Here is a 72,089-nt window from a genome sequence, read left to right as displayed (position 1 = left end):
AGCCCCTAAGTCACAATGGAAATCAACACCTACCAGACCTCTGCGGCTTTGGATCCAACAAAAAGACCATTGATTGTTTGTATATTAACAATGTTCTGTACAATAGGAACTCATTCTTGGGACCAGAATCTGTTTGTACAATTAACCCATAATGTAACGAATGCTTTGAATCTGGCAGATTGCTGGGTATGTTCAGCATTTTCCAGAGGTAGTACAGAATTTCCATTATATGGTGTAATGGTATCACAGGCAAATTGGAGCTGGCCATTTAATCATAAAGGATTTGGTTGTTACAAATCTCCAGATAGTACGGCAGGACCCTGATATGAAGTACAGAAATCAGGAAATTCTACAATAATTAGAGGGAATGATGGGAATGAATGCTCCACTGACAGGATGGCTCAGTTTAAACTATACTGCTCTGAATTGGAGTGTATGTGGCCCGCCAATTCTAACACCAACTAATACAAAAGGAAAATATAGTATTACCCCGAAATGTGGGAAAGTGCATCTAGATATGCTCGCTAATCAGACCTATAGCTGCTTACAGCAAGGATTATGGTGGTTATGTGGAGATGGCAGGGCCAGGAAAAGACTACCTAAGTGACGGCAAGGTGAATCTGGGGTAGGATACCAGTTCCCCAAGGCAGGATATTTAATCATTCGCATCCTCCACCAGGTGTTTTGAGATCCCCATGGAAATTGGTTAAATGAGGAACTAATAACCCCCTGATGACCCAAAAGCCCCTCAGCATTCCATAGTTTTGCGAGACGGCATCTTCCTTCATTAGGGGTGAGTTAGAAAAAGCAATAATAAATATTTCTGCCACAATAGAACAAATGGAAAAACTCACCATGGACGCTGTACAGGGAGTCCAACAAAGTTTCTTCATTAAGAAATGTAGTACTTCAAAACTGAACGGGTCTGAACAGACTTTTAGCAAAAGAAAGAGGATTGTGTATGGTTATTAATCAAACTTGCTGTGTCTATGTTAACCAAGAAAAACGTATTGAAACGGATTTGCAACAAATTTGGATAATCCCCAAAATACTACATCAAGTATCCCTAGATGACACTTCCTTTGGATTTTCTGACCTCTGGGAAAAGTTTACTTCTTGCCTACCTCATTTTATGTGGCTGAAGCAGCCCTTTGTTGTAGTTATCATAATTATTGTATTAGAATTATTGATTTGTATTACGTTACGATGCTTTCTGTGCATGTGAAAAAAAAATAACAATAGCAGTTATGAAGAATGGAAGAAACAAGGGCTAAGACAAAGGCTAGAAGATGGGAAATATTTTACCAGAATCCATACTGGGGGAAGGGGTGCATCTCAGAGGCAGAGGGGCTCTAATCGCCCCGTTTGCAGTGAGGAAGTAGCTTGTGCAAGTGAGTCCACATCACAGAGCAAAATCCTGCCACAGGACCTGGGCTACCCAGGAGCACACAGCTAAAATGTACGGAGAGTGGGATACTGCACTGCCTGGTCCTACTCCCACCTCACACAGTGCCCGCCTCAGGAGCCCTCAGTGGGGAATTCCCCTGTTTTCTCGCAATACCCAGTATCCCCATCATCACCTCCACTCCAGCCAGTTCACACCCCCATGCCCCTTCGATGGGTGTGCAATTGCATCCGCAGCCCAGCAGCAGCACAGTGAAGCGGTGCAGTACCCAGGTGGGTGGATGCCCCCTCCGTGGGGCAGATCCGTCACACAGCTACAGCACGAGGTAGAGCACAGCACTCCCCACTGTGCCCGGTGAACAGGCATGTCAGTACTCATTTCTGAATTTGCTGATCTTTTTAATGCATTCTGTAGCCCAAGGCCTTATTTATCACCCATGCTATCCTCTGCACTGACAGCAGTGCTGATCTTCCTCGCAGGCTGTTGTTTTCTCATCTCACCCCTGACATCAGAGTGCATCAGAAGTAACAATTTTTTTCCTCTGTGGCCTCTTAATGTGAGGGCAGTTCCCTGGCATCCCTGTCTAACAGCTAGGCACTGAGGCACAGGGCAATTACAAACATTCCTTAGATCCTGGGCCAGGTGAGCCGTGGGTTTTGCTGGCAGACCCGAAGTACACGGTGCAGTGAGTATCTGGCTCTGCAGCCACAGCAGCGGAGCGCTGAGCACCAAGAGGTGCTGTGCCAGTGGAAAATGAGGGACGCACCCTGGCACGGCGGTGGAGAGACTGGATGAAATGATCTTCCTGTAGGTCCTGTGTAGCCTCCGCCAATAACATTACTCAGAGTGATTTAAAGAGTCAGTCACCAATATTCGAGTGAGCGGAGGAGGTTATCTTTATTTGCCAGCGCTGGGTGCATGGGGGATCCCTCCACCAAAGTCACCCACACCGAGGGGATTTTTCAGTCCCCTCTTTATACAAGCAACTCAGACCTATTCATTAACTTTCCAGGAAATCGTTTACATATTCATTACAATGCCAGGAACTCATTTACACATCTCACTAAACTAGTGACCATGATTTAAGTCCTTGTCTTTGCCACCTTTCATAAACAACAGGAACTTAGGACCAGATAGCCTTTTTAAAGATGACAGATCCAAGGACTTCGCAATTAGTACATCCCTCATGTTAGCAATAAGGGTCCTTGCATGTTTCCCAGCTTTTAGATAAACATAAGTACATCATCCTATAGATAAGTGGTGCATCATTCATCATTCAGCACGTCGTTGTCAATGCAGTTTCATCTGCGCATCCCGTAACAAGTCTGTGTCGTGGTAAAACACACAGATTTACATTGGTAGTAGAACTACTACACAGTGCGTTTTATTTCAGTTTTTATGCCAATATCCCCCACAGCCCTGCTGACCAAGGGATATTGTTTTACCTGAACTAGGCAGGCCTCCTGCTTATCATTTTTACTGTAACAGGTAAAGCATTTTTTGCCTTACCTGGAATTTACTCCCGGATATACCTGGTTAAAGATTTCTTTTACTTCAGGGATAAAGATAAGCTCAAGATTTCAATTAATTGATTATTTTTAAATTTTGGGTTCATTTCTCCTTCTTTAAACATCTAGATGTTCTAATAAATCTCATCCCAACAAAGATTTTGGTGAATTTGGCATTCTTACTTGTTTTCTTAGTTTGTACTTTAAAGGTTTCAGGATGTTTTCCTGGTGGCCAGCAGCTCCCACAACTGTAACAAATTCTGTTCACTGAAGTTTAACACCAAGTAAGTTGGTTTTGTATTCACTAAAAATTCCACCTCATTTTTCCTAGTCCCTAGTTCACCAGAACCCCTTGCTGGTTCTTTAGCTTAGGGCAATCTCGCTTCCAGTGTCCACTTTCCCTACAATATGCACAGTGATCCGATCCCATAGGAGAGGGATTCACTTTTCACTTCTGCCTGACATTCCTCCTGTCTCTGCCTCATCTCCTCTACCAGTTCAGCACGACCCAGCTCTTCTCTTACCTTCTGTACAGGTTCCCTGTTCCTTCTATCAACTTTTCTACATCACAATTACCTAATAACAATCAACTCGAACCTTTATCTAGTCCTATTAGATCATCCTGATAAGTCTTTCCCAACCAACTTTCAAACATCTAAATTTCCCCATCAAAGACTCACCTTCATTCTCCTCAGACCCACCGCCTGCCCTAGAGGGGCCGTTACCGGTCCCGTTGTACTGCAAATGCTGCAGCAATTGGGGTGACATTGTCAGGTCCTTCTGCTCAATCGTCAGCAACAGCAACCCCCTCCTCCTCACCATCAGAAGGATTCGGGGCAGGAGATGCTCTTCCTGCTCTGCAGGTTACACAGGCCTGCCTCTGCAACAGCACTTCTGTTTTAACTCTTTCTTACCCTGAATGCAAATCTGCTACTTGTTGCTCTGTGTTCTTACATATCACGCCTTCGCAGGCAAACAGCAAACACCCTGCCATGCGTCCAGCATGCACCTTCGAGGGGGTATGGGGGTTTGTACAAACTCACCCCAATACTTTAACACTTTCACAGGGTCTTTGACTCTCCACACCCCGCTTTAGGTCTTACATACGTTAGTGCAAGTTTTTATCTTGCAACGTGCTTCATTCTGGTTGCTCCACAGAAGGAACCACAACCTCAGCTCTTCTCTCTCTTCCCACCCCCCCACCCCCAAAAAAAAAAAAATCAACAAGAATATCTTTCTAGTTTAGGTCTCAGTTTTTCCCTTATCCTTTTCTAGAGCCATAATCAAAGATCAGGTGGTGTTAATTCCACTTTTGTTCTCTATGAAGAAACAGCATAAGGTGTAAAATTGTGTTGTAATATAAGACTTCCTTCGAGTGGCCATCTTTCACCATCACCTAATGTATACAAAGGCCACCAATTCTGACAATACTTTAAATATGTCTTTTTGTTCAAATTTCCACTGGGAATTCTGCCAAATTCTTTCCAATGCTTCAAAATACATCCCAGGGGTGTTTTGGTATTTATTTCTTGGCTCGGTCTGCCCCCCATCGTCCTAATAAGTCTGGCATTTTTCTACAATGTGTTAGTTATTACTGGAGGTACCATACTTATCTCAGAACACACACCACAGTTCCAGACCTCTATTTAGCCTTATTTCTTGGTCTCATTATTTTTCTTCTTATTATTATTATTGGGTTTTTTTTGCAAGGAGATAATATATCTTAGACACTTGCAACCTCTTGCTCGAGTATACAGACAGCACCTACGACACTAAGGGCAGAGGCTAGTTCGTGCTTTTTCCAATGATGTTAGTTCTAATGTTTTGTCCACAGTCTCCCGCTATAATGTCTAATTATGCATTCCAACACTTCATAAACTGATTTTGCAATCGCTCCGTCTGTCTCTGGCCGGCCCCTCGCGGGGAACACAGACACACAGATCGGGACTCCCCAGTCGCTTTGCAGTGACACCGCGTCTCTCACACACGCCACACTCTCTGGGCAGCCCTCAGTCACACAGGCAGTATGTTACACGGTACCGTGCACTTACATACAACTCTAGGAATGCTGACAGTTTACGTTATCACACAAAGTATGCATTTCAATGAACAATTGCCAAAAAACAGATTCTCATTTTTTTCTGGCCTTAAGCAGAGTGTTAAGTTTTCAGCTATTTGCCTAGAATTACCAGAATATTTTTTTTTAACATACATTTCATAACTCCAATTTTGAACATGTAACAAGACAATACATAGAACAAACAAGACACAGAGCACTATTTCAGTTGTTATATTCTAGGAATTCCTCAAATCTTAAGACAACCTAAAGGAAGTTTTTAGCTTCCCAAATCTTAAGATAATCAAATAGGGCTATTACCCTTTTCAGAAGGCGTCCCTTCTTCTCAACCCTGCAAGACGGCACCCTGTCTTTTGTCTTATGGGGTAAAAACAAATCTTAAGACAATCAAATATTCAAAACAAAGAATAAATATAAATACCTTTTATGTTGTGCAGAAGTCCTTGTCCACCTGTGTGAGAAGCCGAGAGGCAGGGGAGTCTTGCCGACAGAAGATGCAGTCGGGGGCCCTGAGGGTCCCCAGGCCCCTGGATTCCAGCACTGGTGGAGAGTTCTCCTGGCTGGCTCGCAAAATCGATGCCAAAACAGCACAGAGTAACTGCTCAGAGACAAATTTTGTCTTTAAGCAGCAACTCCCACCATATACTCACTAATTCTTTACACTATATGGGCTTTAAAACATATAGAGGTTTACACTCACCCCTCGGATGTTCAAGACAATAACCACATGTCAACATTCATAATATACCTAATACAGAAATGTTCTCACATTTCCAGCATAAAATGAGTATAACAAATATTATTAGTAACCCTATAATTATTAATCCTATATACACAGATTGACTTCAAATCATCAAACGTGTCAGTCTTCCAACCAAAACAGAATTAGAGTTCCGATATTGCCTCAATATCAGAACAAATACCAGAACAGAATCAGAGTTCCGATATTACCTTAATACCGGAACAAATACCAGAACAGAATCAGATGTATACCTGCGGTGCTAGCTACCCGGCATACGCCATCCTGCATAAGAATGCAATGATCTTATGTCTTACGGACAGCTTTACAGATGGACCAGTCCCAGAACAGAAATATCTGAAACAGTACTGTTCAAAATATAATATTAATATAATATTTACAATTAATATAATATTTGAATAAAGATAGTACCTTTGCTCTGCAAGATGGAGTCCTTGTCTGCTCCTGCGGTGATCCAGATGAGACAAGGAGCCCCTCCGGGAAAATCCCCGGGGGTACCCTAGGGAGTCCCCGCTCTCAATGGGTCCCGCAGCCGAGCAGAGGAGGTCCCGTCTGGGTCGCCAAATTGATTTAAAGAGTCAGTCACCAAGATTCGAGTGAGCGGAGGAGGTTATCTTTATTCGCCAGTGCTGGGTGCATGGGGGATCGCTCCACCAAAGTCATGCACACCGAGGGGATTTTTCAGTCCCCTCTTTATACAAGCAACTCAGACCTATTCATTAACTTTCCAGGAAATCGTTTACATATTCATTACAATGCCAGGAACTCATTTACATATCTCACTAAACTAGTGACCATGATTTAAGTCCTTGTCTTTGCCACCTTTCATAAACAACAGGAACTTAGGACCAGATAGCCTTTTTAAAGATGACAAATCCAAGGACTTCGCAATTAGTACATCCGTCATGTTAGCAATAAGGGTCCTTGCACGTTTCCCAGCTTTTAGATAAACATAAGTACATTATCCTATAGATAAGTGGTGCATCATTCATCATTCAAGAGCATGAGGAGGGGAAAGATATTCAGCTGCTTTAAGGTTTCTATTCTACAGCACCTTATCTTCTCACTGCCTGTCATCTAGCACCCACAGCAAATAAGCAGGGCACCCGCAGAAGGCACCTTCCTTCAGTTTACAAACCCTGACCCATTCCTTGGGCAGATCGAGCATGAATGAGTGTCCCTGAGTCCCAGAGCAGCTGCATTGTAGAGCCTTCACTGCAATGCTTGCAAGGAAAGGAGCACCTCTCAATTCTTACTGCACTGTTTTACCATAACTAGTTGTCCCCAGCACCAAATCTTGTGCGTTTCTACTTGAAAAGCAGTTTAGAAAGCCCTAAATGATGACAAAGTTTCTTTCTAATTTTTTGCTCCCAAGTAAACAAAGTGTTTTGTTTGTCTTGCAATAAAATGTTTTTGATTCATATCCCAAAACTGTCAGGGCTTGGTGAATACAAAATGGATTTCTTCCAGGATACGGAATGAAAAGATTGAGTTGTTCTCACTGCTCTGGTCTCCAGGAGGAGCAAAGAAAAGACCGAACTTGCTCCATACAGGAAATCTAGCCCAGCTGTAATAATGATGAGGGAGAAGTGAAGCGGCACTTTCCTAACAGCTATTCTTGGGCTAAATTCTAATATATTTTGCAAATACTGGGAAAGTAGTACCCCTGAAAGCCAGAAGGTCAGTCTTTCTGATGAGTGCTGGCTTCTTACCACTGTGCCACCACCAGGCACAAACAATACATATATTTCTCCTAAACTAACTCTCAGAGGCAGCTGTGGAAATAAACCATTGTCAGCCCAGCCTGAGATGAGCACTTGAAATGTTATCCCAAATTACTGTTTCGGAGGCAATGGTGGGAAGCGCCAAGTGACTTGGAACTAGTGCAACCAGTTCTGCCTCTTACACAAGAGGTCATTAGCATTTGAACAAGGTAGTGACATGACACTTCACAGGCAGAAACCTTGCTTTGAAGAATACACAAAAGCACACATATATCTCAGTTATTTGAATAGGGGAAAAGGTTTCTCTTGTCCATCCCAGATTTTCCAGGACACCGCTATGTGTGTTTACTTGTCTGGAAGATGTGCCTTGTATACCCACCCAAAAGTAACTCACACTCCAGTGTGGAGACAAAACACACACGGGTTACTGGTGACAGGTCTTTCCCAGTGTTGGTAGACACAAACTGTTGGGATGCTGTCAGGTACTGCAGTGCTGTCCCTGCTTGCTGCAACTGAGAGACGGGACGCAGCTTGATGCAAGCAAACATCACTTTAATTAGCTGAATATCATGATTATATACACACAAGCAATTGTTACATCTAATTCTGATCGGTTCAAAAACTTGCTTATTCAATAACTATGTGGCAACTCCCGCGAGGATCTCACACTACCTATTTAGCAATTCAGCAATAAAGACAACAATGTCTGCAGCTCTTGCACCACGTCTTTGAGCAAGCTGACAAACTGACCGCCTTATTCCTTGTATAGTCTCAACTTGATGATTAGTCCCTGTTTCTATACCCTTCAGTAATTTCTCATGTCCCTTTCACCAGGGCTTGTGACCCACAAGCTCGAGCACATTCCTTTCAACTAACTGATTGTTACTTGTGGTCCTGCTTCCCAGGCCCCCTCCTGCACCTGCTCTCGTCCAGCACATCTGTGTGGTTCCTCCATTCCCAGCTGATCTGCTTGCGCCCACATGCCAGGACCTGTCCAGAGCAGTTTTTCCCCTGTGATAGAAAGTGCAGCACAAGGCTGTGCCGCAAGTCTGGAAACCCCTCCATGCCCCAGCAGAGTATGGGACAGACTACCACAGCACAGCCCCTTCCCTTACCTCCTCCCACCCTTGGGGTCTGCAGCTCAGAAACGATCCCTTCCCCTCACGTGCCCTGCAGCTCTGGAGTCCTCATTTGAAATTTCAGGGGCAGAACTTATGAGCGGGGCTCCAACAGTCCAGCTGCCTGTGCATGTGGGACTGGCAGAAAGGCATCAGTCCAGTTTCCAGGGCCTTGGTGCAGTTTGGTGCCTCACAGCACAAGGGTTGTATCGACATGATGAACATCCGATGTTAGGGGCAAATTCCATCTGCTCCTCTTCAGGAGAAGTTTAAAGTGGTTCCCAAAGTCAATAGGAGTCATGTGTGCATATCTGAGGGTCTTCATTAATCCATCTGCTAATTAAATAATAATTAAAAGCCATGCTGTCCACATGCACTGCAATCATTACTTTTCATAATTAGCTAAACGTGTAAGTCAGAGCCACTGCTTCAATTTTTTTTTTGTCCGCTGCCTCAGCCATCGCTTGCTTTGACTGCCTAGGCTCTTCACCAAGGCAGAAAATTGGTTTAGCTGCATTTAATGGGTCTGTGCTAAGTACCACTACATGCTGGGAACTCCTTGATGCCTATTTAATGACCCTTGCCTATTACAACTGAGAAAAAGAGATGATTTCAGGATGACGTTCAGCAGTGGTCTGGAGCAGCAATTGAACAAATCCAACGAAACCCAATGAAAATGGTCATGCCGCCTTAAGGTTGCTACAGCAGGTGCTTACAATTAGAAAGCACTCAAAGAAACCCTGGGTGTGGGCCAACACTGTTTACTACGTATTGACACGCTCTTTCTTCAGCTAAACACGTCTGTTGGACCACTTGCATTGGTGCTTTCCCCAGCTTTGGAGAGAGAACAGAAACGGTGTGAGCAAGACAAGAGAGCCACGGGCACAGAGAGGCTCCCACTTGTGTGCAAAACACTGGCCCTTGGGCTGCTTTTAAGACTCAGCCCACTCCTCACTGCCTGGAGCACGTTTTCCAACAGAATTCAACTCCAGTTCAGATAAAAGCCTATGTTTTAGGCGTTATTTTGATGTGGTGTAAGGAGAGAGAGACACACACACTAAAATTAGGCTATGGCTGGTTATCAGCCCAAAGAGGCTCCCTAGCACCAAAGTAGGGTTGGGTCCTCTGCTAAGCAGAGCAGAACTGCCAGTTGGACAACTCAAGCTCAAACTTCTCTGGAATAAGGCCCCACCTTTTTCCTGAATGAGTATTATTCCCTTGCCAAACTGCAGTTCTACTCAGACCTCAACATTCTGCCTGCAGGCTTCTCGGGAACAAACATAAGTATTACTTTTATAATGGGGAAAGTTTCTTTTTTCATGCTGCCCTAACTCAAAGCCAGCCAATGCAATTTTGCTCAAGCATTCAAACAATAATGCCATCTCAGAAAATGTCTACAGATTGTATTTTTGAATGACTCCAAAACCTGGAAGCCTGTGTCTACGTTGCAGGAGAACAGACTGCCCAGTTACACGATTGCTTGAATACTCCCAGATCATCCCATCACATGTAGGCTCTCAGCTTCAGCACTGAATTTAAAAGTGCAGCAGCTTTAGGCATCCCTGGAGGCCACAGTACAGGCAGGTACCTCAAGCAGAAATTCAGATCTTTGGTGCTGAAAACGGTCTCCTGGAAGTGCTCACCTGCCTCCATTCCCTAAAGATGGAGCCTAAAGCAACCATACTCCTAATGTAGGTACCACACCTAAGTGACTAATGGGTAACTGCTGGGCTCACGCTGACTGTGCAGCTCACCACCCGGGGAAGCCGGGGATCTCTTTGCCTGGGAGGGGTCCGTGTTACATGGCTCCCAGCAGCGAGCGGCAAGATACAGGTGTCTGGCACTGCACTGAATGATGATGTGCACATATATATCTCCAGGGCAACCAGGCAAGCCCAGAAGAAACTGACGCTCAGGCTGAACACAGGTAAACGAGCCCAGCGGTGGATCTGGAAAAAATCTACACCTAATCCTGCCCAAGCCGGAAGGTGCTTAAATTCCAGAAGTATATTCTTTTTCACCTGCAAGAGCCCCGGGCATTCAGAGGAGTGTCAGTGCAAACCCCCAGCTGGCCTGATGGTGCAGGGGAGCTGGAAACACGAGGCACAGCTACGCCCGGCAGGACTTGGAGAGGACTCTGTTAAATAAAGTCCCCTGAGGTGTTCAGTTCAGTAGGCATTCTCAGGACAGATCTAACATGCGCCAACTGGATGAGAGTCATCTGAAAGCTCAGCTGCAGCAGCCGTTCTCACTGAAAACGTATCCAGAGGAGACACAGGAGGTATGCCCAAGCTTCCAGAATTCCTTCAGCAAGTTGTGAATGAGGCATGAGATGAAAAATCTCTCCCCAGTGGACAACACACAGACAAAGCTCAGCATACACTGCCCTTCCCTTTGTTGTTTCCCTCTGCTTTAATCAAGGATACTCCACAGTCAGCTCGAATGAAAAAAAAAAAGCCCTTTACAAATGCCCATCAAGCCCAAAAGTGTCAAGACTATAGAAAAATGGATGGGGAAAACCCCTTGAGAAGGTATTTAAAATACTCAGTACATATTAAAAAAACTTCCCTTTTTTTAAGTTCACTGAAGCTCCCCCTAGCAAGATCAGCTCCTGCTTAGGGAAAAGTATGAACTGTGGTTATTTGTGCAAAGGTAACCTTTCCCACTAATATAAAAAAAAAAATAACTGAACCAAGTATTTCAGAAGTTGTAAAGACTGTTTGAATCTGTGCTTCGGGTTTTGTTGGTTTCTTTCATCCTGGTTAACACTGAAAGTTTACTCTTGCCTCTTCCAGAAGTAGCCAAACAGGCAATCAGGGATATTCTCCAGACCTTGGGTCCCACTGCTGGTGACTGTCTGCCTGTTTTACAAAGTACTTGGAACACCAGGTTAACCCGGGACGGTACAGAACACATGGGCATCAGGTGAACCAGGTCTGGACCTCAGAGCCCAGCTGGATTTCCCAGATCAGTAAATGGCTTTTGAAACAAGCACTACCTACAAGTCCTTCAGGGTTGTCTTAAAATTTGCTCATTTTGTCTCAGGTTTAGTGAATAAATAAGCTTCTCTAATTAGTGGCAACATTTCCCTTAATGTTCTCTATACCTGCTGAATGTAATCTAAATGCTAAGATAATGTTATTCTAACGTCTTCAGGAACTGGCACCTCTGTAACAGGGACACTGACTGATCTGTGGTGAACAGCAGGAGTAGGTAAGCACTGTGAGAAAGCAAATCTCTTCCTTCATCCAACACCTTTGGTTGACTAAATGCATGGATTGTTTTTGCATTTGGTCACAAGTATCAAGATCTCAGCTATACTTTCCATTCCAGCTGTAGCAGTCAGGGACTTGTACTTCTAAGTTTGTGCATCTGCTTTACTCCTAAAAACATCCTGAAACCCCTCCATGAGAAATACTTCAGTCACAATTCTTCCTCTTCCAAGTTCCTGAACCCTGATTTTCAAATACATGGCATCAAATTACGATTCCCTCATCATAATAACTGTTGCAAAGAAATTACATGCTTTTCTCCCAAGAGCAAAGTTTCAACAACTGTGGAATAAATCTGGGCAAGTGGCTGGTGTAAAGGCAAAGTATCTTTCCAATGGTAGAAAATACTCATCGCACCTACCTGCCTGAAAAAGTGCTGTGTTGTTATAGCAAAGGCATCAAAGCCACAGCTGGCCCTTTTAAGGTCACCTTGAATATTGCTTAATTGCTGGGACTGCTCATCACACTCTTCCTTCAGTCTCTGAATGAACTGCTTTTCAGCATCTCGACTCTCTCCCGGTTTGGGGGAGAATCCCCTCTTTGGGGTGGTTGGCCTTTGCTTGGGATGTCCTACAAAGGAGAGAAGAAAAGACCATCAGGGTCCCTTTATGTGTATGGATATGACCTTCCTGTGTTTCTAAGGCCCTTGGGACTCAGCCCTATAAAAGAAAAAAAGGTCTGTAGCATTCACACAGATCTGTAATGACTTTCAAAAAAGCAAGAGCACAGCGCAATATGTTTCTGTAGGGGCCAAAGCTCAAACCTTTGTAACCGTCATCTCACCTCAGGCTCTGAGCCTGAAGGTCTGCTATGAGCTGGGGAGAGCTCTCCTAAGAACGTCTTACTGAGAACTGAGGTCGTTAGAGGAAGGTTCCCTCTCACCTATGTTAGACATCGACAGCAACAGAGGTCTGCATCTTGATGCGTGATGCTGGACTCCCTTGGATAACAGTGAGAGAAATGGGCACGTCCGGACTGAGATTCAGCTTATCCCCTTGTGGATGTGGGAAACAGTAAGATGATGTCTACATGGTACACATGATTTCTTTGGCCACCTCAACCCCAAGTCTGGTGACTTGACAGAGGTCCCAGATGGCCTTTGTAGATTTCCTTTTGCCTCCAAATAGGACAATGTGGGACTGGAGCTGTCCTTCCCTGAATGCAAACACAGCATGGGTTGCTTGCTATTGGGATTCGCGACTTCTTTTTCTCAGCAGTACTGCAGTCTACCTTGCCAGTCCCCCTTGCTCTGCCCTTTGTAACACTTCTAAAGTTGCAGCACAAAACAGATCTGTACAGAAATGCCCCCAGGTGCCACACGGTGCTGACCGTTACACCACTGGCCCTGCATGGCTGCTCTCTCTGCACCGTCGGTCACAGCAGCAGCGCTGTACGGTTTGCCCGCAGAAATGGGCCCCGACCGACTCTGGCTCCTCTGACGTGCTCCAGGTTGGCTTGAAGCAAGTCTGATCCTGTATAAAGATGTGGAACCACGGGAGTAGCTTGTGTTCAGGATATCGGCTCAAACACGGTGTCATATTCACGTGAATGGCTCAGGAACTAAAGCTTGCTCACGATAAGCCCCTTCGGGGAAGTGAGGCTTTTATCCTAATTTAAGGTCATTTCCTGCCTGGGTCAGCTACTCCTTTCTCTGGAGATACTCGGGAGGATGAAGCAAGAAAGGGCAGTGTTCTGGTAGTGCCAGGTTGCTCAAGCCACTGCTTGGACCATCTGTTTTGTCTTTATCTTCTCAGCTTCCTGAGAACTCTCTGCAAACATCAGGCTGGGGCAACACCTTTGATTTAATGGTTCTTGTTGCTACCCTTGTGTCTCCTCAGTTGTTGCTTTCTAGCTCCTTCCTGAATCCTGGCCAGGAATTCCTGGTTCACTTCTTGAGCTCCTCCCACTAGTATCAAGCTTTTAGCCGAGGAGCTCGAGTCAGTAAGAAAGAGGCAGAAAACAGCCAGACACCTTGTTCCCATGCGTTACTAGAAATGGAGGACATTGGTCTGGATAGATGAAAAACGAACACTGCTGTGCTGGCAGCAAGGGTTGGGTACGGAAGAACCTGGGAAAAAAGAAAAGGAAGAAAAAAAAAAAAAGAGTATCTTGTGGTCTTACAGTCTTGTAGCACGGATTTCCCGCAAAACAACACAGGAACAATGTCTCCAACTAGTTGTCAGCAATGAAGGTAACAGGGGACAGTCTTCCACTGTGGATGCTACCTACCCCTTTCCCAAAACCCAGAAGAATCTTTCCACAGAGATGCATCTAACGGTATGAGTTAGAACCAATTTTGTTAGATGTGCTTTAGATATTTTAGATTTTTAAGACTGTGGCCTGGGTGTGCAAACAGACCCTTAGGGCAATTTTACTACATCAGGCAGGGAAGCAGCATAGCTTTTCCAGAACAATACACCAGGAGCATATTCCTGCTTTTTTAGATCCCAGACTTGCGTGGAGCCACTGGGAGCATGTCTTCCAATTTGCTGGACTGTGTCCTGGCTCCAGGCGAAGCTTACAGGGAACTAGCTCCAGAGATGCTCCCTCATGACCCCAAGTATCTCGTGCTGCAACCGCAGAGAGCCACGAGTGCAAAACAGCCTTTGACACAATTTGTGCCCATGACTGGCATTTGTAAGGAGGAATACCAGGTTTCCCAACATGTCAAAACTAACTTTACGATGTTGCAAGTCCTAAATACTACAATGCGGGATGAGAGAGAGAGGACTTTCTGTCATCAAGAGAGTTCAACCAGCACAGCCATTGCCCTCCATCCATTTTCACGTCAGTTTAAGCCTGTACGCCTTTTTACTCAGGAATGCTATTTTCTTACAGATTCTTCCATTCATGTAAAGGGGCTCTCAGCTGGGCAGTAGGCAGTAGGTATTATCACAAAATAAGAGATTCATAGGAGCAACGGCCACAAATATCTGTCTTTTTAGTGTAGAAATCTTGGGTTGTTGAGGCAGCGTGGTGATGTTACAACAAAAGGCATAGGGAGAAGTGTAAAGGGAAGCTCTTGAAATCAGTCCAGTTTTAATGAAAACAGAAACCCATCAGGTTGCTTTGTCTTATATCTTTCTAGCTTTCCTGTTCACTGGAACACTTGAAGCACACATCTCTGTGTTGTCCTCGTCAGTGTTATAAGCTGTCCTTGTAAATGAAATTGTGCTATTCTCCTCAGGGGTGAATCTGAACTTCTCAGTTCATTTGGGTCTGAAAAGCAGCTTACTAAGCTTACTCTGCCATTCGTGTCTCCCTTCTGTTGCTCTGCACAAAACAGGGTATGTATTAATGATGCTGGCCCTGATCCTGAATGTCCTTTTTGCTGATGGTGGGACCAGGGGGGAGACCTCGTGTATGCTGAAATAATCACCAAACCCCTTTGATCCACTTCAAAACTCGCAGGTCTTTTTTATCTACTTGTGTTTGAACTAGGAGACATGACAAATATATACTCACAATTAACACAGTCCCTGAGGATTTAGATGGGGAATGCAATTTATTTGCCCTTTAACCGTCCAATTTTGGACATTTTCATAAGGAAAAAGAGAAAATTACTTTCAGAGGACTGATAACAAGCAATTTGTAGAGTGACAGATGTCAGAAACAGACGGCACCATCCTAAAATGGAGTGGATGCAGAGCACCTGCATCTATGTACACCTGTTCCTATACACATATTTCAGGAAGGGGATTGCATCAATAGATAAAATAGGTATCGCTATGAGACTCTGCATCTCAAAACTCCTTGCAAGTCTGCAGGAGGACTGACCAAAAGTCTAAAGATCAGATTCAAGGCTAAAAAAAATTTGCATGACAGTCAAAGACCAGCACTGATTTAAAAGAATTGTACATGAGGAGGCCAGTAACAGAGGGAACACAACCTAAAGACAGCACTCTAAAGTTTTACAGCCTGTTTCATGGCCACATGTAGGTGTGGCAGTTACCTGGAGGACACCTGCTCTCCTATCACAAAGAGTAAATGCCTCACAAGTTTGTGATCCTGATGGAGGAAAGGCTGTGCTACTGCCCCTTAGCCCCAGCTACACTCACGCCTTGTCCTGTTTAATGGCTGCTTTGATTGTTTTTTGGAATTGTTAAATAGGTGAAAACATTGTCTGTTTGTTATTTCTGTTATTGCTGTTGTCATTTCATAGAATGCTAAAGGCTACTCTCAAAAAATAAAGATGAGGTTTACCTTCCTATTTGATCCTTACAGTGATAAACAATTTTAGGTTGTCATAATTTCAGACAACCAAGCTTAAGAAATCCTAAATCAGTCTGTGCAGTGGGAGAGAGGGCACTTACTCAACCTGTCATGACAATGAAGCAACATTTGAGGACTTACGAATTGGATATGCCAAAAATTTCAGCCTTGAAAGCCATTAAGTGACCTGTGGAAATGCAGGCCTCCTTAGGACAACAGAAATACGCAGTACAAATACGCCTATGTTTCATTTTGCTTTCCAGTTCTAGTGGAAGCAAATCAGCTGTTCTGTAACGTGCTGCTACCACCACAATCAGTTCTGGTGCTTAAACTGGAGTCCCACCGTTATAAATGCTGGTGAGCTGCTGGTCAGGCACTCTGCACAACAAATTTTTCTTTGGATCTCTCTTGGTGATCTCACCAGTTGCAAAACAGCCTAAAAATTGTATGATTCAGAAGACAGTGGTAAGTTCATGTTTTTACCCTAGTAGCTTCGTGAGGAGAATTCTGAATCCTGTTGGTGCCTGGGAAGATTAAATTTAACCTCCCATTTTCTGGATTTTTTTGGGCGTGAAGGAGGAAGAAGAGTTTGAGTTTAGTAAACATGAAGAGACTCTTGATGAATGTTCTAGAAGCCAAAGAGCTGTTCTACATTTTTTTACTTTACCATCAAATGAAGAAACATGGGGTTCTGCCCCCCATAATAGTAACAACTCAAGCATCATATAGCTGTAGAGATGACATTTGAAGTGTTTAAGTAGAGTCTAAAAAATGAGGCAACAGAACAGGAGATAAACTGCAAGCACAGAGAAATCATTGGGACCATGCCCACGCATTTCAGAAGCGTTATCAGCCAAAGGCCAGCCTTAGAAAAGCCTTTAGGTACCTTATACATCTGTTGATGTACACTTAGGAAACATAAATAGAAAGAAATTCCCTTCATTTTAGTAAATAAGCCAAGGTATTCTTCAGAAATGCTAAAACCATGTGTTTGTACGCAATGTTGAGGGCTAAGCTGACAATGCCCCAATAGCACTCCAAAGGTTATTTCTATAGATAACCCCTTTTCCAGTCATGCACGGAAACAGCCCAGGAAATTCAGCGCCTCTGCAAACAGTAAGAGTAGATCCCAGGCAATATACAGTATACTCTCATTCCAGGTAGCTGAGGTGTCTTTTATTTCACTATACCTATCTGTTCTCTTGTTAGAAAAGAAAATTGTAATGATAAACATAAACGTTCCCGTGACCTTAAAGATAAATAGCAACAACTCTTTGTTTTGACGGAGAGATGACTTCGCGGTTGTAACAAAGAAAACAAAAGTCTGTTCAGCTCATGCGTTGGTATGATAAAGCCTGCTGTACTCAGAGTCAGCTTAATGAACCTTGGACACAATCAGTCCTCACTTAATAGCAGGTCTCCGTTTAGTGTGTTGACAAGAGATGCAAAGTCAACAAGTTTAAATCTTCCCTGAGCAGTGGGTTTTGGTTCATAATTACCTGGTGAATGGAGCCTGGTGGTTGTTACTGCTGACCTCTTAGGGGATGAGACAACAGGCCTGTTAGCATCCTGACCTTTTTGTACTTCTTTCTTCACACCTTTAGGGAAAAAAAAAAAAAAAAAAAAAAAAAAAAGAAAAAGGTAGAAAGAAACCCGTTTTATAATTCTGTTTGCAACTGTGCAGAACTATGTCACTAAGATACATACCAGAATGGCGAAATACCAGTATTTCACCCATGCACACCCTGGGCTTTGCACAGAATGATACTACACAGTACTTCTGTGTTGGATGTCAACCTGCCCCTTCTGCAAGCATGACTGTGTGCATGTGGCTGAGCTGACACGCACAGCACTAAAGAAGGTCAGAAGGTGCCTTACACGCTATCTGGGTTCTCCAGCCACCTGCACGGTGGCAAATGCCATTAAGGCACAAACAGCTACATAGGTAGCCCATCCTATCTGTTCTGAGCTCTGTGTTCTCTCTCTTTACCTTGCTGTGCATCCTCATCCTGGGCTGGAGGAGAAGCTGAGTAGGACTATGCGAAGCTGACTGAAGTTACCTGCAGGGCCCTGCTCTGTCAGCTTCTTCCCCAGGTTAGGAAACGGCCTTTTCTGGTGGCCAGCTTCCCAAGAGGGTCTCACACAGGCAAGAGACGGGATTCTGCAGAACCAGAAGCAGGCAGGCTGTGTCGGGGCTGTGCTGGATGTGGCGTGCCAGACAGGAGAGGGGGTCTCTGCCTGTGCACTAACTCAGCCAGGGCCAGAGAGGTGCAGCACAGGCAACGCACAAAACCGACAACACGCTGTGCAGGATACAACAGGGCCACATCATTTTCTTGATGTCCACAAGGCCGAACCAAAACCTGGTTCATGCTCATCTATGACCCAGGCATGTTCCAGGCTGTCTGCCCTCCCTCCTCTCCCCTCTGTGTGTGTAGCTCTCCACATTACTCTTGACCTCTGCATTGATCCCTTTTTTCTGCAGCCACTGATTCTTCCCACTGACAGCAGGATGCCCCAGAGCTCTTGGATTATGACCTCCAGAAACTTTGCGCTAGCCTTTCCTCTTCCTTTAGTTTTCCCGAGGGAGGCAACTGGGCGTCTGTTATTATCCCTCCCATGGCTGGAGCTCTCTGGTGAGGGGCTCAGGGTGGTCTGTCAGTTGTCCAGGCTCTGCAGCCACCGACTGCCTCTTGTACCAGGGAGATCCAGCTTCATCTGGAAGCCAGAGCGGCCACCCAGGCTCAGCTCACCCCTCCCGCCCACCCACAACTCTCATCAAAATAGCTTTGGGGACCATGCTGAGTGCAGGAACGCGAAAGACCGGCCCTGCTTGTTTGCCCATGGTGTGACAGTCAAGCCACGGGATTTCATGTGGAAAACACCGAGGAAGTAAGAAGAAAGAGCAAGGAAAAGCAAATCTCTGAGACAGTAAGGTATTTTTCTGTTTGCTTTCCTTTTTTATTGTTAGTGTTTGTGGGGGTTGCATTTTAGTCTGCAGGACTGTGTCACAGCCCCCAGACACACAGGAGAAACAGACACTTAAGGCAAACCATGTTTGCCTCATTAACTTGCCCTTCTCTTGAGTAAGTTCACAGACGGCTTGTAAGAAAATGTCAACGTCCCACAGAATCTGTAGTATCTGAAGCAGGAAAACAAACTCCTCTTTTCTTGCTGGTGCTTAAAGACAGTGACAGTCCAAAAACTAATGCTGTCTTCCATTTGGCTTAATGCAAACCGTTCCCGTTCTGCTGAGCTCAGCAGCCACAGGGAAATCTTAGCTGCTTCCAAAGCTTTCAATGAGCAGGAGCGTGCTGCGGCTGGACTAAGGCTTCCAAACAGAAATGACCTTACGTGTTTAAAACCTGTGTCTCAGCCTGAACTTTCTTGGCCTCAACATACAGCTGACGGGTCTTTTTGTAACTTTGCTGACTGGGATATCATCAGTTAGGCACAACATCTGCTGTCGCTTAAGAAGAGAAGCTGTTCCAAGTGTCCTGAGGGGAGCAGACCATAAGAAATGGCTGCACGGTGTCTAACCCTGTGTCCTGTTGCCAGTCGTGGCCACCAGCAGGTGCCTGGGGATGCAAAGCCTCCAGTGACACCTCCTGGTATGCACTCTTGCCACGAATGTGCAGCTTATGGACCTCTCCAGAGGGATTCAGGAAAATCTTTACATTTAATAGCTCAACAGGATTTCCTGTCCATGCTTTTACACAGTGTCCTCTTGAGATCGTGTAAATGGCCATCATTCATAGCATCCTACAGCAAGGCTTTCCACCAGTTTAACTACATATTGTATAAAGATTCACCCTGTTTTGTTCAGTGTGAACTTGCCTCCTGCGAGCTTCATTGGCTGAACCCTAATTGTCCCACAGGGAAAGAAAATAAACAATAAACTTCTCTGGCTATTTATGGTTTTATATGCCTCTGTCACATATTGGAGCTTTTCTGGGCTGAAGAGTCCTGGTCTGCACAGTCTTCCTTCACATGGAAGATACTCCATACCCGTGATCTTTGCTGTTCTCCTATGAGCTTATTCCCACTCTGTCTTTATGAGATGAGGCAAATAAAGCAACACATTTAATAACTGGGTGCAAAATACATCTAAACAGTTTCTCAGTTTTGTTAGCAGCTTCTGCAGTCCTTGACAGTTGCTCCATCCTGAATAACTTCATATTATTTGTAAAGATCGATACCTCATCTGTCATTGATACCTACTCCTAAGTTGCTCATGAAGGTGAAAAACAGCCTTCTGACCATTTACTGAACATTTACCCTTATCTTCTGTTCCCTGTCTTTTACCCAGTTATTTAACCATGCAACTGCCTTCCTCCTTATAATGTCTGAATTTCCTTAAGAGCCTTTGGTGAAGGATCTTGCCAAAAGCCTTCTGGAAAACCAGCAGTCAAGCCCGTATCAATATGCTTGTCAACTCCTAGAACCTGCAGGTTGGTGAGTCAGGACTGCTCATCACAAAAGCCACACGACTCTGGCTCAGTATCTGATATAATGGTCCAAACCCGCATCAGATACAAATTAAACTTCTAAGATAACACCAAAAAATCCCAGACATTTGATGTGCGGAAGGAAGAAGACAGAAACAGGGCAGTCAGTAATACTATTGGAGAAGTGCTTCAGCAGAGATGGTGAAAAATTATGGAGGATTAAGAAATATTTCAGAGGGAAATAGAAGTAGCAGTGATGAAATTTAACTTGGAGTAAGTAAACACACATTAGCCTAAAATAATCCCATACTTCAATTACTGAGCACAATTACTGTGCTCTGAGTAGGCAGAACCTCTCCGTAGGAGCAAACATAAATAGCAATATTGATTTCTGCCCAGCCTCCATCAGAAATTACAGAAAATACAGATAACACATTTTTTAAATGAGCAGAGCAAAATCAAACATATGACATCTTTATATTCTTCAATGCTACTGTTGTATTTGAAATGCTTTGCTAAAGCAAAGATTTTAAGACACAGGGACTAGCTGAAATGGTAGCAGGAAAAATAAGCTTTAGAGTTCCTTTTACTGTAACATTTGGCAGTGTGAACGGAGAGAAAGAAAAGGAAAGAAGCGGCATGTTTTACAATTATTGGGAAATATAATTAACATGTGTAAGTAAACTGTGGGATTCACTGCTGCAGGAGGCAAAATGTCTGTGATGACCTTGAATGATTAAATGATACATCCCAAAATATCATGAAGGAAATCATATGGGCAAGGCCACAAACAGGAGTCAGAAAAAGATATTCCACATTAATCTGTAACATTAGAGAACTGACTAACAACAATAGGAATTATTGGTTCTTGAGGAACTTTTCACTGGATGGATCAGAACATGGGGTGTGGGGGGGTGATTTTCAGCTTGAAGATTGCAAAGTAATAAATATGAAATGTAAAAAAGTTTCTATTTTTCAAATGCTAACTTAACCCCCCCTAAATTATAGAAGCAGCTAAACCAAGCAATGTGTGATCAGCCAGCTAGCTGTCTGCAGTATTTATGGGTGTCATGGGAATAACAGTAAATGTCAGAACTGAATGTATGCTGTCATGGCCACTAATGCAAAGCCACAGCAACTTAATTCTTCCGGTCTTCTTGTTAGTGATACAAGGCTTAAAATGGTTTTAAATGCATTTAGAGAGTTCTTTGTTAAAAACCTTATGAATGTCCAAATGCTGGCATGTTTAAAAGATTTTTGGAATAACGTATTATGCTAAACTGTCTGAGAATGGCTACGCATCATTGTAAGTATCAGCCTGGCTTATTCATCTCCCAGACACTGTGAATTTGGACAATGAAGCCAAATCCAGAATTCTCGTTTTGTTGTACCTGCCCTGACTTCAGTGGAGGACCTTCCTGAGCATGATCACAGGATTAACTGAATACAGGAACTTAAGAGCACATTCTGCGCGACACACCCCCACCCCCACCCCACATCCCTCAAAATAGAAAATCAGACAAAATTCCTGACAATGTGTGCAGAAGTCCAGATTTGGTCATTCTACAACCTCGGCGAAGAGTGAGCTACCAGCTCTTCCTTGAAGATGATCATACTCTGATCTTATAGTCATTGATACATGAGAGTTCCAAAGATGTGTGAAGAGAACAATGAATTTCACTGCAACAATGATGTAGCCAGGAGATAGCTTTTAAGGACCAGATTATGAGAGTATGTAACAAAGCCACTGACTTCCCTATTGTCATATTTTGTTTGTCATTTTACATATTGTCATATTAAAAGAATGGTAATTTTTCATTTCTGTGATTGGTTTGTGAGGAACAAAACTTTGGGTTTATCTTGCCTGAGGTAGTTCAGATATTTACCCACCTGGATCTGAAATATCTATGCTCTTACGATCCAGCCACTTGTCCTACATCTTGGGAACACCTCAAAATTTTTCCAAAATTGTCAAAATGTCAAAAAAGATGATCTGTGTGAATGAATAATTACAAGAAACAGTCATGTAAGGCTTGTCCTACCCTTAAAACTTTTTGTATCAGAAGATGCTTATCTAGCCAAATTGCTTTGCAACTCAGGCTGACCAGAACACACCTGTTGCTGCTGTAGCTCAGCTGACAGATAGTACTTTATTAAGATGCATTAGCTTGGTGGATTAGGACCACCGACTAAATTCCTGCGCTCTGCACCCAAAACCACGATAGTAGTACATGAATTTTTGGGAGCATGAATTTATAGAGCACTCATCTTGATAAACATCAAAGTCATCAACCCTCTTTCCTCCACAGACAATGGAGCAGAGCCCTATGCTGGGAGCCCTCACCAGCATCTTCTGGTTCTCAAATGCTGACTTAGGGGGGCTGCCTGTCCTTGGAGCGAGTGTGCCCTGGGCTTGGGGAGTGTCACCTCGGTACCCTTCCTGCCCCCCACCCCCCACCCCCGCAGACTGCTCACCCATCAGACCCCAATTCACAGCACAGAAGGGTGCTGTCTGCATCCTGCTGACCCCACACCAGGGAAAAGCAGGGAGTGAAGTGAAACCGGTTTTATAGAGGGTGCAATTAAAGGAAGAAAGAAGTTCATCATCCCCCTTTAACAGGTGGTGAGTTTAGGTAAGCTGCTCTGATGACAGAACTGCTGTGCAGTTGGATAGCCACAGACTTCTGAACTTTGTGGAAGATAGGTCTTTGGTTTACATTTTGGTCACAAAGGACTTTTCTTCCCACTGAAAAAACACCCCAGTAACTTATAATAGTATTTAAATGCAGTCGTTTTAGTGCTGGTGAACACTCCGCAACAGACTGACAGCATGATAGTCTTAACAGGTCTATCTTGTAGAAATCTTTCTAATTTCTCAGAATATATTTTACAGTATTTCTTAGTGTAACAATATTATCTTCAACCTCAGCTTTTAAAAAGGTTTTGGGGAAAAAAAATCCTGCAACAAAATTAGAAAATTCTAACATGTTTTATGGCAACAGTTTTAAATGAAACTGTTTCAGCATTGAAAATCCATTAGAAGTGGGACAAAACCTCCCAGCATAAAGACAACTGTCTAGGGATTCAATTACTGAAACTCCTTGCAATCAACTTATTTCAGTGGAATATTCTTTTTTCAAGCTTACAAGAAAAAAACATTCTTGAAACGAATCAGAGAAATCAACAGCAAAGTTTCTCTACATCACAAAGCAATAAGGCAATTTAATACGGTATTAACACATGAAACAGAAGTTAGCTATGCTTCTCAAAGATCACTTAAAACAGAACTGAGAAAAATGGGCTGATGATATGTTCTTAGGCTCCCGTTCTAAAATTGTCATGTTCCATAGTTTCAGATGAGTCAGCTGAGTAGGAAAGTTGGTTGTCTTGTACTGTGCTTGTGCTTCCGGACCTAATCCCATCCGTAATTAAAAATAGAGATTATTTGCCAAAATTTGTCAGATCTGAAAACAGTTTTGAGTTTAGTCTTATCTGACTTATTAGCAAAGCATCTAGGTCCTTCTTTCCTTCCTAACTAAGATGAAATGGATAGAAATACTCAATGTTTACTTATGTTGATTCAGAACAAATTAAAATGTAGTAGTATGAGACTCTGTCTTAGCTGCGTTACAAGAGGTCTGGAGCTCAAAGATTTGTACTGCTATACATTCAATAAGAAAATAATACCCATCCTTCTGTACTAGCTAATTATTTCTTTAGCTAGAAAAAAAATGTAAGAAAAATCACTTTTCTTCCAAAATGTTAATTCTCTAGGGAATGTTTCTCAACGGTTCTTTGTTATCTTCCTAACAAAACTGAAAATAATTACAGCAACACTTCTTACCACTCACAAATCTAACATGCATATAATCATGGTAAGAACAGTTATTTTCCAGCTTTGTATTATATATGTACATTCCTCTTATGCATTTAGAGGTGGACATTTTCAGCCCAGGAAGGGTGACTGTACGTAGCGTGTCTGGCCTTCTGCAAATTACAGGCTTGATAACGTAAACTGGTCACTTCCTCAACTAACTGGTAGCTGAACAAAAGCACACATTGATTTACATTTTCCAAGTGATGAAAAATCCTCCACATAACCTTGTAAAACCTTCCAGGGATTAAGTGCTGCCTTTACTAACAGTGGTATGTCTTTGGATGGTAGTCAGGGTCAGCACACCGCATGGAAATGCAGCTGTCCTTGCCCTGACATACAGTAGACAAGCTAACAATAACATTTTTGTTCAGCTCTGCAGAATCAGTTTGCAAAATGTGTAATTTACATCGTTCAGTTGGTAGGGGTTTTTACTATATATATATGTATAAGCAAGGGAAATGTAGAAAACTAGGAGGTTACTACAAAAGGTTGGAATGGAGGTTAAGCACTGGCAGAAGAGGATTATGAATTTCTGGCAAAGGCCCACCTTCTCATCTGTACAATGGACACATCGCTGGTGTCCCGCAGCAGGGAAGGAGGAAGAAAGCTAGCTGCAGAGAAAGGCACAGCTGTGAGAGAGGCACACACCAGAGAAAACTGCCATGGTACATGGCAAACAGGGGCGTGCGGGCTAACAGCAATTTGAGTTCACATGGGTGAAAAAGAAGGAAAGCACTGAGTTCATATGTCAATGACACAAATTAGTAATAAGCTATTCATTCTTGCAGCTCCCATCACCTTTGGCTAATAACAATCTTTGACAGCAAAGTAACGATTAAAGTCCTCAGCACCAAATTTAACCCACTGACCAAGAAGTGGCAAATGAGCCCACTCTTGTGGCTGAAGTCAAGAATGGCCAGTGGTACCAAAGGGACCGATGTTTCTGTGTGTTAGTTTTAGGGAATCATGCTCTGCATTTCAGTTATGGACTACGTATTGCTGGCTCTGCCCTGAGTTACGGATGATACACTAAAAACCTCACCTGTCCCACCATCAGGTAGTCATGGTCTTCTGGCACTCTTGCTGCACAGGGAGAAAGAAACCCAAATTCATTTCACTGCAGTAATGCAAAAGACAACCTCAGGAATGCCGAGAAGCATTTTTTTGTGGACATTTTTCTGGATTTTTCAGATTTGCTTTACTTAAGTTTTGGCTGTTTACACTGAGCAACGTAATTCTGAATAAATTATTACAGAGGGGACAAAAAATGCAAAGCCTCTTGAGAAGATGACAGCATGAGCTTACTAGAATCGTAGGCCATTAATTCCTTGGGTAAAGCAGCATCCTTCTGTGGTGCTGGATTTCAGCTTTGATGACAACATTGACAAAATTTCTGCTTCTGGTTTAATTTGAAGTGTGAAACACTGTTAGCAACCCCGCCCAAACATCATTTTCCTCACTTCAGCTATGCAGAAGAGCAGAGGGATATTACTTTCAGTTTAAAAATAGGAACAGTTTCCCATCAGTTTATTCAATTTTGCCCCCTTTCTGGTACTTACTGCGCTTTTACTTGCCTTGGTGGTTAGGGGCTGTGCTGTAAACCAAAGCAATAAGGACGACTTTAGTTAAGGAAGAGGTTTGGGTTTGTACCTTCTTGCTAAGAAATCTTACAACAACTCCAAGATAATGTATTTGAGGTCACGAAACACACAGGTGCTCAGTCTTCTCACTACTGCCTTGCTTTGAGGGCAGCCAAGACAGAGGAATGTCATTTTCTTCCGCCACTGCTGGTGACCTGTAGGCAAGATGCAAGCAGAGAGAGATCACCGCACTCTTCCTTCCCTGGCTCCCTGCTCTTCTTTGCCTGTTGGTTCGTAGCAGATTCCTGTTCTGCAGCGCTAAGGATGGTTCTGCTGGTTCCTGCAGTCTGCCTGCAGTCACAGCTGGCAGCACAAGGCTGAGGAGAGGGCAGATCTGCACCAGTGCAGCTCAGGCACCGCCTCAGAGCTGTGCCAGCGCACAGTGCAAGCACTCGCAGTGACAAAGGTGCCGCTTTAAGAGTTCTGGTCTTTGTGAATGTAGCTAATCTTGTTCTTTTTTCCTCTCTCTTTTCTTCACACGCACGCACCCCCCCAACACCCTCCCTTAGCCAAGTAACATTATGGAACCCAACACATCCTGTGGCAATCAGTTCCCCGGTTTCCCTGTGATTTGATTTCTCCTATTTGAAATCCTCCATTAGCACGACGCTTGCCTCCTTTACACTTACTACAACTTTACTACCTATCTTTTTATACAATAACCGCCCCTCTGAAGATTCCTTCTTCAGTATTTCCTTCCGCTGAAGCTAGTTCTTATCCTTGCTGCTGATTTTCTCTGCCCCATTTTAACTCCACCTGATCTGTTCTGGCATGGGGATCAGAGCTGCACAGGTCTGGGCTCGGTTTAGGGCAAATGTGACACAATTCCCGATTTGTTCCGTGTTCCTCTGCACTCTTTATAAATTTGCTTTTCCTTTTGTGAACTGCCAGAGGTTTTTAAGCCGACACTTTGCAACACCTGCTCTGCCGGCTGCATTCCTCCCGGCGGGGTACGCGCCAGCCGGGGGTGCCCCCGGCACACGGAGCAGCTCCCCAGCCCCCGCCACCCGCGCCCCCGTCCGTCCCCTCCGTCCCCGCCGCCCGCACCCCGCGACAGCGCAGCGGCCCGGGCAGGCCCGGCTGCTCAGCAGAACCCGCCCCCGCCCCGCCCCGCCCCTCCCGAGATCGCCCCGCCCCTCCCGAGATCGCCGCTCCCTGGGATGCGATGTGTCACGTGGCCCTGCGGCCCCGCCCCCTTTCCCGCGCGCGGTCCCGGTGCGGCGGGCAGCCATGGCGGGGCGCGGGGCTGCGGAACGCGTGTTCCCCGCTCTGCCCCGCCTGCAGCCGCTTTCCACGGCCCGGCGCCCGCCCGCGCCGTGGTTCAAGGACCTCCAGGCTGCCGCCGGGACGGCTCCGGGCTGGCGGCGGGGCCGCCCCGAGCGGCAGCTTTCGGCCCCGGGCCTCAGCCGCCCGGTCGCTCACGGAAGCTACGGGAGATGCTGGTGGGAGCGGAGCTGAGGGGCCGGCGGGGTGAGGGGACCGGCGGGGCGGAGGGGGTGGCCGAGGGGACCGGCGGGGCCGAGGGGGATGGGGAGGCTGAGGGACATGGCCCGGCTGAGGGGACTTGGGGAGCTGAATGGACGGGGGAGGTGAGGGGGAGCTGAGGGGGGTGGCGGGGCTGAGGGGGGTGGCGGGGCTGAGGGGGAGCTGAGGGGGGGTGGCGGGGCTGAGGGGGAGCTGAGGGGGGGTGGCGGGGCTGAGGGGGGTGGCGGGGCTGAGGGGGAGCTGAGGGGTTGGCCGGGCTGAGGGGATGGCGGGGCTGAGGGGGGGCCGGGCTGCGGCCGTGCCGTGCCGAGGGACCGGGGCGCTGCGCGGACCAGCGCCGCGGCGGGGCTGAGGGCCGGGGGCCGCGGGGGAAGCGGAGGAGCGGGGCGGCGGTTGAGCGCGGCGTTGGTGCCACCTACCGGCACGGACGCGTCGCAGCAGCCCGGCCCCGTCAGTGCCGACACCTTCCCCGCCAGGCTGCGGCGGCTGGTCAACAGCCCGCGCTGCCGCTCCGTTCGCTGGGGCGCCTCCGGCCGGGGGCTGGTCATCAACCAGCCGCGCTGTGAGTGCGAGCTGCTGGGCGCCGGGCCGGCCGTCGCCGCGCAGCCGGGTGGCCGTGGGGCAGCGGCAGCCGCCGGTTTCTTCAAGACCACGAACTTCAGCAGCTTCATGCGACAGCTCAGTCTCTATGGCTTCCGCAAGGTGGGGATGTTGCCTGGGAGCAGTGTGCTGGGGCCGGGCCCAGAGGGTGGACAAGGCAACGGTGGCAACAGCACCGGGCCCCTGCATCGCTTCTGCAGCCCCCACTTTCGCCGCGACCGCCCCCGACCTCCTCGTCCACCTGAAGCGCCTGACGAAAGGCAACAAGGCGAAGATGGCAGCGGGCCTGGATGTGACCAGCCGCCCACCCAACCGCTTCCAGCGCTTGCTCGGCACGCCACTGAACGGGCAGCCGCTGCCTCCGCCCTCGACGCTCAGCAGGCCTGGTGAGTCGGAGTGGGCCGTGTGGGGCCTTGGTGGGTTTTTGAGAAGCGCTGGGTGGCATGGGATTTGAAAATCAGCACTCCCCTGAGGGAGAAGGGTTACCTGTCCTTGCCGGTGGCATCTCAGTTCACCTGGTGTAGGGAAGCTGTTGTTGTTTATGCAGGTAGATCTGCTGCCAGTAAGCATGAGTAGCATGGTTCACATGTATTTCAGGCTGCCTGTAGACTACAGTACAGTCTCCATTGCGTACTACACTAAGAACACCCTTGCTCGATCTCTGGAGCTGGCACAGCTCTACCAGATGAACGTTACTGCTTCTTGCCCGTCAGTAAGGATGCCCATCAGTAGGGGTGCTTAATAAGCTGTCATTAAATGTGTGTGAAACAGTGAGTCATGTGAAGTGATAACTAGAGCATCCTGTTAGTTTTGTGCAAAGGAGACAAGACCTGGTAGTAAGATTTTTGTCAGTTGTCTCCTGAAAAAGAATTCACAAGCTACGTAGTTTTTAAAATGGATTGAATGAGTAGGTGAGAGCTAATGAGAAAATAATACTGCTGAAAAGCCCTAGAACGTGTTTTCTTTCTTTCTAACCCTCTTTGAGAGGATCTGAATTTTCCCAAGACAAGTGTGAGCCCTCAGGATTATTCCACACATTTTGTATCGGCCCTAAAGCTTTGTAGTTGGTGCTGTGTAAGGCAGATGTGAATATCTTGCTTTGCAGTGCTCTTGGGCTGCTCTAACTGTGGGCTGCTGCCAGAAGAGCACTCCGGCTTCCCATTCCCTTGGTGGCGTGTTAACTGTCATCTTCCTTGCAGCTGATACAGCAACGTGTTGGTTCAGCGCAGTGATCGGAGAAGACTTTAACAGCCTTTTTGTGGCTGGCTCTTGGACCCGGGTGATGCACCCCATGGGTGCAGAGCTGTAAGGCGCGGTGTAGGAGAAGCGGCAGGACTGTGCGAGCAGGAGAAGGGGAGAAGCAGTTGACGGTACTGCTCTCTGCAGCACCGGCTGGCATTTAGAGCAGAGTAGGGTATCACCATGCTCTTGGTTACTGTGTCAGGGTAGGAACTTCATCTAATTCAAGTGGTGTTTTCCGTGATGTGTGTGGAACTGCACGTGCAATACCAAGAAGACAAAATGAAGCATCTGAGAAGGGATGGAACTTATTTCAGTAGGGAGGCTAGGAAGCATTTAAACTAATGATTTGATGTTAACCTTGTTAAGGCTAAGGTGAGTCATAGCAGACTTCAGTGACATGTGGTTTGTCTGATGTAATGCAGACCATTGGTAAAGGAAATTATTAGAAAGAGATGACCTGTTCATTTTTTGTCCTCTGTTTTGATGGCTGCAGTTTCAGAGTTTTTGCTCCAGGAGTCTCATTTTCTAGAAAGACAGAACAAGGAAAACATTGGGGTTTCTATGCAGTCAAGTTCTGACAGGCTGACAATGCACTGTGCGCTCTGTACTGACTGTTTAGGGGCACGTCTGTTCCCAGTGTCTTGCAGGGTGTAACGCTCTGTTAAACATTCAGGAGCAATTCCTGGACAGCAACTGGAGGTTGGTAACTTGGCATCCCGTGGTGTCTTGTTTACGTGTTAGAACTAGATAATCTTCACGTCCCTATCCAAAGGTAAAATATAAACAAAAGAATTTTCATACCCCTGTTCCTTCTCTGTTTATAAATGGTGAAAGTACTGAACAGGAAATAAACGGTCCTATACATTAAGTCTTAGCAAATCTTCAGGGTCAGCTGGTATTTATTTAGTGATTCTTAATGGTTAAATGTGAACTTGCAGAATAATGACTGTATGTTACTGATTTCTTGAATTAGTTTTCATCAGAGGAGTGCAAGAGGTAAATGTGAGGCTATTTTTAAAAAAAGTCCTTTTGAGTGAGAATTGGAAACTACAGGTCTGAGAAAGCCTGGCTTCTAGATCAACCCTATTGACGTGAACCATCCTGAAACTCGTAATTCTCATGGCTAAATGCAATCCTGCAGGGGAGTCACAAATGCAGTAGTTCTTGCAGAAATCAATGAGCACAGGCGTTTGCGGTGTTACTGTCAGTGTTTCCACAAAGTCACCAAAACAGAAATTGAGCTGTCATGGTATAAAAGCAAATGCCATTTCATGAAACAGTAACTGTCCGAGAGAGGAAACTATAAAATAATAGAGAAGAATAAAAGGACTCTCTAGGAAATAACAAAATGGCAAAGTCTGGGATATTTTAGTCTGCACTGAACTAGTTGAGCTGACTGAGAAAAAAATGGCTTTGAAATTTTTTTCTTGACCAAATAAATGACTTGTCATAAAGTACTTGCAAAGTCCTTTGGAGGATTTTGACATTGCCCTTCCCTTAGCTGTTTGTGAGCTGTCAGTAGTGGAGTTTGGTCAAATCTTGCTTTATGATGTCCCTTTTTAAAAATGTATTGTCTGATTTAACACACCGTACTTTCAAAATTGCTTTTGTTTGGTTTAGTAAGTTACTACACATTTTGATTTATAGCACGTTTCTAAATATGGGTAACTCGTTACTGCCAGTTGAAGGAGATTGAATGCTACGCAGACACCTCTGTGTTGGCGCTTCACTCGTGTGCCACACAGCAGTTACTGCATGCTCGGGTCTAAGAGTACAGTCTCCTTTCTGGATTAAGTACGCTGGAGCAAAGGCAGTCTTCCCAAATAACGTTGTAGAGCCTTGGCTCCTCATATTGCCTTTCTTTGCCTGTGAAAACTCCTTTCCTTAACACTTGTTTCGCTTTATTTTGTACCCACTGCAGGACTGCTGACTGGAGGACAGTTTCATCAACTTTACGGTCAAGGTGTTTTCCCTCCTTACTCCTACACGGCAACCTCGTGCCAAGCCCCCAGCACTTCACCGGCACAAAGATTAGATCCGACTCCAGTCCCTTCCACTTGGATCCAGCAGGGACCACTTGGGTTGCTGCCAGGGCAAGGGGCTTCCCCAGCTTTTCCAGATAAAGGGGCTGCCTTTCCGGTACTCCAGACGCTTCCAATGGGAGCCACGTACACACTCCAGCCTGCGGCTTCTCTTCCGCCACTTCAGCAAGGGACTCAAAGCGTTGCCGCATCCATTGCAAATTGCAGCAGCTCTGCATCTTCAGTGCCGTACTCACAAGCCTGCTATCCAACAGGTATGAAAAAATTTTCTGCATTTGCTTTTCAAAAACAGATTTTAAAGTGAGACTTTCAAATATTTTTCTACAATACTCTGCCATGCGTATATCTCAAGTGAGAATTAGAAAGTGTCAACTCTAAAAGGAAGATGGACCTAAAGCAAAAGGAGTTTCTGTTTGGTATTCGTGTCCTTCCTCCAGATTTTGCGTGTCCCCTGGTGATTTTCTGGATAGCCTTTCTGTTGAGGTGAAAGGCCGAGGAGAAGAACATTTGTCCAATACTAGTCGGTGTGAGGCTAACTTTCATTTTTGTTTTTCTAATTAAGCAAAACTTGGACAATGATATTAAAGCACTGAGACCTTGTTAAGAAGTAGTATCCTAGGCCTTGGTCTCATGTTTTTCCAGGTTAAGGTTTTAAACTCAAAGATTAGTCAAAAGTATTGTGCAGAACAGGGGTCCTCAAACTTTCTAAACAGGGGGCCGGCGCGCAGATTAGATGGCAGGAAGTCATCTGCGTCTGCTTGGTTTCCCCCTCCAACCCCCGGCAGGGCTGGGGGTGGTGTGGGGGTTCTGTAAATACGGGGGGCGGTTTGAGGACCCTGGGGGGCCATATCCGGCCCGTGGGCCGTAGTTTGAGGACTCCTGGTGTAGAATATTTCATTCTGCTCGTACTATTTTTGTATCTGAATTTTTTTTCTTGCTTAGCTTCTTTATGTTGTATTTTTTTATGCACTGAAGACTAGAAAGTACAATAGTCTTGGCTCCTTTCTTTTTTCTAAATTATTTCTGCCACAATTGTCAGTCTCACTTAATCACTCAATTACAAAATAAATCAGTCTCACTTAAGTGTTTTTATTCCTCAGAAGAGGAGTTGAAGCAAATTACTGTTCTTTTCCTTGCCCTTACCTTGAATGGGAAAAATCACATGACAGGGTATTTTCTGGGGAGTGGTGGTGTATTTGTTGTTGTTTTGTGGTGGTTTTTTTAATTTCCCTAAAACTTCGGAAATTCAGAACAGTGACTCTTGCCTTGAACAAACTAAAGCTCAGTTATTATTCTTTCCTTCTGCCTGCTCCTCCTTTGGCAGCCGCGCCTTCACAGAGACAGCTAGCTATCCCTGTTTAGAAATCCTACACAGTGAAATCATTACATCTTTTGTGCATCTCTTCTGAGACCTCTGCTGAGAACATTTCAGACAGTAATCAACAGTTCCCATAACGTCATTTTTGTCAAGGAAGGGTTCTGAGGAGCTGGGCATTTCTTGTAGACACACTTAAATGTTTAAGAGACAGGCAACTTCTGCCACGTGCTCCTTATGCAAAGATTTCTGTGGTGGCCAGAGTGTGGAGCCTGCCTTACCAGCTGCTAACTATTAAGTCTTCTCCCAGGAGCAGGTGTCCTGAGAATCACAGAATGGTTTGGGTTGGAAGGGACCTTAAAGATCAGCAAGTTCCCACCCCCCTCCGTGGGCAGGGACACCTTCTATTAGACCAGGTAGCTCCAAGCCTCATCCAGAATACTTGCTTCATTAAGGTGGGAGGTGGGAGGTGGTCCCCGCTTTGCGTTTCTATTGGTTACAGAGCATAGGCTGAAACTCATCATGATGAATTGTAGTTTCTCTGTCTCAGCTAAGGCCCCAGCCCTCTCCCGTAGTCAAGGGAAGGAAAGGGGCGTCTCAGGTGCGATTTCACGTAGCTCAGTTTAGAGTTTGTCTTGGGTAAGATTACTGGTGTCCTGGAAGTGCCTGTTTTGAAGTACTGCCTGTAGGGGAGCTGAGGGAGACCAGCGTAGATTTAGACATGAATATGGAGATCTCTCTCACTGGATGACGCTCCTTTTGCTTTAAGTTTAAAGGATAACTTGGCTATGTTGCTCAGGTAGAATCTTCTGGGGTGGGAGGTGGGTGTGAGAACACAGTGAAAACATATCAAATTTTGCAAGGTGTAATCAAAACTAAAATACAGAAACTTGGGGAATCTGAGGCGTTTGAAAACTCCAGGGAATTAATCAGCGTTTCTGAGAGTGTAAGTGACATTTCAGTGGAGTATGATAAATCTTCTAATTTTCACTGTCACTCTAGGACTGTCTCAGCGGTTTTACTTCTGTGCCTGTGTATCTCTTAATCTCTCTGCTATCCTTTCTTCTATATATTATAACATACAGCATGCTGAAAGCGTGTTTCGTCATATGTCCACATGAAAAACTCTGGTTTCCTTCATCATGAGAGCACAGCAGCAAGATTAGTTTGTTTGGAAAGTGATAGTTAACCTTAAGATACATATTTAGTAAGTGAGAGAACTAAAGAATGTATGTTCAATCTTATTCTTGACTCTATTCATTTCACTTTTGAAGTCCCATTAAATGAAATCAAAGTAGAACTTTGTCAAAAGATTTCATTTTGTGTGTATTCAAACTTGTTTGTTAACTTCCGTGACAAAAAGATTTCCCTGGTTTTTCATTATGATTCTTATTGAAAGGTCAGTAACATAAAATATGCTCATCTAAGTCTTTTTTTCCCCACTAGCCTTAGACCATAATTAGTTTAAGGATTTAGTTCTGTTTACTTTCAACTATCTGCCAAACCTTTGACAGCAGTAGAATCGCGTCAATGAAATGCGTTGAAGCTTTATTATCCGAGAGTGTGTAATAATGAAAAATCAGTCGTGGAGACCATGTGAGAAATATTAGTTATTGCTGCCACCTGACAGTGCAAGTCCAGTCGCGCCTTTTGAATGCATCTGTGCCTGTAGGGTTCATTTACATATGAAGACCTTTCTGGTGAGTGGTAGTTTAGGAGTAGTCATGATATTCTTCGGAATGATACACTCTCGGTTAAGAGAATTCATTTTCTTTGTAAGTCTTAAAATTCACGTGGTCACAAGTGTGTATGAACACCTAGGCTCAGCTATGTGAATACGCTTTCTGTGGTGTATTGTGACAAGAAACTCAAGCAGCCAAATCAGAGAGGTGATACTAAGACACAAAAGACTCTGATGATGAAGTTTCTGCATGTATGTGTGTGTTACCAATTTTACAATATATGTTTTTAATATATCTATACATATCTTAAATATTTTTAAGATTAAGAAATTGGTCTTAAAATGACTTGGGAGGTAACAATAAATTTCTGGAATGTCGTTTACTGTGTGATTATTGAAATGTTTAATCAAAGTAAGCAATAGAACTCTGCACACCAGACACAAGTCCCGGCAGTCTGATAGCTGTGTTTGAATTCTTGCAGCCACACCACAGAGCTGTTCAGCAGCAGCCCACACAGATCCTCTGGCTGGCTGTGCTGGTCCTGCTGCTTCAGCGTGCACCCACGACAGCTTTGTCCAGGTGAGCGTAGCCTACTGAAAGGAGGTGAAAGCGAAGGAGACTGTATGAATGAACTGCAGGTTTGTACACTTGTGAAATTAAGGATATAAATTTGAAAATTGATCTGCTTGATAAAGTGAAAGTGATGTGGTTTACGAATACCTATTTCAAAGAACCACTGAATGTTAAACGGGTAGTTTTGTAATTCAGGTTAGGTTTCAGGGTAGCAGCATAGTGGGTGTCCTCATCAGTGGAGTGTTTTTGCTTGACTTCACCAGAATCACTTTTAGTTAATGAGCCTGCATTTGTATTGGAAGAATGCTCTTGCCTGGACAAAAAGAGATTCTTTAATATTATGAAAATACTGAGAAGCAGCTCCACTTCTTTGTCCCGGACAGCTTCCTGCAGTCCTGAGTTTGATTTGATGAACGAGAAAAACTAAGGTGACTTTTCGGAATGGGCCCCACCTCAGAGATCTCTTATTAAAGATAACTCCAGTACTTCCTGTAAACGCTTTATGTAATTTTAGTGGAAACTGCACCTTATTTGGAGGGCCTGGCTTATCAGATATCAGAAGATCTGAAGTAAAAATGCAAGAGCTTCCTTTTCTATTACAGCATAACGCATATACTTTTTTCCCCCTCACAGAGGACAAGCGAAGCAAGTTATGCTTATGCGTGTTGAAAAAGGGTTGACCTACCCAAGCTTGATCATCCAGTTTCCTGTCTTGCAAATATCAACCTTTCTCTTTTATTCGTGACTTCTTTTAAAAAATAAGCTAATCCAAGATGGGCAGGTTATGGCCAGGGTAACACGTTAGTGTAAGGCTATAAATAGCCAACAGCCAGTCATGCCGTCGATATTGTAGTATTTATTTTTCGCACACTGCATCTTTGTCCTCTCACTTTCATTGTGAGCTGCTTTTTTCATCCAGGACATGAGGATCCATCTGAGCGATGGGCAGTCACAATTAAATAGCTTATCTCGGAAGGCCGAGATCCATGGGATAGTAAATCATTCCAAAGGAGTTGTCAGAGGTGGTGTTGTGGCTAGATTGAAGGATAATATACAGTGTCCAAAGGGTCTAGTAAAAATCAGTTGTTTGGAGAAGCAAGTCCATGGGCGGCGTGTGGAGTCAGAAGAGCTTTCGGCCACTTGCTAGTGGTTGCTTTGTTTCCTGGAAACCCCCAGCAAAAAGCTGCCGAGCATCTGGGCAGACAGAAGGCCAAAGGCAAGCAGTGCCCTGTATCAGTTCCACCAGGTCAGTAACCGGCTGTCTCTGAGCAGGGTAACACAGCTATTGTACCGCGTGGATCAACGGGACTTCTTGAGATTTCCGAGTCTTAGCATAGCCTAGGTCATTTCTCCTGGAACGTGGTGACAGGCTGTGCAGGTGGTACAGAAGACAGCAGTTTGCCTGCGGTTCTTGCTGAGCTGTGGGGAATAATCAGTTTGCCTTTTGTGTGTTCTGGGGCATATACTTCCCCAAACTTCTGCTGGGGGATGTGGCAAGCTGCAGTATTGAGCATCCTGCCCGGCTGGTGTATTGATCATCCATCAGTAACCACTTGCACAAATCCTCAAAAGCGGTAAAATTTATCAGCCCTGGCTGACTAAGCATTTTTATTGTTCTTCACAAAAAATAGAACTATTGCATGGTATATTTCCTATCGTTCCACTCAATACCTTCTACCAGTTGCAGGAATTCAGTGCGATGCTGTTGAAGTGTGGTTTGCGGGGCGTTTTAGGCTGTTTGGTCACGCTGTGTGCTGCTAGGTAGGAGTGGCAAAGCCTATACGAAACTGCTGGACCAGTCCCGAAGACAGCGAACCGTATCGGCACACTAGTAGTCAGCAAGCTGGTTACCAGCCCCGTTTCTGTTGGATCCAGCCGGTGCTTTGTGGTCTCAGAAGGAAAAGCGGGCACTCTTGGACAAGGAAGCCTAACCTTGTGCTGTTCTTACTGGGTCTTGCAGAGAGCATCACTTTTAAGTTTAGGAGAGATTAAGACAGGTGGAGTTTCTGGGTCTTGGAGGCCAGCTGCTGGGCTTGTACAGTACGCACCTGAGCTGCTGAAAGTGTTAGGTGACCCTGACTGGAACATGGGCAGACCAGGCCGGTAACTAACTGGTTGGTTGGCTGCAGTTTGCTCTCCAGGAAAAGCTACAGAGAATTACTGCGTGGAATGGCAAGGGGACATAGGTGGTTATACCCAGACATGGTGGCTGATGATGGTGTATCTCACCAGGTTTCTGAAATCGGGGTTTCAGAGGTTTGTATTACACTCTCATCACGGTTGGTTACAAACCAGGGAGCTCAGGTACAACTTCTTACCCATTTTTCATTTGGGTTCTCTTAAGTGGGGTTTGGATTAGTGTGATGAATCAGTATCCTTGGGTAGGAATGAGTCTTTTGAGAGACCTCCTGCTATCTTCTGCAACAGCAGTGCTGGCAGCTCACAACCATTAGCTCAATACTTCCCCGCTGCTTTATCATAGATGTGAACTGAGGCTACATACGGGATTTCAGCGATTTTTTTATTTTTTTTTTCCTGCCCCCACCTCGTTTTGTTTTTTTTTAATAGCAGCCCTGCCGTTTGATTATTGCTATTACCATGGTTATTAAGCTGTCGGTATTTCCTTGTGGAACTGAAGCAAGAGGTAACGGGAAATGGAAGAAATAAACGTGCAAGAAAAAAGAAGAACTTTCTGACCTTAAAAGCAGTCCTAAGTAGTTTGCTTTTATTTGTAATAAGGAATGATAATCAGCCATGTTATTTCAAAAAGAAGTCAAGTCTGAACTAATTCCGATTGCCCAAGCACTCAAGCCAGATTTGTGTAGTCCTAGCGGTCCCTGAAAAGGTGTGGTTGTGCTTTAATTCCTGCACATGCCACGCTAATCTTGTAAGTGAAATGCCCGTCTTCTGTTTCACCACTTCTGCTAAGTTAGACCATTTTTCCTCTTGAGCTTGAATGACCAGCAAGCTATTAGTCTTTCAGGCCCTGACTTCTCAATCTTTTATCGGTTTTCCTTGTTTCATTGCTGCCTCCCCCCATCCTTCTCCAGGTGAACTAAAAGGATTTAAATTGTACCTTTGTGTGGCCCCTTTCTCCTGTTGGAAATACACACGAGATCCTGTAGTGCATCCAAGAGGACAATATGTGCTATAACAGCTTCAAGCTGAGGTCCCCTAAGAAGAGGCAGAAAAAGCTTCAGTATGGGTGGGTTGGTTGGTTGGTTTTTGGCAGGGATGATCTTATTCCTGGATGGTTTGGTAATCCAGATCTTACTTAGAATCCTGACTACTTATGACACTAAACAAGCAATGCAACAGAAATGAAACACCTTATTAACATTTTAAAAAAATAGAACTGAAAAAAAATCAAATGAGAGGAATAATGTTTGAACCTATCTCATAAAAACATAAAGGTGGCTTAGCCTTTAATGAAAAGATTTTGCTTAACTTAACCTAAATTTCTCAAATTCCAGGTTTTATTTCCCCCTCCGTTTCCCCCCACCCTCCACAGTTTGTGGCTATCTGCAAACTGGCACATGTACACGAATCCACACTAGGACTTGCCTTCACACACCCAGGAGACAGGATCTCATCTCTTTGTGGTATCTCCATCAGGGAGAGACCAAGTCCTTCACTGGCATTTGGTCTGATATGGCTTTCCTAGTAGGTGATCCTGTAGCTTCCTGTTCTCTAATTTACTCGTCTCTGGAAGTAGCTTTTCATTAACCATGACCTCAGCTAAAAGGTCTAAGGATAGTCAGGCACTAAGGACTAGTCCTTCATACTGGATCTCTTCCAAAAGAAGGCTGTATTTTAAATAGACCTGAGTTTCTGTTCAACATCATTGTATGACTTGTATTTGTCAGAAGAAATGACCCTTCTAGTGTCCTTTGACTGAGTCACCTCCAGAAGAAGTAGCAGTACAGACACTGGCTGTTAAAATGTCATCTATCATTTCACTTGGGTAGGACTTGCTGCTTTGGAAAAACTCTTTCATTGTCTTCATTCTGTTTTAAAGGTTATTCGATATATAGGAATGCTACTAAAAAAATCATCACTGGATTGCTGATTGTGTCCTGTCGTCCTGTGATGTTATTACAGTGAAAAATTTTAGTAGTGTTCAGACGTGATCTGTGATGGCAAAGGCAGTCTCTTCTGTAGGTTCTACAAGAAGTGTTTCTGACCTGAAATTCTGTCGGGTTTTTATGCAGATCGATGCAGACTTTGGGTTGTGCCTCTGTGGGACATTGTCATGACCGGAGAGTCCAGATGTGAGGCTGTGACAGGCAGGGCAGTTTTGCAGTATTTGCTTTCACCGGTATTTGAACTCCCACTCATCCTGGGACTGGGGCGTTCCTGGGGGGCACCCCTTGTGTAGATGTGCCTATGGACAATCACTTGAGGAGGAAAATGGTATTATTGGTTAAGAAGCGGTGAGTTCCTCAAGTTGTGTTGTCCATATGCACATTTACAGCATGTGGACCTTTTTCTTTTGCTTAAAAATGATGTGGTTTATACTGATTTTTTTATACTACAACAACAGGAATGCTTGAGTTTTAGAAGGAACTGAAGGCGGGTGGATTTTCTCTCTCATTTTCTATTACGTATGTGGCACGTGAAGAGGGTGGTTCTAGTGTACCCCCACAGGTCCTACTAAGACCAGAAGTCTCTGATTTGAATGCTTGGGTATATTTAACACCTGCGGTGCAAAGGGTGTGCAGACAATGCATCTGCAGGCATACACCAGCTCCTAGTAAGTAACCTTCTCTCCAGGATAGACCATGAATAGAAGAAAGGAAGCGTGCCAAGAGTAAGGTGGTTAATGAAAACCAAGACAAAGCAGTAGCTTTTTTCTTTTTTCTTCTGGTTAAACTTGCTATTAAACTGAGAATAACGGACAATCTTTCAAGCTTTTGGATAAATGGATAAACAGAATCAATACACATCCTGTCATGGTAATTTTTTGATACACAAGTTCACTGTATTTTGTTTTTTCCAGAATCCTCCAATGCAGTCATCTTATGAAGCTGAACTGATGCCGTCTGACTGGCTATGTAATATATCTGAAGAAAACAAGAAGGCAGAAGTCAGTCTTGAAGCCACGTTTCAGGTTGCCGCTGAGGTGCATTCATCATGCAAAGCTGAAAAGGTGGGAGTGGCACCTGTAGAGAGCCAGTATTCGATCCTGGAGTTTAATGGAAATCAGGCACCGCCTGTTAATAGTTACGCACCACCTTCAACTGAGGAAAGCCAGCTGGAATGTCTCACTCTGTAACTTCAGACACATAATTTCTGGTGGAAGCAGATGGAGCACTGAATTTGTCTCCATTACAGCCTTCTGACATTCTTTGTGCTGCCGATCCCACTCTGTCTATAGAAACTGCTGCTGCTGCTAAAATACTACAAGAACTTCTGACCACACAGGAAGCAGATGAAAAACGGAGCAAAGAACCAGATCACCGCCCAGCTGAGTTCTCCCTCATGTTTTTTCAGGAAGAATTGTTCAGTCCAGAGCAGGTAAGGGGTAAGGGGAGGTAAACCAACATCTTTCTTGAGCTAACTATATTTGATAGTAATGCTAGGGTCTGGACCGGTAGCTTTTCAATATTCTTGCCTGCTTAAGAACTGAAGGCTTCTTTAATTAAGCTTTTAATGTACAGTGAAGGGTTTGCTTGGTAAAACAAGATATAAAAAAGAAGACGGAATGAAAAAGTATCCCATGTTTCCCATGTTAATGAGCATGACATGCGTCAGCCTGTTGGCCAAGTTAGGGTGCTCATTTGCATGGGAAACATGCGTAGTGCAGGTGTATTCGTGGTGATGAAGTGGATGCTTTTTTAGGTTGTAACATACCATCTTTAATCTCCAACAAAGAAGAGTATTTTGAGAATTGCTGCTGGAGGCAGATTTTTGCTTAAATTTAGATAAACGGTTAGATTGTTTCTGATAAATAGTTGTAAGTTCTGTTTTCTGTGGAAAGTATAGTTTATTGACATTTGACTGGTATAAAGCATCTTCATTGGTTTATACTTTGTGGTGTACAACAAGTTGTAATTGTACTTCGGTCTACCTGTACCTGGTCTTCCCGGTATGTAAAATTGTAAGTCTCATGAGGGGTGAGGGGCATTCTAGATGTTACTCTGTTAAGGCAGCAAATGCGTGCTCTGCTTTTTGTTTTGTTTTGTTTTGAAAACAAGGTAAGCTCAGGAGATTGACTGCTTCTGTTTCTGCTGCATGAGACCTACCTTGCATGTAGGCACTCAATCTCATTTTTGTGTGTGCATTGAAGCTACTGTCTTATTGTTCTGTCGGTAGCTTGACGCCTTCACTGAAGTTTCTAGATCGGAAATCATCAGCTGGCGCAAACCTCCCGTTGTTGCTTTCAGCGTTATAAAGATTAGTATCTTCCTCTTGGGTATCTTTCTAGAAAGGGGTGTGTATCCTGATCAAGCCTCTGCATAGCTCAAGCCTAGACTAGACCGTTCTGCTCAGTACCGTGTAGGGAAGAGCACATCCCTGTGCTAGTGCATAGAGTTGGCAGCACTCCTTAATTGGTGCCCACTCATTATATTAAGTGTTGACCGCACTTTAAATGTTGTCAGTTTTAGAATTTTGGAACTGCATTTTTAGAATGATAGGTTGTCCCTTGTTGAAGGCCTTTGGAGTCCGTGACCCGAACTTCCTTGTCAAGAACTGGGGGAATTAAGCACACGAACCACGTAGTTGTTTGGGAGGGAGGTTTTGTATATTTGTGAGAATCCTGATGTTGGTCCTGGACTGTAACGGGTTAAATAACTGGCCTCATTTTTTGAGCAATTGAAAAGCAATTCAGGGACTGTTCAGCGTTTTGTTTGACAGATTCCCTCTTTCTGTTAGAACTACTCTTCAACTAGTCTCCTCCTCCCAAAGTCGGGAGAGGGAAGGTTAACTTTAACACCCTACTTGTCCAGAGCCTGGGGTCATGGCAGGTGCAGAACTCTCCAGAGGAGGCTTCGGTGCCTGTACTCCTCACATCAGGCTCCAGCACAGTTTTCTTCCTCATCCCGGAATCTGGAAGCACTCAGGCTTTCAGTGGCTGTTGGTACCATGTGTTTTAGAGCAAGCTTATGACAGAATAGTGGGCGTGCACAGAAGACCGCTCTATTCCTCTCTACACAAGCAGAGGGGGAGCAAATTCCTCCACTGTTCATACAAGAGCATCAGAACAGCTCTGCTGGGTCAGATCAAAGGTTTGTCTTGCCCAGCGTCAAGTCTCAAAACAACAACTGTAACCTGATGTGTAGGGAAGAGCAAGAACAAGGAGCGCAAACAGAGCAGGGCATTCCTGCTTACACATTCCAGCTACTTTCAGCCGGAAGACTTGCGATGATACTGTGTACTTCATCTTGGGTTTCTGCTCTGTGGACTGAAGTCAGCCCTTGAAACTGTCGGTTTTAGCATACGGGACCTTTTGACCAAGCTGGTACTGTTTTGTTTTCTGTTTCGTTCACAGTATTTCCCAGCATTTAATTACTCTTGTGACCAGCACTGAGCCTTGAACTGTCTTCCTTGTAGAAGTAACAGTTTAGTAGAAACCTGCTTTATTCTGTTTTCCCGATTTCCTAAAAGACAGCAAATTAAAGAGCAGCTCTTTACATGAAAAGAGTTAGTACATTCAACAGGTCAGATCCAGCGTTGTCCTCTCAGCCTCAGTGAATTTCTGTCCTAGACTTTTAGAGGCTTTGGCCTTCAATGGGCACCTCTTATTCCACTCCTACTCCTAAGAAATGTTTTATTTTCTTCTTAAAGTGGAAATAGAACATTTCTGTAATGCTTGATCAAGAGGAATTTGCCTCTGATTTCGTTCAGTCTCCTTGGCAGCATACCTATGTGAAGGCTGAAACACTTGCTTTCTTTGGGGAAGGTGAATCCAGCAAACCCTGTTCATGCGAGTTGCTAATTTTAGTACCTCAGCTTCCCATCATGGTTCCAGCTGGGTATAGGTATAGTCCAGTCAGTGTCTCGTAAGTCGTGTAAGTAGTGAGATGCAGCAGTTTTGGCGTTTTTCAGTAACTGAAGTGAAAAGGCAAAACTTTCACGTCTGTCAGCTTTGGTAGCTTTGCTTGATTCTCTGCCAAACAATGTTTTGGACTCTGAAGTTGCAGAAGTATTAGACCTGAGTGGAGGGTCTGTCCACAGGTGCGGTGAATCCATGGTCAGAAACATGTTCGCTTAAAAGACTGAACAATAAAAAAAAGGGATAGCTTGGGAACCAGACTTGTGTGGGCTAGGCTGATGCTGTTAGGATGAAAATGGTATTATTACCTATTACATTAGATTACTGAAGAGTTGGTGTGTAAGATTCTATAAACACAGTGATAAAAAGAAATCTGAAAGGGGTGCTGTGCAGTATGACTGCTCTTCAGTTTCCACACACGCAGCTGTAAGGGTTAAAATTGGACACAGCATTGGAAGTACAGGTTCACCAGTGAGGGGGAATGAAATTTCCTCAGTTTGCTGGCCACGCTCATCCCGGTGTAGCCCAAGGTGTCGTTAGCCTTACTGGGCACTGCAGCATCCCCAGGTCCTTTGCAGAACTGCTAGTTAGAGTGTCTAGACTACTTTCACCACGTGTGCTAGTAACAGTTTCTTGATAATGGTTATCCCAATATGCATGTTACTTGTTTTTTCTTTATCAAACACTGCAATTTGGTATCTACATCCCCTGCCTGGTATTGCTTTTCATTAGTCTCTTTTTAAATAATGAAGTTTGCAGAATTGTTTCTAGAGCAGTTGTCCGGTGGAATATCCGGTTTAGAATGCTTACCTGAGAAATCTTCCCTTCTCTCACTACTTGATGAAGGCTGCTCACTGATTTTTCTAGAACTTGCTATTATGGAAATGTCACCAGGAATAGAGAAGTCATCATCACTCGTGAGACTTGGATTCTAGCTGGTGAAGGTAGTGACCTACAGCCTGCCTGCCTTCTTTGTTTTTGTGCCTGGGAAGGAGTTGTGGTTCAGACATCAGACAAAAGGCACTGCTAGCCACGTGTTTTTCACGTGGCCTTGTTAACAGTACTAAAGCAATACATCCAGACAGCACATTTCAAAGAGGAAAAACCGAGTCAAATGGGTATCCAGCAAGTGCAGGAGGTGTGTGGGAGGGAACTAGTTCTCCCTGGAGTACTCCATTACTGTATTTGCACAGGCCTTTTTGAATGTTATTATACAACTTTGTCAAGCAGTGTATGTGTGTTTCTATTGATACGTATACACATAGCCTGTTATATACTCAACATTGAGTAATGACAGACTCAAGGTGGTGAGCATGATTTTTGGAAAGACTATCTTATTACCAGGTGTGACCTCTTGTCTTCTGTAAACTCACACATAATGGTTTTCAAAAGCTTTTTTTCCCCTTAATAGAAGGAAACATTGCAGGCTCTGAGCAGTCATTCATCTTTAGGTTATTGATGCATAAGATATTTGCAGAAGAGATGACTATTCTAGAACAGGTGATACTGTGAAAATTTTTCTATACTGTGAAAATTTTTCTGTCTAAAGGTAGATTCCAGGTGCTTAACTTTGGGCCTGTACTGCCTCAGTGAAAATGAAACAGAACTTGGTTGTCCGGGTCTTTTTTTTTTTTTTTTTTTAAGCTACAGGTTTTTGCCACATGTTCATGGAAATGTACCAGTTTGCCAAATGGTTGCCTGCAAAATACATGTAGAGCAGCAGCAGAGGGCTCTAAAAAGCAAGCAACACGTTGTAACTTAATGTCTTAACGACTGGATGGGGTGGGGTGAGATTCCCAACCAGAAATGTGTGGTTCACGTGTGGTTCTGCATCACACAGCTCTGTCAAGTTGAGCTAGATCTGTCGTTATTATTACACGTGCTGGTAAGAACGAGTGCACCTATATTTCTTCTAGCTTATTTCTTCTAGCTATTTTAATAACTGAGGGAAAAGTTCAGACTGTGGGGACATGTACCCTAACTTTGTGTATTCTAGTTTTCTGATCTCATATTTTGCTTAATATGATGTTTTGTAAGAGGTTGTTTCAATTTAGCAACCTTAATTCTGAGTTAAAAACACTTACTATGTCAACTGTCTAGGCAGTGTTCACCACCTGTTAGATGCCCTTTTGGAGTGGAGAAGAATAGCTTTTATTTTGTTTTATTGGTTTTATATTAGTTTTATTATAAGATAACATTGAGTGATCTTTGGTTTTATTTCTTTTGGTGTTGTGTTGTGTTTTTTTAAGGAGAATACTAGTGTTAAAAGTGAATCCAGGACATCGGAGACAGAAGAGAGACAATTCACTTCAGGAGCTGAGCCTGTGAACGAATCTGTAGAACAGACAGATTCATCTGTAAAATCTTTCTCCCGGAAAAGACGCAGTTCAGACACAGGCAACTCTCTCGGTAAGAAAGATTCTACGTTTTCTCAGAGATTACGGTGACAGCTACTCTGAAACTAACTATTACAGAAAGGGGAGAGTAGAAGAATTGTTGTCTGCCATGTAGATACCTCATTGTTCCTTCAGTTAAAATACTAAACTTGTACAACCTCTTAGTGTACTTATCAACACACTTCAATAGAGACACGTATGCTAATTACTCTGATGTGGGAAAGGGTATAAATTATGTAAGTAAATAAAACTTGAAGTTCTGGGAGTTGCGCCAGAAACCTGGATGTCACAATATTGAGATTTAAGTCCATAGACGTGTTCGCTGGAGGGCGACAGTGCTGTGAAGGAAACACTGAGTAATGAGGTAACTATGGAAGTTCCAGGGGCAAAACCCACCAAACTGATGAAGCTAGTGTAGAAGTCTGAACTCTTTGTCTCAGATCACTGAACACATTGTACCAGTCTGGTAGTGTCCTGAAGCACATGAGAAAAACAAGCCACAGAGTATCTGAGGCTAAAAACTTCACAAATCTAGTAACTGAAGGGAAAACCTAAATGTCCACAGAATTAGAGAGACGTAAGAGGACACAAAAAGTACTTGGGATCCATTCTAGAGGGGAATTCGGTTCAGCCTGCAAGTCTCTAAGAAGCTGTTTCCCTCACAGCTGTTCATCAAAGAGCCGATGGTGGGGTTTGAAGAGCTGTTGCTCACTTCAAAGGGTGGTTTCTAGATTCCAGATCATGATGCTAGTTAATAGTTCAGCTCATAATGCCCATCAGTTTCAAACATTTAAGTAAGGAATAAAGTCTTTCTGTCAGGAAGCTGAGAAAAAAGGTGGGATGCCACCTTGAAAAAAGACAAGCTTTTGTTTAAAACACATAATCGAGAGTTCTTGTTCAATTACTTCCTGGTATCACAGATAACTAGCAAACTTCTCAGCTTTCATATCTGAAGCAAAACATTTGCTTAACGTGCCAGTTGTAAAGTTATGTACAGGAACATGTTGGAAAGCATTCCCATGGGATTGTTCCACAGGGATGAAACACTGTTATGCTAATGCTAATTAGCAACGATTGGCATAGTCTACTCTCTGGGAAATGTGACGGTCATCCAGGTCTGCAATTCCACTGTTGTACCTTTGGGGCTTGGTGTGCATGTTAAGGGTAGAGATAGACAGCACACCTGAGCCAAACGTGATCAGGCTCAAGCTAGCCCAAAGTCAGTTTGGGTGCATGATAGAAGCCTCCAAGCTGGCATAGCCTGTCGGCTGCATGTCAGCTGTAAGCCTGAAGCAGGCAGGCTCAAGTGCAAGCTGACTTGTGCTGCTCTGACTACACCTTTGTCAGCACCTCCTGTCCTCTGTGAGACTCTGGAAACAACTTCTTTTTTAATCTCTCTGTGCTAAAATGCATCACGATGATTTCCAGGTGTTTCTTGGCAACTTGCCCTCTGAGTGTGTTGGAGTCCTCTCTGTTTTCCTGTTTTCCTTTGGGCACTCCTTTGCAAGTTTTCTGAGCCTGCAGTTTGATACATGCACCCTGCTGTGAAAAAGGCTCTTCTTCCATCTATTTCAGTAGGCTGTTTTTTTCTATGTTAATGTCACTTTTCTTTAACATCACTTTTCTTTGTTACGTGGTGACACCAAGTTCTAGATACCACACAGCGAGAGCCAATATAATGTGGTACATTTCAGTGACTGGGAGCAGCTCTGAGCCCAACCCGAGGTGTTAATCTGTAAAAACGCACCAAGAATCAAACCCGCCTTTGTGGAGAGGGCATTGCTTCCCTCCAAAGAGTGGACTGGACTTCTTTGCATTTCACAGCTGTTCTGTAGCAAGAAAAGACAAGCGTCCTTTCCCTAAAACACCGTCCCCAGGGTTTCCCTCCGTAGCTGCCAGCCCATCTCTGCAGCACCATAAATCACTGAGATGGGTTATCTGCTTCCTTCAAATGGAAAACCAATGTATTTAACCAGCCTTCTCAGCTAAATTCTAGTTTACCAGTTTTAAGAACATTCTGCCCAGCAGAATCTAGATGAAAGGTGTCTCTAGTTCATTGTCCTGTCTCCAACAGTGTCTTCGGCATTTCTGTACCATTAAGCAGAAAAGGCCTCAGTAACCTTCAGTTGATTTTTAGAGTCCCTTTTTGAAGCTGTGCAAACATTTAGCATCCACTGTGGTTTTTGTAAGTTAATGTCATTAATGCAGATTAACTACACAGCGGGTGAAGAACCCTCCTCTTCAACTACTTCTGAGTCCTCCCGGGAGCCAGAGTCTGCTACAAAGGGTGCAGAACTTAACTCGGCGCTAAGATACATCATTGCAAATGATTACGGGCTGTGTCATCTGTTCCCTTCCCACTCTTTTTCTTGAGAGGCGATGGATATGGTGCTCTAGCTCCTGCCGTGTTTATCACACGGAGGTGCAAGGAATAGTTCACCTTTCAGGGACTGCTTTTTTTCAGCCCCAAGCTCACTCTTAGGACATAGATTTGAAGGTGCTGATGATGCATCTGCTTTTCCCACTACTTTCTAGCTGAGCTTGTCTGTTAAAATGGGAGTTTTGAAAGAAATCTGTCCGCTTTTGTTGGCAGCATACACACTTGCAACAGGAGTCCTTTTGGACTTCACAAAGGATTGAGAGGAACTCTGTAAATACTTTGAGTCTCCTTCCCCATCTCCTCTGCATTGTGCTCCACAGGCACACTCAGCTAGTGAGCACAGCTGTACTGGACCTAATATCTGTGGCTTGTGCTTCCTCTTCTAAAAGAGCACGGGAGAAGGACCAGATTCTGATGGGAGGAATTTTTGTTTGCAGCCCGTCTTTCTGGAAATAGGCATCTCAGAATGGAGCAGGGGGCGTTTGTTACTTGTGGATTGAAGCATTTAAGCTGATGCTGAGACATTAAGCAAAAAATCTTTCTTTCTCAATGGCTGACCATATATTTTCTGTGAGTCGTCTAGTCCTGCAAATAATCTGATGACTTTCTCTGACTTTTTTTCTTTTTTATGCTGCAAGGTGCCCTAGACATTTACCACCCACTCCCATGCCGCTGCAGTTGTGTCACTGTGTGTTCTCTCTCATTCCCTCCAAGGTAAATAGATTTCTAGGTGCAATTGCTAAGGGCAAATCTTCATTCAGGCAAGGTCTCCCATGCTGTCATCTGTTCCCTTGAACTGTTTCCTGCACCTTCCAGCCAAAAATACTGTTAATGTTCATTTAGTTTTCCTATCCGGTCACAGTGAGATCTCTTCCTACAAAGGTGTTAAGAGTTAATGTGGGGACAGGCCTGGCCCTGAGCTCTTGAAGCTGAGCTGTGTGAAGCCCAAAGCGAAGTTGCTCTCGGGAGTCCGAGCGGCAGCTGCTTGCTCCAGCTCAGTTGCCATTACCTTGACGTCATTATATATTCATTGAAGGCATTTCAAATTGCCTGTCCTGGCAGTCTGCTCTTTGGGATGAGTGGGTGTCATACCCTGTGTCTTAACTTGCCATAATTTAGAGGTGCATTGTTACAAGCCCCCTCATTTCTCCATCCCTATGCGTTTTCAAGATGTGTTCCCAACAGAGTCTGCTTTGGCAGGAGGCAGGTGTCAGAAAGTGCAAAAGTGGTGCCTATTGGGCAGGAACTTTGTAGTACAGAGAACGAACAGAGGCTGGAAGATGTGAATGTGTTTGTTTAGAGGTTAAATTTCTTGTGGGTGATGTTTGCAGTGGTAGCGCTGTTGTGACTTTATCGGGGTACTTGTTCACTTTCTTGACCTGCAAGATCTGGCCATACGTGGGAAGTATCTCTGTGTTGCTGTGGATCGAGGTAACTGTCAAAAAAGGAGCCTCTTGTCTGTCCTCTCTGTGACGCCACGAGTTTTTTTCTGGGATCCTGGTGCTGGCTGTGGTGTGCTTTGAGGCAGTTGTGCCTTTTCTGGGTAAACAAAGGGATATGGCACAAGCAGGTCAGGCCTTTCTGTAGATACTGCCAGGGGCTTATAGTAATTAATGTTTGGCTTTTGGTATCCATGGTGGCAAAGGCATTTCTAAATAATACATACTGAAGAATGGGAGCACTTTTCTTATAATCTGCTTTGGGGTTTTATATTTAAATTTTTGAAAAATTGGAAGAATTCCTGTTTCTTTAAACAGTAGGCCTCAGGTGATCAGGTTATAGTCTGACATTGAAAGCATATTTTATAGTACCTGATAGAAATGCAATTGCTCTGTATGCTGCCAAGGGAAACATATCCAAGCACTGATACGTACTCAGTGTTCCCTTTTCTTCCTAGATCTCCGTCTACCGGTGGATGTACCTCGGAAGCGGGGGTGCTTTCTGGAGGATGAAATAAGAGAGTGAGAAGTGGGTGACAAATGTGCAGCAGCTGCCAGCTGGATTCCCCTGTCAGACTCCAGCAGCCGTGGAGCTTTGCCCACAACAGCCACTTTGGATCATTTCAGCTGTGTTTAAAAAAAAAAAAAAAAACAAACCCCAACAAAACACCAAAGACCACACACAAAAAAGCCCCAAACAAAACAACAAAAAAACAGCAAAAAAACCAGCCCCACACCACTCTATTTTTTGCTTTCTTTTTAACTTGGTAGGGTATTGTTCAGTAGGCCTCTTTCATTACATTTTCTACCTGTCAAGTTATAAAGCACCGAGTGGTCAGAGTAATTAATATGAAGTAATTCCTTAGCTGTTTGTATTCTTTAGATTTGGAAAGTCTGAACTTTACAGGAACCCTTAAACACTTTCTTGAGACATCCTTACTGGGAAGCAGATGGGTTTTAGTGCTCTGTTAGGAATCTGTTTCACTTACTTATTTATCTATTTAACGTTGTTGGGAGCTACAGTATGCTCGGCATAGGTGGTGGTTGGTGCTCTCGCTGTCTTTGCTTGCAGTCGTACCGTGGCCCTTTACTGGGGATCGTGTATGAAACAAAAGCATTGGAAAGTCGCAAGATTCTGGGTCTGAATGGGTCTGAGATTTCAGGAGAGCAGCTAAAGGAAAGATGAGCTAATTTTCTAAGTGATTAACCAGGAAACCTTCTTCCTTCCTGAACCAGCTCTCTGTTTCACCAGCAAGTGTATGTATGTCACAGCTGCTGATCTTTTACGTTCCTGGGGAATTCTTCTGGTTTAATAATTTCCTTTTGATGCTAATGGTATCTGTAATGATAAGTTATTTATTATTCTAGTACTCTGTTCTAATTATGTCTTGAAAATATTTTTTAAACTTTTAGAGGAAGATTGTACTTATGTTGATAGCAGATCTTAAGTTTTTAATAGCTATACATTTGTGTTCATGTTAAAATACTGTTTGAAGGATAAAGGGGGCACATCCTCTACTTGTGTTCAGGAGATCCATGTGGAAGAGCACCTAAACCATCCATGTAATGGCTTCATGCGTGTTCATACGAGCCAGCCCTGAGCAAAACGCACGAGAAGGGAGCAGAGAAGCTGTCAGGACCGCCTCGGCTTGTATAGCTCCCAGCTGTGGCCGGGATGTGCTAAGGGAGCACCGGGCAGTAAGATGAACTGAGGCGAAACCTTTCCTTACAGCTTCTGTAATAAGATCTTTCTTAACCAGTAGTAACTTCTGTAATAAGATGGTTTGTAACAAGATACTACTTTTTTAAAAATAACTTTTGTAATAAGATGTTTTGTAATAAGGTATTTTAAATAAGTAGCACCTTCTGTAATAAAGATGTTTTTACCGATAGTCTTGTTACCGGGAGCAGGGTGGGATGTGGTTTCCCGTGTGTGCCCTGTTGTACCCCTGCCCAGGCAGGGTCGGCCTCAGGTGATCAGGTTCTAGTCTGCCGTTGGAAGCGTATTTTGTAGTGCCCGACAGAAATGCGGTTGCTCTGTACGCTGCCGAGGGAAACATACCCGAGCCCTGCTGTGTACTCAGCGTTCCCTTTTCTTCCTAGATCTCCGTCTGCTGGTGGACGCCCCTTGGAAGCGGGGGTGCTTTCTGGCGGTGACAGATGTGCAGCAGCTGCCAGCTGGCTTCCCTTGTCAGACGTGTAGCGATGTTGCAAGAAATGGAGCTTTGGCACGGCAACGGGTGTCGCATCGGTGTTCTCTCCGTGTTCTCGATGACCAGGGGTGAGTGTGTCACAGCTGGAAGAAACAGCTGCTTCCTGTTCCAGCGGTTCTCGCTGACACGTGTATCACCCAGCGGCCGCTGCCCGGCGGAGCAGTTCCCAGGCCGGCAGCCGCTCTTCCTTTGCACCCAGTCCCAGTTCCTGCGGGGCGGCTGCGGCAGCGAGGGGGGCGGTGCGCGGGGCTTGCGCTGCTGCGGACACTCCGCTCTGCTTGGCCACGCTGCCTGCGGCGGTGGGTGCTGCCCTTGATGCTGCTGGGGGCTCTGGGCTCCGCTGGCACCTGCCTGCCTGCTGCCTGCGCGCCACCGCGGGGACTGCCTGCTGGCTTTTAACCCTTTGTTATTAGAAATACCGACTGGGGGGGGGTGTGGGTTTAAAAACAGCGACCAGACATCACCAGACCCATGCAGTTTTCTTAAGCTGCAGGAAATAACTTTGGCCCAGGATTTACAGCCCAGTTTCCACCCGCCCCGGCCCTGGGCTTCCCGGGCTGCAAGCACACGTTGCTGGGCCAAGTTGAGCTTCTCATCCACCAACACCCCACAGTCCTTCTCCTCAGGGCTGCTCTCCATCCGTTCTCTGCCCAGCCTGGTGTTGCCCCAGCCCACATGCAGAACCTTGCACTTGGTGCTTCTTTCCTACTTTCCATTAGATCTAAAGATGTGGGTGACCTCCCTTCTACGGAACATGCAGCAAGAGCACTATGTCAAATCAAGGTTCTCTCTCTTTGAGGTTCAGATTTTTTTCACAGATTGGTACTTGCGTAATGGCTGCTTAGAAAAGAAATCTTTGCCCAGAGGAGCCTGCTGTGTGGCCCAGCCCTCAATGAGGTGTTCAGGCCTGGACATAACTTTTAATACCAAAGTGCAAACCAGTTCTGTTTTGATGGAGTTCTGAGAGTTCTGACACCGTTTAGGTAACAGCATGAAATGTTGGCATGTGGCTGAACTTTGTTGATTCCATAGCTGGTAAATATTCCCTGGTCAGCCTTCCAAAAGTAATCTGCCCAGGGGGATGCAGGAGGCTCGGCAGCAAGTAAAGCAGGGCTTTGCAGGGTGGGGGGTGGTTTCTCATTGAACGTGTCCTCAGGGAGACTGACATGTTTGAAGCAAACGGGAGGCTGGTGGAATAGGTGCACACAGCCAGTGTGCGTGTTGTAAATAGATGTTATGATTGCTAGCCTTAGACTCTGTGTTAGCAATTACTATATCCAAATATAAAAAAATTGGAAAATATCAGAGCTGCACAACAAAGGACAGCCCTGGGAAGCACAAAAGCCGGGAAACAAAACCAGTGCATTTACAGGTACCTTAACTCTGCATCTTCGTGTTATATGGTTTGCTGTTAGATGCTGGCAAAACAGAGTGTATTACTTCTGGAAGAACTAAATTCTGCAGCAGAGTAATAATGGGTGCTGCTTATCGTATGGAGCCTTTCCCTCTTTGTAGACAAGTCAGCTAAGAAGTTAACTGTATTTGTGATTGCTTTTGCTAAAAATGGTCTGGCGCTGGAGGCTGTCCCAGTGTGCCTCCCCAGCCGAGGGCAGAGCCGTGTCTTTTTGCTACTCTAACGTTGTTCCTTACTTGATAATACCGCTGTAAGGGTACCCAGTAATTCACAAGTGGAGCTGCGACCCTTTGCAGCCTGGGATCAGATGAGAAGATGCCAACAAGTGATGTTGCAAGGTGGGACAAGTGCTTGCCCCTGTGTCTCTCTCACTTTCATGCACTCTTCAGCCTTTGCCCTCAAGATCGAAGTCTTTTGGCCAGGAGGCTCGATGAGGCCGTGGCTGCTTCTGGAGTGCCTTGTGCTGCATGAAAGGGGAAGAGATGAGAAGCCCTACGCTCAGTTCCTCCTCCTCCTTGCTCATAGTTCAGGAGAGAGCGCAGAACCCAGCTGGAGTGTGTGCATCCCTGTAGGGACTCTGTAACCGTAAGGCTGGTAGACTTCAGAGCTTTGGGAGAGCAACTCTGAATTCATTGGGTCACAGATCTATACAACTTGCCACCAAAGGTACCACGTGATCAGTTTTCTATACAAAGTGTAATTTAGCTGTTAGGCAAAGCAGAAGTTCAGGTCTCCATCTCTGGGTCCTCAGTGGAGATGTACAGCAGAGATGCAGGAGCCTCCAGGCACAACAGTGAATTGTGTAAAACAACGCCAAGGATGCAATTAACTATTCAGCTGACTGCAGAGGCAGACGGGCACTGTATGCCAGCCGCTCCTCGTTATTACTCTGTCTGCACAGCCACCTTGAGAAGACCTTGGGACTATGTTAGCGAGAGAGCTCCTCACAGACGCTCAGCATCACCTTGCCTTGTTCATGCTGCAGTGGCTGTCGGGGCAGCAGCGGGAAACCAGCGGGCGTTGCTCCAGCAGCATGGCTGAGCGCTCAGTCTCGGGCTCTTCAGATCACGCCAGAGTGAGCCAGGAGTTTAGTTGAGACTTGAGAAACGAAAGCACCTGTAGACGTGCCTCTCAGCTGGGAACCTTTAGGTGACAGCTGTGTAAACCCTCTCTCGGCTTTTTCTTGTTTCAGGCTAAGCTGTTTGGCTTTGCGTTGTGGATGAGCACTTTTACAGCCAGAAAATAAGAGAGGTTACTTGATGCTTTCTGGATGATTGCTGTGGGCTAAATGGCATGTACTGATGGTATCAGATGCACTTTAGCCTTGTGCTCCAAACGAATCTGGGAGTAAAAACTCAACTGATAAACTACAAATGCACCGCATACTCTGGCTTTGGGTTCTTGAGTCATTAAAAGTAAACTGAGGCTCTCTAAAGAATAATTTTGTCCACATATGTTAAAACACGATGGCACCTTCTGCCATTCCAGTTTCAAGAAAGGAGCTTTTTCCTTCCCCCCCCCCTCCTCCTCCTCCTCCTCCCCCTCCTCCTCCTCCTCCTCTGCGGTGCGCGGCGGGCAAGAGGCGCGGGCATCTCCTCTGCCGGGCAAGCTCAGCCGGCAGCCTCTGCACTGCGAGGCCCAGCCAACTCGGGCGAGTCGCCAGAGCCCCGGCGCGGCAAAGTCCCTTCAGTCCCTTCTGGCCACCCTGTCTGGACTGCGCGGCCGGGCTGAGGAGGGGGGTGGCTCCCCCATCTCTCCCTCTCTCCAGCTCCCGGGCAGGACGAGCAAGCCAGCACCAGTGGGAAGCGCGCGCACCATCATGTCAAAAAAAAAAGAAAAATGGACTCCGAGTGCGGGGTGTTCCAAGACAAGTGGACTTCTGATTATTTTTTCAGGGAGTACAAAGAGCGAGCTGTTTGTCTGATATGCCAGAATTCAGTGTCTGCGTTCAAGGAATACAATTTGCGTCAACACTACGAAACTCAACATAAAGATAAATATGATTCTTTGGTCGGACAAGTGAGAAAAGTTAAAATATTAAGACCGAAACATGGGTTGACAACTCAGCAAAATACTTTTGTGAAGCAAAAGCAGCTCAATATATCATCACTTTGAGCAAGCGATCAAGTTGCCAAGCTTATAGCATGCGCTGGCAGAGCATTCATAGAGGGAGAATTTGTTACGTGTTTTGGTAAAGCATTTAGAAGAAGAATTAAATTATTTAAACTAACCCTGGTACTGAATTGGAAATTATAATTGAAAACCATACCTGCATTGTGGCAAAATACGTAGATACACTATTCATGGTGGGTGGGTGGGGTTTTTTTGTTTCGAATGATCTACTCACTTGCATAAAGTGCTTCATATGTGAAACTGTATTAGGAGTCATCTGAAAATACTGAGGAAAAATAAAATATTGTGGAGGCAATACTGAGGCAAAACCCATCACTCGGATGCCTGGAAAAGGCAAGAGCACGCCTGCAGTCCAGGCAGTGAGGCTGTGAAGAGGCTGTGTAAGGACACTGGTGATGACTAATACGTTGTCCTCTCTAGATGCAGACTTGTGTGGTTTGCAGCAAAACAAAATAGCACGTCAGCACAGGATACGGATGCATTTCCACAAGTCATGACAAAACAAGCTGGTTTGCCTTTACAATTCATTTATCAAAGCCGCGGGGGTCCCGGTCCCGGTCTGAGCCCCGTGGTTCCCGGCCCGGTCCGAGCCGCAAGGGTCACTATCCCGGGGTTCCCGGTCCCAGTCTAGGTCTCGAGCCCTAGTCCGGTGAGTCCCGGTCCGAGCCCGGGGGTCCTTGTCCCGGTCGCGAGCCACAGGGGTCCCGGTCCTGGGGGTTGCGGTCCTGGTCCGAGCCGCAGGGGTCCCGGTCGTCCAAATCCCGAGCCATGGGTGTCCCGGTCCCAGTTCCAGTCCCGAGCTGCGGGGGTCCCGGTCCTGGTCCCGACCTCAGAGCCTCGTCCCGGTCACGGTCCCGAGCCGTGGGGGCGCCGGTCCCGGCGATCCCGGTCCCTGTCCCGGTCCCCAGCCGCGGGGGTCCCAGTCCCTGTCCCAAGCCGCGGGGGTCCTGGTCCTGGTCATCCCGGTCCCGGCGGTCCTGGTTTCAGGCCCGGCCTGAGCTACGGGGGCGCCTGTCCTGGCTGTCCCGGTCCCTGTCCCGGTCCGAGCCGCGGGGGTCCCGGGCCCAGACATCTCGGTCCAGGTCCCGAGCCGCGGGGGCGCCAGACCCGGCTGTCCCGGTCCCCGTCCCGATCCGAGCCGCGGGGGTCCTGGTGGTCCTGGTTTCGGAACCAGCCTGAGCCGTGGGGGTGCCGGTCCCGGACCCGGTCCCGAGCCGCATGGGTCACGGTTCCGGGGGTCCCGGTCCAGGTCACAAGCCGCAGGGGTCCCGGCCACGGGGGTTTCGGTCCCGGTTCGAGCCGTCAGCCGCAGGGGTCACGGTCCCAGGGCTCCAGGTCTTGGTCTCGCTGCGAGACGCAGAGGGTCCTGAGCCGCAGGGGGTCCCAGTCCTGGTCCCTGATCCAAGCCGCGGGGGTCCCTGTTCCGGCCGTCCCAGTCCTGGTCCCCGTTCGAGCCGCGGGGGTCCCAGTCCTGGTCCCTGATCCAAGCCGTGGGGGTCCTGGCCCAGGGATCCCGGTCCTGGTCCCAAGCTGCGGGGGTCCTGGCCCCGGAGATCTTAGACCTGGTCCCGGTCCGAGCTGCGGGGGTCCCGGTCCCGAGGGTCCCGGTGCCGGTCTCTAGCCGCGGGGGTCAAGGTCCCGGGGGTGCCGGTCCCAGTCTTGAACCACTAGGGTCCGTTTCCCCGGGGTCCCGGTCCCGAGCCACGGGGGTCCGGGACCCGGTTCAGTCCTCAGCCGCCAGGGTCACGGGTCCCAGTGGTCCAAGTCCCAGTCCTGAGCTGCGAGAATCCCGGTCCCAGTCCCGGTCCCGGTCCCTGTCCGAACCGCGGGGGTCCCAGTCCCGGGGGTCCGGGTCCCGGTCTCGGTCCCCAGCTGCGGGGGTCCCGGTCCCGGGGTCTTGGCCCCAGTCCCGGTCTGAGCCGCGGGGATAACTGTCCCTGTCCCGGTCCCGAGCCGCGAGGGTCTCGGTCCCGGGTGTGGCGAATGAAGTGACGGGACGCCGCTTGATGCAAGCAAGTGTCCATTTATTAGTGATTTTCTTACAATTATATATGTTTCTACCTTCTACATATTACACACTGATTTAACCAATCTTAAGCGTAAAAAACACTGATTGGTTAATATTTAAGGCACACCGTTAGAACAGTAGGTACTTACTAGTTTATCTTGACATAGCAATAATTTCTATTCCAAAGTTGGGGAGTTTCTTTCTACGCGGCTTTCTTGATTACATATTGGCGCCATCCGTTCCCTTATCTGGCTACTTGTTTCTCTGTCCGTCTGGTTGCCTCCTCAACTGTAGCGGCTCAGGGGTCTGCAGTTAGCTTGTTCCTTTGCTCCCAGGGCTTGTGCCCTACAAGTTCTAACAAGTCTCTGTTCATCAGGCTATCAGTACTTGGACTCTTGTCCTTGAGGCCTTGTCCTACATCTCCCCCTTCCTGTTGCACAAAAAGAACCCCTGAAATCGAGCAAAAACAAGGCACAAGTAATAGAACAAATAAAAAAACAACTAAGACATATTATCAATGTCAAAATAACCCACTGTCTTTGTTCCGTACAATTTTACAATTTCCCCTTTTTGTTTTTGAACAGCTAGTACCAGGTTTGCCATGTTCTGCAGGGCCCTTGCAAACATGACAGCAACCAAGGTAATAGCAAACAAACAATACTGCCAATTGAGTGAATGGATGCCAAAAAAGGCTGAAATTTTCTCAGATTTTGATAAAATGTTGCTGCAATGGGGCGCCTAAAATCCACGCAGCACATACCATCAAAATCCTCACAGCCATGTCCTTGAACCAACAACAAAAAGCAGTGGCAATTTTGACTCACATTCTTAACTGCCTACCAAACAAGGTGATTTAACTCTTTAATGCTTTCCCTGCTGTTACTCTGGATAAGAGAAGAACCGTGCGACACGTTCCCATCATAGCCTCCTACTACATTAGCATCTACAGAAAGACAATTATCGACATTCAAAGTGTAAACAATATCAGCTTCTTTTGGATTAACATTATACATAGGTGGAAGGGCACACCAAACAAGAACTGGTTCAGTCAAAAAGTTCGAAACATCGCATGCCTTCTCTGAACATACCTCGGGGTCATTCCCTTCATTCCTTCTCTTTTTTTATGCAAAGAGAAACACTTTTACCATAACAGAGAAGCCCCTATTTACATCTCTGAGCCCGGACACAAACCGCAGCTGTATGCTCCACCAGGCTCAGGGCAGAAATCGTTCATGTAGTTACATAGCTATATATCTCTACAAGCATGCAGACACCTATTAGACACTAGATAACCATGTTTATCTTTCCTAGTCTCCTTCACAATACCCAGCTGTTCTCTCATCTCTTGTTAGGTCAAATATTCTCCAGCTTCCTCTCCTACATCTCTCTTCAGACATTCTCTATCCTCCTCTTTTTTGCTTGTTAATTGTGACAAGGCAAAGGGTGTGTGTAGCTGGGTGACCATGACCTGCTTTAAGTTACAATGAACTAAACACTGAATACAGAAGAAAAAAGCATGGGAGACATAAGGCAAACATCAATAAGGTGGTTAAAGATAATTATAACAAATCCTGTAATACTTTTGAGTCAGGGCCCAAAGTTTCCCAGCCGTGAGAAGAGACCAAAGGCCTCCCGCCCCTGGCTCTGCTGCAGATCTTTGTTTTAAGGCTTTTGAGTTTTGTATACTTTTGTGAATTAATTCACAGTGGTCACTCAGATTCACGTAACACATCCTATCAAAGTCTTCACACTTGTGTCCCTGTGCTAATAATAAAAATCAATAGCAACTCGGTTCTGTAGCAACATATGATGGACAGAATCAACATCTGTTAATAAGCCAGGAAAAAAAATAGTATTTGTAGTATTACTTTGTTTAGCAAGCTAGCAGCCTAATTTACTAAGCAAGTTAAGAGCGTGTACTATTCTTACAGAAGAGATTAGAGAAGCAAAAATCTGTTATGCTGCATTCCAGAACTCAGCCTGAGAATTACAGTCCGCTGTGAGTTCTGCGTTACAATCATTTGACACATGTTGGGGTTGCGATTGTGAAAGTTGCCCGTTTACAATTTTCATTGACATTATCACAGCTAGTTGTTTTAAAAGCAACCCTTGAGCTTCCTGATGTTCGACTTGTTGCAAAATATTCTGAAGCCAATCAATCAAGTTAGTATTAAAGTTAGTGACTCTCTAGGACCCTGCAAGACTGTGGCAAGACTCCCGCATCCTGACTGCCTTAATAGCCATCTCATTCATTTGCAAACAGCTGTCCCTGGGATACCTTGCCTGACTCACAGAATCAGCACAGTTAATTGCTCCAGCCAACTGCTCATAGTTAACAGCAATTCCCCGATTAAGGTTTTCAGTCAAGGCCACTACACATAGCTCACAAAAATCAGATAACCACATCATATACTGTATCAGTTAGTACCATACAAAGCAATGACTTCCAATCATGCAGTGTGAGTGTATAAGGCTCTGCCATCACTTCAAGAAGGGACATAGCAAATGTATTATGAATCCTCCCTTCCCGCACTGCTTTGCTTAACTCTTTAACAGCCTCGTATTGCACAGGCTGCCACTCTGCAGGTTGATTTGTCTGACAAAATACTGAACATGCCATAGCGACTCCCAAAACCCATCACTGAAGTGTTTCCCACTTGCATTCCTGCCACCAATCCCTCAGACCCCCTTTCACCCTCCCCCAAAATACAATCAATGCATCAGGAGAGACAAGGGGGTGGGGGAAAGGTCTAGCTCCTTTTCCAGATCTACAGGACCTGGATCAAAAGGTTTATCAGTGTCAATAAAATCATTGTCCGAGTTGTCCTGTTCCCGTGCTTGGTCCTGTGTTGTGAGGGTCGCTGCAATCAGTGACAGAAGCTTTGGGGGCAGAGGAGGTGTGGATGGAATCGCCATCGCTGACAGTGTCTTGAGAAGAGTCGCGCTGTCGGTGGAATTTACAGCTTCCTCTGGTTTAGCACCGTTAGTAGAATTAGTCCACACTTGGCAAAGAGTGCGATGAGCGAGGGGAAGCATGTGGCCGACTCAATGTGAGTGATAGAGCAAGCTTCAATTTATTATGGCGCGATTATGTCTTATATACAGTTCCAGTTAATTATGCCTCCAAATCATCTGCTGATTGGCTAAGCTCTAAAGGATTACACTTTCATACATCCTCCTATTTGCAGTTTCTGCGGATAGCTAACTACATATATTTTTTTTTCTCTCTTATCTATGTGAATTCCTCAAAGTTATTTACAAGGTCAGCATAACCTTATCTCTCTTCCCTTATTAGCAAGCCTGGTAATTCTCCATTTTTAGCAAGCCTGGTAATTTTCCATTTCTAGCAAGTCTGGTAATTTCTCGCTGCGGCCTAGCTTGGTTCACTCCAGACTTATGTCAAAAAGCTGTATCACACAGTCCTTCTATGGAACCGTGGCCGTTCTCTTTCGTCCATTCTGCAACAATTCCCCCTTTTTCTTTTTGGACAAGGAAAACTGGTCCAGTTACACGCTCAAATAATTTTTGAATACAAGAGAGAGCACAGCTTAAACATATAAATCCAATGATAACAATTATTACTATAAGCAACACACTTTGCAACAGTCTTTTTAACCAGCCTCCTATCCCAAGCCAGTTTGTTAAGCTTTCAAGGCCAAAAAATCCAACATCTTGTTGAATTTTTTGAGAATGTTCCATCAATTGTTTGATTTCTTTATGTATGGAGCTTGAATTATCTTCAAGGTCCATACAACACATGCCTTCAAAATCTTCACAGCCATGTCCACGTGCTAATAGTAAAAAGTCAATGGCCATGCGGTTTTGCAAAACAGCATGTTGAGCAAAAGTTAAACTATCAGCTAGGTCTGATAAAACTCTGCTGGTGAGGTTGGCTTGTTTAACCACCCAACAAGACAGCTTTTCTAAATTTTTGTGGGCCCGAGCAGCGGCGGCACCTGGGATAAATAACGAAGCAAAAAATACCTCCCATTTGTTCCAAAGTTGAACGTTATCATCACAGGTGTTACCAAGGATCTGGGAAGTGTCTCTTCTCCATCTCACTGGATTTGATTTGTTAGGATGAATATGTGGTAAGGCTAAACTCAGACGACCGATGGTACATGGACCACCTACAGGCATTGAGGGTATTCCATTCCATGCTCTATTACCACAAATAAAAAACAAACCAGGGGGTAATTTCCTAGGATATAATACTCCAGGTGCAGGATTAGACAGATTTCGACTGGTATGGTTACACCAAACACTCCAATTAAACTGATTCTTAATTGGATATACGGGAGTGATAGCAGTTGTACTACAAGGCATGTTAGAGGCTTCACCAGCACAAGGGTACCGGGAAGAATTCAAATATACACAATAAGAGGCATTTAGTGAATCGACTAGTTCGATTTCTTGAGGGCTAGGACCAATTGGGAGTTTGTCATCTCAGTTATCAAATTTTTCAAAAAAGCTGCTCATATTATTACCTCGAGCCAATATGGTAACTTTTGGCATCTGGTTAAGAGACTGGTTAAGGGTGATCCAATCTGAGTCATTTAACGGCACACCTACTAAACAAGTTAAAAAGGGTATGCTAGGGGTTGACAAACTTGCACAAAACGTGGTTGTGTTAATAGCTCTACTTAAAGTTACCCATACATTTTCTCGCAAATCAAACAATGATTTAGGCACAAAAGCTACAACTACGACAACAAAATTAATTAACACAACAATTCTCAACATTATGCTTAAAATATAGCTAAAACAATATTAATAAATCAATCACAAGTTGACATTGGTTACTGGAGCATCAGTCACTGCTGCTTTGGTCCATTTTGCTGGGATCCACTGCGGCCCTGTGGGGGTAAGTACACACATATAACCTCTTCCAGCATACTTTACTTCTGCTGGCCCTTTCCACAAACCAGTTGAAGGATCCCTGTACATAACAAACATTGGAACATCATCTTTACATGTTTTAAGATACCCATGTAACCATGCAGGTGATTCTTGCTGTTCTGCAAATATACATAGATGATTCAACACAAAAAGAACTTTAGCAAGTCTCTCTTGTACATCTGTAATCTTCTCAAACTTTTGTAAATATTGCTTTAATGTCTGATGTGTTCTTTCAGTGATTGCTTGTCCCGTGGGAGAGTGAGAAATACCTGTAATATGTCGCACTCCCCATGCTTGACAAAAACGTCTCATTTTTTCACTGACATAAGCAGGGCCATTATCAGTCTTTATTGTCTGTGGCACCCCCATGACAGCAAAACAACTTGTTAAATGCCTTATTACATGGAGTGCTCGTTCCCCTGTTTGTGCTGTAGCCCATACAAATTTACTATATGTATCAATTGTAACGTGTACATATTTTAATCTGCCAAATTCAGCAACGTGAGTGACATCCATTTGCCACAACTCTCTGGCTTTAAGTCCTCTGGGGTTCACTCCGATACCTAGTCCCGGTCCATGATGACTGCATGTAGGACAAGCTCGTACAATTCCTCTAGCTTCTTCCATTGTAATGTCAAATTGTCGATGCAGTCCCCGCGCGTTTTGGTGAAATGTGTTGTGTGAGTCTTGTGCTTTAACAAACTCGCTTAGTGGAGCTGCTACAGACACGAGCTGGTCAGCGCGCACATTCCCTTCCCCCAAACCTTCAGACCATTTATGACTTCTAATATGTATAACGCAGTAGGGTTACGTGCGCTGCTGTATCGCTGACAACAGTTGCCTAAGGAGTTCAAACAGCCGTTGACTTTGCACTTCTTTAAGGCGAGCATCTTCAATTCGGCTTACGATTCCAGCAACATACATCGAGTCCGTTACAATGTTTAACCTCGCATGTATCCATTGGGTGCACACCCATACAACAGCAGCTAGCTCTAAAGTTTGTAACGAATCTCCTGCTTTCGCAGGAAGGATTTGGTGGTGCCATTGATTGTTCTCGTGCCATGTTGCTGCTGCTTTTCTTGAGCGTTTCCCTGCATCCGTATAAACTGTGATAGCATCCGCTAAGGGTCGCTCACTTCGTTTCGGACGCTTTAACCAGTCATAATTACTAATCCATTTTAATATAGGTGCTTTTAAAGGCTCAACTTTAATCTCCAGAGCTTCACTTAATAAACTTAACTGTAAAGCTGATGAATTCTGCAACCACCACTCCAAGTCTTCTCTGCGTATTGGTAGATACACGACATTTGGCTCCATTCCGGTAATTTGTAAAATTCGCGTTCTTCCTTTTCGAATGATTTCTGCCAAATTTTGCGTTTTTTCTTGGATGGTAGTCTTTGGTTGCATTTTGGTAAAGATCCACTCTAATACTCTCACAGTCTCCCCCTTTTTCTGTTTGCACCGTGTAAGTGCACCAGTAAAGTGTGAGGGACCATTTAACACAGTGAGGTCTACAGGAAGATTAGCGTCAATTCGATCTACTGCACGCTCTACAACCCGCTCACTGAGTTGTTGAATCATAACTTGTTGATCCTTAGAAACAATAACAGGATTAGATGGATCTGTTCCTTTTAATAAAGGTCGTAACACGTCTAGTTCATCATTGGTGATGCCTGCTACTGGGCGTAGCCATTGGAGGTCACCCAATAACTTTTGAGCATCATTGAGGTTATGCAGATCTTTACAAATGGTTAATTTTTGTGGACTCACTTGTGACTGAGTAATATTCCAGCCAAGATATTTCCATGCGGGTGAACGCTGGACCTTTTCAGTCGCTATGACGAGATTTTGCGTCTCTAACTGTCACTGTAAAAAGGTCTCCTGTTGTTCAGTGAAAGGCTGTTTTTGAGCAAATAGAATATCATCCATATAATGGTAAATAATAACATGAGGCCATGCTTTTCGAATAGGTTGGAGAGCAGCATCAACAAATAGCTGACACAGGGTAGGGTTATTTTTCATGCCTTGTGGTAACACAGTCCATTCAAATCGCTGGTCAGGTCCCTCTCTGTTAACCGATGGCAATGTAAATGCAAATCGTTGAGTGTCATTGGGGTGTAGCTGAATTGTAAAAAAGCAGTCTTTTAAGTCAATTATTAATAAATGCCATTCGGTGGGCAACATAGCAGGATTAGGAAGACCCGGTTGTAAGGCTCCCATTGCTTGCCTTTGTTGATTCACTGCTCGTAGATCATGTAAAAGCCGATATTTTCCTGATTTTTTCTGGATTACAAATATCGGTGTATTCCAAGGACTGGTTGACGGTTTAAGATGACCTTGTGTTAACTGGTCTTGAACTAGCAAATGTGCTTGTTGCAGACTTTCCTTTTTCAACGGCCACTGTCTGATCCAAACAGGCTCTTCTGTTAGCCATTTCATGGAATCGGGAAAGTCCAATTGACAGTGACCGTTCCTAAAAAGGTGAATTTGTAGTAAGTAGTACTCCTAATTGATTCAACACATCTCTTCCGATGAGTACATTCACTCCACTAGGTAAGGGCATAACAGTAACATGTAGTATCGCTGTTTTTCCATCTATGATGATTTGTATTCTTTGTTGACTGCGCTGAACAGGCGCTATTCCCCCTACTCGTTCAACTCCTCCAGGGACGTGTTGCAGTGGCAAATAAGAAGGCCACTGACCACGTGCGATGATTGTGATATCGGCACCAGTGTCCAAAAGCGCTGTCATGTGTTTTTTATCAGTCCCATGTACAAGAATAATTTGGGCGAGTGGTCGTCGGTTCATAGGTACAGTCAACATCGCTAAGCCTCCTGTGGATGCAAAACCATCTGTCCCACGATCGTGATTGGAGACTGCAGACATTTGGTGAGTTAAGTGTTGGAGTGGTATTGAGCAATGCGACTACCTTTAGGAATATATATAGGTAGAAAACTTGTTTGAACAATTATAAAAATTTCTCCTTTATAGTCACAATCAATAAGTCCTGGTAAAACAAAGAGTCCCTTGAGGCCACTGGAAGAACGACCCAGCAGCAAAGCTCCATGAGGTTGTCCGTTTATCATTATAGGTCCTTTGATTCCTGTGGCAACTTTCTGTGGACGATTATCAAGTAGAGTAATGTCTATTGCTGTTGCCAGATCCAATCCGAGGCTCCCTCGGGTTGCTGGTCGTAAATTTGTGGCTGGTTGAAGGCGGGAGGTGTTGGTTGTTGGTTGGGGAGCTGGCTGGGGACAGTCATCGGCATGCAGGTTGCTGGAGCCGCTATTGGGGTCGGCGCGCCGCGACTCCTGGCGCTCCACTTCCCGTTTCCCGAACGCCGGCAAGCTGCAGTGTTATGATTATTTATTTGACAGTTTTGGCACCATACTTGGCGTTCTCGACACTGCCAGTGCGTATGACCCGAACGTCCACAACGAAAACATATATAGTCCCTTCGATGGTGTATTCTGTCTCGACGTTCATCCGGAGGTTTCAGTGGAGCGAGGGCTGCAAATGCTTGCTGCTGAGCCTTAACTAAATTGTCCTCTTCCTCTCTAAGCACCTCAACTAACAGAGCTTGGGGTCCTACAGGAACTCTGCTCATTCGCTCTAACATGGTTTCAATAGAGGCATCCAGAGGAAGAGTAACTAAAATGCCTTTTGTATAAGAGTTACAATTTTCCAGCAAACATTGTCTTAACAAAGGTCCTTTCATAAAGTCAGCCATATCTGCACGATTAATAGCATCTGTAACCCTATCTACAAAAGAGGCAAAAGATTCATCCCTTCCTTGTTTGACTGACATATATGAGGGCGTAGCTGGTGTAGTTTTTAAACGATCATTCGGTGCACGAGGCATATGTACAGACAGTTCACAAACTTTCTGCCAATGGGCTTGCCATAACAACTGTTGTGATTGTTTCAAAATGAGTCTCATTATATTTTTAATGTCTTCTGGACAAAGCATTCCGCTACTCCAAATATAGTTTAACATTTGCCTTGCAGGTTCGCCATGTAAACCTGACTCATTAACTGTACTCCGTAACTGATTTAATATTTTCCAAAGTATAATGTTCTCCTGTCATTACTCCTGCATTATCAACAGTGTAAATTACTGGATAGGCTTGATGATTAATTTGAGCTACGACATCAAAGTCTTTTTGTTCCATCGCTTCTCGGACTATTTTGTCCCAACCTACTCGAATTAGTCGTGGCTGCGGGTGAAGGCAAGGCGGTTTAAAAGTTTTATTAGCTGAATCAGTTTTTAACTTCCCATCGTCTGCCCCCTCATTTTTGTCACTTGTCTCCTCCTCAGTTTCACTTTCTTGTGATTCTCCCTGCACCTCCTCTTGAGGTGGTGCCGAGGGACAAGCTTTTTCTTCCGGAGGAGGAGGGGGAGGAGGATGGTCTGAGGGTCGGCGAACAACAGGAACAGGGATTCCCGAGGCGGGGGGGGTAGAATAATCACCTCCTGCCGTAAGACACCCAGCAGCCGGGTCAGACCGTTCGAGTCGGCTGGAAGCAGCTGCTGCCATTTGTTTTTCAACTTTATATCTTTTTAAACAATTAATAACTTCTCTCCAAGGTTTCATTAATTTCTTAGCAGCTTTATCATCATCAATTACTGAATCCCATAAACAATCCCCATAATTACGCCATTCTTCTACTTCAAACATATGCTCAGGATCTGCAAAATATGCTTTTGCTCTACCTAATGCAATTAACGCGGCCAGATCTTTTAAAAGGCCTACTCCCCGCTTTTCTAAAAAGCATTGTAAAAGAGCGAGTGCTACCTCTTTTTCCATAGCGCGCTTTAAACAGTTCTTTTCCTTGATTAAGATGCAGCTTTTCCCTGGGTAGTCACTCACGGACGGCGAACCTTTCCTTGATTAACGTTTGTTCAAGCACGGATCGGGTACGATCATCAGTCGATCTTTGCTCCCTGGTCGCTGCTACCAGTGCTTCTCCGTCCTCGCTGTCCGGTGAAGAACAGGGATTGGGGGTCCCTGTTCGGGCGCCACTTGCGACGAGCGAGGGGAAGCATGCGGCTGACTCAATGTGAGTGATAGAGCAAGCTTCAATTTATTACGGCGCGATTATGTCTTATATACAGTTCCAGTTAATTATGCCTCCAAATCATCTGCTGATTGGCTAAGCTCTAAAGGATTACACTTTCATACGTCCTCCTATTTGCTGTTTCTGCGGATAGCTAACTACATATATTTTTTTTTCTCTCTTATCTATGTGAATTCCTCAAAGTTATTTACAAGGTCAGCATAACCTTATCTCTCTTCCCTTATTAGCAAGCCTGGTAATTCTCCATTTTTAGCAAGCCTGGTAATTTTCCATTTCTAGCAAGTCTGGTAATTTCTCGCTGCGGCCTAGCTTGGTTCACTCCAGACTTATGTCAAAAAGCTGTATCACACAGTCTTTCTATGGAACCGTGGCCGTTCTCTTTCGTCCATTCTGCAACAAAAGAGTAGTCAGAATTTGCCACCAAGGTGCTAAATGCATTCCCGACACGGAGTTCCCCTCTGCGGCAGCATCATACAATTGTCTGCTGACCGCTTTAATTTCTTTCAAAGTCTCTAAAGTTTCTTGACTGCTCGCCTGTCTCAATGAGTACAGGTTTCTAAAGCTTCTTAAAATTTCTGCAAATATTTAAAATCTCTAAGGTTTCTTGGCTGCTCACCTGTCTCGATGCATACAGGCGTTATCCTCGGGGTTTAGATTGTCCGCCTGGTCCAGACAGCAAGACGATCCTTCAGCCAAGCCGTCTCCTCCGGAACGCAGCCCTATTCCACGAGCTGTCTTTTTTCCGTCCTTATTCTTCCAAGGCTTCGGAACACCACCATAGGGGTCAACATTTGAGGAGACTGAGGCACGGACTCCCTGATCTGACTAGAAGACCCTTTATGAGTCCATATACATCTCTTTCTGGGGATGAAGCCTGATTCCCCGTTACAGATTTCCCACAGCTCACCTCTCAACTCCGGAGGGATTTATGGCCAGCCGGCTCCTGCTTCCTTTCAGCAGATCATTCAAAGTTCTGTGGGATTCACTGCATGTCGCTCAGATAGGCGATTCGAGAGCCCTTCACGTTAGATCCTTAAACGTATCACGTCGGGGTCACCAATATGGGGCGAATGAAGAGACGGGACGCCGCTTGATGCAAACAAATGTCCATTTATTAGTGATTTTCTCACAATTATATATGTTTCTACCTTCTACATATTACACACTGATTGGTTAAATCTTAAGCGTAAAAAACACTGATTGGTTAATATTTAAGGCACACCGTTAGAACAATAGGTACTTACTAGTTTATCTTGACATAGCAATAATTTCTATTCCAAGGTTAGGGAGTTTCTTTCTACGCGGCTTTCTTGATTACATATTGGCGCCATCCGTTCCCTTATCTGGCTACTTGTTTCTCTGTCCGTCTGGTTGCCTCCTCAACTGTAGCGGCTCAGGGGTCTGCTGTTAGCTTGTTCCTTTGCTCCCAGGGCTTGTGCCCTACAAGTTCTAACAAGTCTCTGTTCATCAGGCTATCAGTACTTGGACTCTTGTCCTTGAGGCCTTGTCCTACACCCAGGAGTCCCGGTCCCGGTCCCTGGTCCGAGCTGCGGGGTTTCCGATCCCGGGAGTCTTGGTCCCTGTTCCGGTCCCAAGCCGCGAGCTTCACGGTCCGGGGGGTCCTTGTCCCGGTCCAGGTCCCGAGCCGCGGGGGTTCCGGTCCTTGGTGTCCCGGTCCAGGTCCCGAGCAGCAGGGGTCCCGGTCCGCGGGGTCTGGAGGTCCCTGTTCTGAGCCACGGGGGTCCCAGTCCTCGGGGTCCCCGTCCCAGCCCGAGCCGCAGGGGTCCTGGGCCCAGCCATCTCGGTCCCGTTCCTGAGCCGTGGGGGTGCCAGTCCCGGCTGTCCCGATCGTCTCCATCCCGGTTCGAGCCGCAGGAGTCCCGGTCCACAGCCGCGGTGGACACGGCCCCGGTCATCCCGGTCCCAGCGGTCCTGGTTTTGGGCCCGGCCTGAGCCACGGTGGTCCCGGTCCCGGGAGTCCCTGTCCCGGTCCCTGGTCCGAGCCGCGGTATTTCCGGTCACCGGGAGTCTCTGTTCCAGGACCGAGCCGCTGGGGTCTCGGTTCCGAGGGTCCTGGTCTCGGTCCCTAGCTGCGAGCGTCACCGTCCTGGGGGTCCCTGTCCCGGTCCCGAGCTGTGGGGGTCCCGAGACCCGGGGTCCCGGTCGTGGTCCCGAGCTGCGGGGGTCCCGAGCCCCGGAGGTCTTAGTTCCTGGTCCTGGTCCGAGCTGCGGGGGGTCCCGGTCCCGAGGGTCCCTGTGCCGGTCTCTAGCCGTGGGCGTCAAGGTCCTGGAGGTGCCGGTCCCGGTCTCGAACGGCTAGGGTCCGTGTCCCCGGGGTCCCAGTCCCGAGATGAGGGGTTCCGGGGCCCAGTGGTCCAAGTCCCAGTCCTGAGCTGTGAGAATCCCGGTCCCTGTCCAAGCCGTGGGGGTCCCGGTCCCCGGGGTCCGGATGTCCGGGTCCCGCGCAGAAGGGGTCCCGGTCCCCGGGGGTCTGGGTTCGGTCTGAGCCGCGGGTGTCACGGGTCCCAGAGGTACAGGTCCCAGTCCTGAGCTGCGAGAATCCCAGTCCCGGTCCGAGCCACGGGGGTCCCAGTCCCCTGGGTCCCGGTCCCGGTCCCGAGCCACGTGGGTCCCGGTCGCGGTCCCGAGCCGCGGGGGTCCTGGTCCCTGGGGTCTAGGTCCCGGGCGGGTGCAGTACCCACCTTTGGTCAGGAGGTGGCAGCAGGTCCCCAACAGCCCTGTGCAGAGCACCGGCCGGGCGAGCACTGGGCAGGGTCTCAGACCAGTTTACACCTCCGGGCCCCGGGAGTGCTCGCTGCGGCTGCGGGGTTCCCTGCGCTCTGCCCTTTGCCCACTCGCAGCCCGGCATTCACACTCATTGCCTCCGTATGCAAAAGCATTTCAGTCCTTTGCGTATGATGCGCTCTGTTTCGCTGTGGGAAACGGGTGCATTTGCTCTGTTTACATTTGGAAGCAGCTGTTAGTAAGAGCACGTTTAAATTAATTTTTCAAAAATAGCAGAGACTTTGCAAGACTGCACTTTCTGAGTAGGGAAAAACAAGCGGTGTAAATATGTGGCTTAGGAAAAGCTCACACTAGGTTTCCCCTTGCACAACTAAGCATTAACGAGCTCTTCTGTTCATAGCCCCTCCCTGTGATGGGAAAGAGAGCTGTTACCTCAAGAATTCCTTCCTGTCTCATTGCGCGGTGATGTTGTGCATGGGGTGTGCCTTGGAACAGTTTGGCTCCTGAGGTTCCCCATCTCAGCCCAGAAAGCAGGTAGAACAACTTTTGTTGTGCCTCTCAGCTGCCTACCAGAGCAATGTGGGAACTACCACAAGAACTCCTGTCTGGCCCATTCCGCGGTGGAGTTGTGCATGGGGTGTATTTGGAACATTTTGTCACCGGCCGAGTCCAAAATTCAGCTGTTCCCCATCACTAGCCCAGTAAGCAGTTAGAACAACTTTTGTGGTGCCTTGCAGCCGCCTACCGGAGCAATGTAAAAACTACCAAAAGAACTCCTGTCTGGCACCTTCCCCGGTGGAGTTGTGCATGGGCTGTGATTGGAACTTTTTGCCACCAGCCGACTCCAAAATTCAGCCGTTCCCCACCTCAGCCCAGAAAGCAGGTAGAAAAACCTTTGTGGTGCCTTTCAGCTGCCTACCGGATCAATGTAAAAATTACCCAAAGAACTCGTTTCTGGCACCTTCTCTAGTGGAGTTGTGCATGGGGTGTGTTTGGAACATTTTGCCACCAGCCGAGGCCAAAGGTCAGCGGTTCCCCATCTCAGCCCAGAAAGCAGGTACAACAACTTTTTTAGTGCCTTTCAGATGCCTACCGGGGTACTGTAAGAAGTACCACAGAACTCCTGTCTGGCACCTTCCGCCGTGGAGTTGTGCATTAGGCTGTCTTTGGAACTTTTTGTACATCAGCCGAGTATGAAAATTCAGCGATTCGCCATCTCTAGCCCAGAAAGCAGGTAGAACAACTTTTGTGGAGCCTTTCAGGTGCCTACCGGAGCAATGTAAAAATTACCAACAGTATTCCTGTCCGGCACCTTCCCCGGTGGAGTTGTGCATGGGGTGTGTTTGGAACTTTCTGCCACCAGCCGAGTCCAAAATCAACATTTCCTAATCACATCCCAGAAATCAGGTAGAACAACTTTTGTGGTGCCTTTTTAGGTGCCTACCAGAGCAATGTGAGAACTACCACAAGAACTCCTGTCTGGCCCATTCCGCGGTGGAGTTGTGCATGGGGTGTATTTGGAACATTTTGTCACCGGCCGAGTCCAAAATTCAGCTGTTCCCCATCACTAGCCCAGTAAGCAGTTAGAACAACTTTTGTGGTGCCTTGCAGCCGCCTACCGGAGCAATGTAAAAACTACCAGAAGAACTCCTGTCTGGCACCTTCCGCCGTGGAGTTGTGCATGGGATGTCTTTGGAACATTTTGTCTCCAGCCGAGGCCAAAATTCAGCGGTTCCCGATCTCTAGCCCAGAAATCAGGTAGAACAACTTTTGAGGTGCCTTTCAGATGCCTACCAGAGCAATGTAAGAAATACTAAATAATTCCTTTCTGGCACCTTCTCTAGTGGAGTTGTGCATGGGCTGTGTTTGGAACATTTTGTCACCAGCCTAGTCCAAAAGTCAGCGGTTCCCCACCTCAGTCCAGAAAGCCTGTAGAACAACTTTTGTGGTGCCTTTCAGCTGCCTCCAGAAGCAATTTAAAAACTACCAACAAAACTCCTGTCTGGCTCCTTCCCCGGTGGAGTTGTGCATGCGGTGTGTTTGGAACGTTTTGTCACCATCAGAGTCCAAAATTCAGGGATTCCCCACCTCAGCCCGGAAAGCCTGTAGAACAACTTTTGTGGTGCCTTTCAGATGCCTACCAGAGCAATGTAAGAAATACTAAGTAATTCCTTTCTGGCACCTTCTCTAGTGGAGTTGTGCATTAGGGTGTGTTTGGAACTTTTTGCCACCAGCCGAGACCAAAAGTCAGCGGTTCCCCACCTCAGTCCAGAAAGCCTGTAGAACAATTGTGGTGCCTTTCAGCTGCCTACAGAAGCAATTTAAAAACTACCAACAAAACTCCTGTCTGGCTCCTTCCCCGGTGGAGTTGTGCGTGGGGTGTGTTTGGAACTTTTTGTCGCCAGC

At 45.7% G+C, this 72,089-nt stretch overlaps 1 protein-coding gene across 1 annotated transcript; it reads left to right on the top strand.

Annotated features, from left to right (window-relative positions):
* Positions 1–27,586: 27,586 nt before the first annotated feature.
* LOC129785148 (heat shock factor protein 5-like) lies at positions 27,587–50,712 on the top strand. Its single transcript, XM_055814151.1, is given in 8 exon segments — positions 27,587–27,630; positions 27,982–28,348; positions 28,350–28,512; positions 31,290–31,664; positions 34,889–34,986; positions 39,980–40,497; positions 45,226–45,385; positions 49,650–50,712. Coding segments are annotated over 6 exon segments (1,323 nt in total). The 3' UTR covers positions 40,256–40,497; positions 45,226–45,385; positions 49,650–50,712.
* The last annotated feature ends 21,377 nt before the right edge of the window (positions 50,713–72,089 follow it).

Source organism: Falco peregrinus, chromosome 9, assembly GCF_023634155.1.
Source record: "Falco peregrinus isolate bFalPer1 chromosome 9, bFalPer1.pri, whole genome shotgun sequence".
Taxonomy (NCBI): Eukaryota; Metazoa; Chordata; class Aves; order Falconiformes; family Falconidae; genus Falco; species Falco peregrinus.
This window is presented reverse-complemented; position numbering and strand designations above follow the sequence as displayed.